General features: G+C 50.8%; 3 protein-coding genes across 6 annotated transcripts; 2 read left to right on the top strand and 1 right to left on the bottom strand.

The window, feature by feature from the left end:
* The first annotated feature begins 2,616 nt into the window (after window positions 1-2,616).
* On the top strand, window positions 2,617-15,254 carry LOC115640886 (C-type lectin domain family 2 member B-like). 2 transcript variants are annotated; one of them, XM_030543969.1, is made up of 6 exons: window positions 2,617-2,684; window positions 7,491-7,699; window positions 9,023-9,133; window positions 10,142-10,353; window positions 11,551-11,654; window positions 13,185-15,254. In XM_030543969.1, the coding sequence occupies exons 2-6, from the start codon at window positions 7,666-7,668 to the stop codon at window positions 13,321-13,323; spliced, it is 600 nt and encodes a 199-aa protein (XP_030399829.1). In that variant the 5' UTR covers window positions 2,617-2,684; window positions 7,491-7,665; the 3' UTR covers window positions 13,324-15,254. The 2 variants fall into 2 exon arrangements, with proteins under 2 accessions (XP_030399829.1, XP_030399828.1); XM_030543968.1 differs by lacking the exon at window positions 2,617-2,684 and adding an exon at window positions 4,274-4,374.
* An 11,044-nt stretch (window positions 15,255-26,298) lies between these two features.
* On the top strand, window positions 26,299-46,002 carry LOC115640889 (C-type lectin domain family 2 member D-like). Of its 3 annotated transcripts, XM_030543973.1 has the most exons (7): window positions 26,299-26,541; window positions 32,731-32,924; window positions 35,927-36,136; window positions 38,018-38,128; window positions 40,326-40,537; window positions 41,989-42,092; window positions 42,907-46,002. In XM_030543973.1, exons 3-7 carry the CDS (start codon window positions 36,103-36,105, stop codon window positions 43,043-43,045), a joined length of 600 nt encoding a protein of 199 aa, XP_030399833.1. In that variant the 5' UTR covers window positions 26,299-26,541; window positions 32,731-32,924; window positions 35,927-36,102; the 3' UTR covers window positions 43,046-46,002. The 3 variants fall into 3 exon arrangements, with proteins under 3 accessions (XP_030399833.1, XP_030399832.1, XP_030399834.1); XM_030543972.1 differs by lacking the exon at window positions 32,731-32,924; XM_030543974.1 differs by lacking the exons at window positions 26,299-26,541; window positions 32,731-32,924 and adding an exon at window positions 26,568-26,701.
* A 95-nt stretch (window positions 46,003-46,097) lies between these two features.
* On the bottom strand, window positions 46,098-50,549 carry LOC115640911 (killer cell lectin-like receptor subfamily F member 1). The gene is made up of 4 exons (XM_030544006.1): window positions 50,445-50,549; window positions 48,910-49,064; window positions 48,145-48,257; window positions 46,098-46,420 (listed from the first exon to the last, which is right to left on the bottom strand). Exons 2-4 carry the CDS (start codon window positions 48,937-48,939, stop codon window positions 46,297-46,299), a joined length of 267 nt encoding a protein of 88 aa, XP_030399866.1. The 5' UTR covers window positions 48,940-49,064; window positions 50,445-50,549; the 3' UTR covers window positions 46,098-46,296.
* Between the last annotated feature and the right edge of the window lie 4,107 nt (window positions 50,550-54,656).

Here is a 54,656-nt window from a genome sequence, read left to right as displayed (position 1 = left end):
CAGACCTTGCACTCCCCGGCGCGTACTCCAGGAGGTGGAGGCCGCTTTGCCGCCCGCTGCTCGGGCCTATCTCGACCGGGTCCTGCGGGAGGGCACGCCCCGCCCACCCCCCACCCAAGCCCTCCGGACCTTTTCATCGGGCCCCTGCCCCGTAGGCCCGACCGCCCCCCCCGTCCCTTCTCCGCAAGCCGGCTGCACGACCTGCAGCCGGTACGTTTCCAAACCGCGCCGAGGAAACAGCTCTACACGCTCGTGCTCCACACCCTTCACCTCCTCACCCTCGTGTCCCGCCCTGATACGAAGTGGCGGGACCTCCTGCCACCTCTGGAGGGTGAGGAGCCCCGGTGGGCCAGCCTCTACTCCACCCTGGTCCCACGGCCCACTGGGGATATTAGTTGGCGGCTCCTCCATGGGGCCGTGAGCACGGGCGTGTACTTGGCGCGGTTTACCCCTGTCCTGGACACCTGCCCCTTCTGCGGCGTGAGGGAGACCCTGGCGCACGTGTACTTAGAGTGCGCCAGGTTGCAGCCCCTACACCGGCTCCTCACAGCCATCCTCTTGCGTTTTTGGTTACACTTTTCCCCTCACCTCCTTCTGTATGCACTCCCTATCCGTGGCCCCACGAAGTCCCGGGACCTCCTGGTCAACCTCCTCCTCGCCCTGGCGAAAAAGGCCATCCACGCGACCAGGGAGGGGAGGTTGGCCGACGGAGACTCCGGTGACTGTGGGGCTTGCTTCCGCTCCATGGTCCGATCACGCATCCGGGCGGAGTTCCTCTGGGCGGCGTCCACTGGCTCCCTTGACGCCTTCGAGGAGCAGTGGGCGCTGTCCAGGGTTCTCTGCTCGGTGTCCCCGTTAGGTTCCCTCCTTCTGACCCTTTGACCTCACTCCTTTCCCTGTTCTTTTATTAGTTGTCCCCCGCACTCAGTGGGTTCTGTGGCCCTGTGGTTACTCCCCTTAGGCTGGGGGAGGATCCTTTAGCAGTGGGCGGGCTTTGCCTGCCCACTTCCCAGACACCCAATAGATGAATAGCACAGGCCAGAGACCTGCCCCACATACTTCCCAGAGCAGATCTGCCCTGCTCACGTTTCCTGGCCACCGGGCACGAGGGAGGGATCCGGAAATCAGCCTCTTCCCCAGCTGTAATAAATAAAAAACAAGCAGCTACATAGGGTCTAGCTTTGCCCACTTGGGGGATCAGCCCTGGGTCCTCCTGATCTCTTCTGCTCCTTGAGGAAAGGAGCAGAGGCTACTGCCTCTGCAGCTTCTCTCCTTACAGTGGAGGAAGGTGATTTCGGGATATTTTAATTTGCAAGCTAGTTTCACATGAGGCAGGGCAGACCTGCAGGTATGGGGGCAAGTGGGAACACAGAACAATGCTTGCAAACCGTATCTGTTCAAAGCATAACATGAGGCAGTAGGAGACTCTGAGCCAAAATGCGGGAGTCAGTTTAGTGGGGCTAATACAGTTGGGACTGAGAGCAGAATTTGGAGCATCGTAGTTAAGGCATAAACTGGGTGGCTAGAAGGCTAGATGGGTGTCAGATGGCAGGAGAATAGAGCTGGGAACAAAAGGATAAAGGAAATAGGTGCATTCAGAAAGAGAAGCTAGGTTGTTACTATGCTGTGTGACTGCACTGCTGTTTGTCTGTCTGTGATGTCCTGGACCCCAAAAATCTTTCCCTCTAGTTTATTCTATGTAAATTCTTATACCACAGCCCATGGGATTATTAGTGCTTGCCTAGAGCCCTGGTTCTCAACCAGGGGTACATGTATGTACCCTGGGGGTACGCAGAGGTCTTCCGGGGACACATCAGCTCATCTAGATCTTTGCCTAGTTTTATAACAGGCTACAGAAAAAGCACCAGCGAAGTCAGCGTGAACGAAAATTTCAGACAGACGATGGCTTGTTTACACTGCTCTATAAACTATGCACAGACAGGTAAGTACAATATTTATATTCCAATTGATTTATAATTATATGATGAGAAAGAAAGCAAATTCATAGTAACAGTGGCTGTGACACTTTGGTACTGAGTATCAGAGGAGTAGCCATGTTACTTTGGTATTGTTATGTCTGATTTCATAAGCAAGTAATTTTTAAGTGAGGTGAAACTTGAGGGGATGCATGCAAGACAGATCAGCCTCCTGAAAGGGGTACAGTTGTCTGGGAAGGCTGAGAGCCGCTGGTCCAGAGCCCAGTAAGTATACATCTACACAGCAATGGAAAACCCGTGGCTGGCCCATGCCAGCTGACTCAGGCTTTCGTGGCTTGGGCTATGCGGCTGTTTCATTTTTGTGTAGACTTCTGGGCTCTGGGACCCTCCCACCAGGAAGGGTCCCAGAGCCTGAACTCCAGTCTTAGCCCAGATGTCTACACAGCAATGAAACAGCCCTGCAAGCCCAAGTCAGGTGGCACGGGCCAGCCACGGGTGTCTAGTTGCTATGTAGACATGCCCTGAGTTTCATGCAGGCACTACGCTGGTTCTGGCACCACATGGCCTGTCTGTCTGAATATTTATCCTGTGCTGATCCTACAACCTTCCTGAGTCATCTCCTGAGTGAGCCCTGTGACTAACCAGGGGCGGGAACAGCCAGTCACAGGAAAACATGAGCCACCCGTATGTGACTGTGCAGAATTTGAGCAGTGGTGTTGTAGCTGTGTCAGTCCGTGCATATACAAGGTGGGTGAGAGATCTTTTACTGCACCAACTTCTGCTAGGGAGAGAAACAAGCTTTCAAGCCTGTCTATTCCAAGCTCTACTGCTGAGGAGTGGGGGGGGGGAGTGGTAAATTGCTTTCCTCTTCCCTGTGCCTCAGTTTCCCCATCTGTGATGGCACAAATGATTTTTGTAAAATGCTAGGAGATCTACTTTATGAAAAGCACCAGATACAAGCTAAGTGGTGGTATTATTATTATTATTATTTATTAAAGACTGTGAGGAGTTCAGATACTCTGATAAGGGAACCTATGGCTAGAGCCCTACTGATCTGGGGGGGGGAGACCAGAAAAATCTGATGTCCATGGGTGCAAGCAAGGGGAAACTGAGGCCCACACAGGGCCATTTTTCATGTGACAGGCTGCTGCCTACATATATTGCAGGTGGCCCCTTTAACGTGCCATGCACTCTTGGCGCACAGCTCAGCCTCCATCAGCAACGAATTGTGCCACTCTCGGGTGATTTCTCTGTGGGCCCCCTGTTGGCATGCTGGGTCCCTCCTCACACAGAGCCCCCTGCTGGAGTTGCATTCCCACCTTCTTCACTGGACCCAGCCTACTCAAAAACAGGTTGCAGTGGGCAGGGAGACACTGATCAGAGTGAAGACCCAAGGCAGTGGGAACTTTGCCTACCCCCACCCCTCCTATAATTGGTTTTCCATGTGCACCATGCCATAAAGGGGAAGGAGGGGGTGTTTTCTTAGACCCCTGCAGAGGCCTCTGTGTGAGGACGGAAGGGCCAGCTGCTAGCATCCCTGCAGAGCTCTGTGATGGATTGTTTTAGGGGTTTCCCCTGGACACCCTGCTCTTCAGGTGTCTGCTGTTACAAGCTTCCTGTGGCCTTCTGGATCAGGCCCTCTGCAAACTCAGGCAGACCTCACTGTGTCAGTTGGGGGCATTTTTGGACACTAATTTTTGCAATCCTGGGGGGGGGGGTGCACAGAGAACCTGCCCTGGGGTGAGGGGAGGAGGAATGGAGTGCACCCAGGGCACCTGCCCTGATGATAAGGGGAAAGAGTGGTATGGGAGAGGGGGACATGAGGGGGACACAGAACTCCTGGCATGGAGGGGCACACAGATGAGGGTAGGAATGGGGGTGAAAAAAGACCCTGGCAATGGGAAGGGGCAACATTGGAGAGGGGATTGTGAGGGTGGCACACAGCGCCTCTGGGCTGGGGGGAGAAGTGAGTCTCCTGGTCTAAGGGTCATGGAGATGTGGGGAGCACACGGAGCCCCTGGCATGAGGGAGGGAGGGAGCAGTTGCAGGTGGGGGGAGGGTCCGTGCAACAGGGCGGGATGGTGGGAAGGGAGGATGCAAAGGCCTTGGTTGTGTGCAAGGAGCTGGACACAAGCTAGGCAGCTGATCCTCCTTAGGAGAAAATAAAAGCGGGGTCTTTTGCAGAAGCTGCAGGGGAAGGGAGGGCTTGGCTAGGCCAGTCGCTTCAAGCCTTGGGCTGGAGGGAGTGAACCGGGTCCTCTGCAGAGGGGGCGGGTCTCGGAGATGTTTACAACGCAGCTGGTTAAAGTGCGTAGCCTCGGCTTTCGCTTTCGCTTTCTCGATCTGCCATCGAAGGGGTGGGTGTGTGTGTGTGTGTTTGTGTTTGTGTTTGTGTTGCTCCGCCAAAGGCTGCCTCCCCACCCCAGCGCCCTGGCGGGTGAGTTTGTTGCTTTGGGGTCCTAACGCAACCCCACATGTTGCTGTCTCAGTGCTTAGCTGCACTCACTTGGGGGGGGTGTATGTGGGGAAGGGCAGGGGGAGAGGGGAAATAATGGGGGGGGGCTGCTTCCCCTCTGCTGCCGTGTGTGTGTGTGGTGGGGGGGGGGATTGCATTTCTCCCGCTGCCTTAGCTCGGGAGCTGAGCCTGCTTGCTTGGGGGGTGGGGGCTGAGGCTGCGGGAGTTGCATTGAACTGTGGGGGGGGGGGCGAAGGGGGGATTGTCTGCAGCCGTGACTGTTGTGTTTTGCACGGAGTTGGGAGACGGGATTGGAGGCCCTTAGCTTGGCATGGGGCAGGCGGGGCTGGCACCAGAGAGGGGCGGGGCTCCAGGTGTTACAGGATGGACCCCACGCGTGTTAGGGTGGAAAACTGCACGTCACTGCCCAGATGATTGTTTCCCTAGGGATTGTGTCCTCGTGGAATAACTTTACTCTGGCACCACGGCTCCGGATTAGCTGCTCCGTGTGTGAATGCTTGGCCTTCATATTCGAGATTCAATTTATAAGGGAAGGCAAACCCTTCCTCCCTGCACCTGGGCTCACTTTACCTTTTCTTCCTTGTCTCTCCCCTGTACTCGCGGTTGGGGATCGGGAGGGGGCACTCTCCCCTTGCAGTCAGTGTCAGCATGATGCCAGGAGGCATTGTGCTGCAGGGAGTGGGACTGGGGGCTCAGTAGGGGGCACTGTCTCCGGGCAGTCAGTCGTGACCCCAGTGCACCAGTGTGACACTAGGGGGCGCTGCAGGACTGGGGGGGGCAAGTGGGGCAATTTGCCCTGGGCCCCATAGGGGCCCCCACAAGAATGTAGTATTCTATAGTATTGCAACTTGTTTTTATGGAAGATGCCCCCAAAATTGCTTTGCCCTAGGTCCCTTAAATCCTCTGGGCAGTGCTGGGGTGCTGTGCTGCAGGAAGTGGGGCTGGGGGCTCAGCAGGGGATACTCTCCCTTGGCAGTCAGTGCTGACCCCGGTGAGGTGCTAGGGTGAAGGTGCTGCTGAAGGTGCCACCTTTAAGCTGCACCCCTGTAACTCATGTAACCCCACTGGGGTTCAGAGAGCCTGGCCCCTTTACAGCCTTGTCCTGAGGCAGCGGAAGAGCTGGTTGCCCTGGGATGGGGAAAGGGGGAGCGACAGGGTGTGCGTGTCTGGTGCTCTAGACAAGAGCTACAAGCAGGCAGGCTCTCACAGTGAAGCAGCCAAGAACGTGCCAGGACAGGAGCCAGGAGGAGCACCGTGCCAGAGAGAAATCACCCAAGAAGGATAAACCGGAGCTGGACCCAGGATCCCTGCTGCCCAAAGCTGTGTGGGACCATGAGCTCTGGAACCTGTGACCTTGCATTAGGAATAAGGAGAGAGGCTGTTAGCTAGTTAAGTGGGGAGTTTGTCCCTCTGTGTGGCTTTGCAGAGAGCTGCAGAAGAGGGCACCGGAGGGGTTTGTTGGGGAAAGTTCACTGCTGCCAAAGGTGACCGGGAGCACCCAAGACTCGCCACTGGACTGGAACTTTGCCCAGATCACCTGAACTCTCTGTAGATGCATTGCTCGGTGCCTGGCCTGTCAGACTGCTGGTACCATTGGGCCTGTGGGACCTCCTGTTGGATATAAACCTGTTTTACTGCTTCTCCCCCCCCCCACCATCTTCCCCTCTGTTTTTCCCCATTCATCCCTCTGTAAATAAATATTTCCCTTTCCTGTATTCACTGGACTGCTCTGGGTGTGTGCTGTGTTCATTCCAGGGGGGTGGAACAGGAGTTTCCCTGCTGTGTTCCTGCAAACGCCTTTTCTTGGCCGGAGCTGCCTGCAGAGCAGACTCCATCTGGGCCACGAGGAGGCCATAGTTACACTAAATTGACTTTAAAAATTGATCTAGTTACACTGAGGCAAATACCTAATGTAGATACCAAAGTCACTGGAAGGGAGAGACCCGGGGGCCATGTCCCCCCTTTTACTGGCTGTAAGAGCAAGCAACGGGGGGAGGGGCAGAAGAGCAGGCATGTTCTTGGGGAGACAAGGTGATGGAGGAGCAAGGCGTCCGGAAGATGTGGGATCTCTGGGGAAGGGGCGAGGCCTCCATGAGAATAGGCAGTGTCAGGGCAGGGGCTCTGGGAGAAGGGGTGGTGTGAGGGCGGGGCCTTTGAGGGCCCGGCAGGGGGTGGGGCGATGGTTTGGGAGCCGGTGGCCCCCTCACTTTTAGCATGCTGCTGCTCCCGGCCCTTCAATGGTTTGTCTTCCTTCAACTGGTTTAAATCTCCATCAGGAATTTACACTAGTATAATTAGAAGATCAATGTTAAAACTGAGTTAGTTACACTGCTACGACTTGTCTAATGTAGACAGGCCATAGATTAGCAGTACAGCACATTCCGCTTGTTCGCAAGCTGCTGGTTGATGCCTGAAAGCTGCCATTATCTCATGCTGCCTGATAAGCGGAAGTCAGGGTTGTGGTGCTGTAGCCAGGAAAGGACTCGCTAGGACATGATTTCTCTGGCTCCAGCCCCGCAAACCTGCCTGCAAGCAGGAGCTTTCCCTGGAGACTGGGGGTCTGGGGGATGCTGACCTTTTTTAAGCTGTGAAGCTGATTGCAAATAGCCAGACCAGTTACCTTTATTGTCAACTGGACAGTATCGGTTCCAGGCAAAACGTAGTGAGGGTTGTTATTAAGCAGCATCTACTGTAAATAACATCTCTGGTTGCATCTGGTTGCCTTTTCTGTGTCTCTTTCCTGAAGAAGAAAGGGGCATTCCAGTCAAATTTCCATATAGGAACTGGCTTCCTGGAAAATCCCCCTTCAGTTGCACTTTGGACAGGGGCAGTTCTCTTCTTTTCCAGTGGTGGGTGAATAAATCCCCGTGTGTAATCTCTGCCTATCCATTTTACATTCTGAATCCCTTTAGAGTCCAGTGGCAGGGAGGAAATCCAGGATTCTGAGGCAATGTGAGATTGTTTGTTACACTGCTAACACCTCTGGATGTGTGGACAGGGCTGGGGAAGGAACCTAGGGTTCAGAGAAACCCAGGCAACCCTTGAAAATCAGGACTGTTTCTGTCTCTTGATTTCAGTTCGTCCAGTAGCTGCCAAAGGCAGAGGATCTGGCGCTGGGATCTCTGAAGTTGATTGCTGGCTCCAAATTGGACCCAATTGCAGCTAGAGAGGAACTGGTCAGAGCCCAGGGCGTGTACCCCAGCGTTCATCTGTCTTGGTGAGAGAAGAGAGGTGACAAAAGGTGTGGGTCCCATGGATTCGGAGCTGTCACGCAATGGAAGACAAGGTAACTGACGCTTGACTGAGTAGGAACAGTCTGGAAGCTACATCTATACTTAGGGTATCTAAGTACTTGGTTTTTTGACCGCAAAGTCTGGTTACTGGTGGTGGGGGAGGCGCTGGGTCATTACCCGCTCCAGCCCCTACTCAGCTGGGGTCACCGCCTCCTGCGTCGGGTGGCTGCAGCTCCGAGCCCCAGCTCTGCAAGCAAGTTCCTCCCGACCCGGGAAGGGGAGAGAGGGGAATAAACAGCAAGCAAGGGTGGGGAGGAGGGAAAGAGGAGCAAATGGGGATAGGGCCTTGGGGAAGGGGAGGGCAGGGGCATGGCCTCGGGAAGAGGTGGGGTGGGGAAGGTTCTGGCACTCCTGCAGGAGTGTCTGTTTCTTAAATATTACAAAATGTTTCAGAGGCATGTAAGTGATCTGCCAAAGGTGATACGAAGTCTGTGGCCCTGACTCTCAGTCCTATTTTGAGCAGTTCTAGATTGGTAAAGAGTGACCAGTGCAGTCCTGAAACTGGGAGCTGGCTCATCTGCTTTCTGAGGATCCTGTGGGTGTGGGAGAAGGGAAGGAAAATGCTTTTTTTTTTTTTTGTTGCTGAAATTTTGGTGGCTTCATCATTTTGGCTGGATGGAACTAATTTGAGAAACAGTCAGATGAGGAGCCTTAGGGAAGCTAAAAGGAAACGGGACAGAAGGAAAGTCTTGGCATCATGTGTCTGCTGCTGGATCATTGTGATCCAGGGCAAGCTGCCTCGGTTTCCCCAGCTGTGAAGTAGGGGCGATAATACCGCCTAGCAGGTGTGCAAGTAAGCTCAGTGATGGCAGAGGGCTGCAAGCATTGGAAGAAAGGGGCTGTGGAAGTGCAAAGTTGGTTACTCCTTGGGATTTCTCCTGAGTTTTCCCGCTGCCTTCCATGAACCTGGGGTTGCCAACTCTAACTGAAGCTATTCTAGGAGGGTTCCCCCCATATGATGTAATGCCATTTTTTTCAAAGAGCCTATTAAAATCTCCCTGCTTGCTTCAGTAGTCACTGGGAGATTGACGCTGATTCCGGGAGACTCCAGGCCAATCCTGAGGGGTTGGCAACCCTACGTGAACCTGGTTCCTTGTGTTAAATGTGGAAGCAGATTGTGCATCAGATTGTGAGGGGCTCCGTACCAGGAGCACTTTCGCAGCACCATTAATACTTTATCATCTGTTCCCCACCTGGGAAGCCAGTTGCCCTGGTGATGGGCTGGCTAATGGAATGCTACCTGGTCTCTGGCAACATAAGTGCTGACGGTGCTGAATCCATCTGGTGCCATGAATGGGTTTGTTTTCCTCTTTCAGGTGGCCTGCCTCACTTCAAACACAGGACAGCTGTTGGGTGGAAAGTCCTGCTGATCATCGGTGTTGTACTCGCAGCCGTTGTTGTTGTGGTTCTCATGATACTTTTGCCTGGTGAGTTGTCGGCCATCGCTGCCCATTCTCATTCCCCAGCCACAGATTCTCTCCTAGGCGACGTGAGGGGGGAGGCATGTGGGGTTAGATGCCTCCCTCAGATTTCTGTCAGGGTGCACGGGTGAGAGGGACATGCAGGGAAGCCAGGTGACTCGCAATTCGCATCCCTTCCTTACGAGCCAGCAACTGCAGTTACCAGTTGCCTCTGTTTGGCTTGAAATTAATTTTAATAATTGGAGATATACTTATCTCATGGAACTGGAAAGGACCTCAAAAGTCATCCAGTCCAGCCCCCGGCCTTCACTAGCAGGACCAAGTACTGATTTTTGCCCCAGATCCTTAAGTGGCCCCCTCAAGGATTGAACTCACAACCCTGGGTTTAGCAGGCCAATGCACAAAGCACTGAGCTATCCCTCCCCTGCTATCCCTAATTACATGTATGTGATGCTTCCTACAACCACCTCTGCTGGTCCCTTTGGTTACCCCCTCTTATACTTTCACGGAGAAGCTAGCTTAAAGCAGCCCGTCTGCCTGAAAGTGTTTCCACAGCTCGTGGGGACCATCCCTCCACAGGAAGGTTTAGGAGACTCCTGGGATCGGATTTTAAAATGCTCCGGACCAGATGTTCAGGACCTAACGTGCTGAGCCCTTTTGAAAATCCAGCGGCTTCTTTTGGTGTGTCAGTGGGAGCTGAGAGCTTGTGCAAATCTGGCCCTGAAAGCTCCTGAAACATCCGGCAGCCACGCAGAAAGGCTGCCGGAAGAGGACGGCTGGCAACTGTACTAGACCAGAGGACAAGTCAGCCCTGAGCAAAAAACCAAAGTACCTTTAAACAGGCAGATCTGGGCTTGTACCTGATAACATGACCCATTTCAATGTCAGTTGATTCATTGGCACAGAAACATGCTACCCACAATACATAAGGTGGCACATTTATCAGCTTCCTCCCTTGAATTTAGAAAAAGCAAAGGGACAAGTCTCTTATCACTGTTACTCTCTTAACTTCAGTGAAATCTCCACCCGAATCCAAGCTGCCTCCTGTCTACACCCCAACCCAGCTAAGTGCAAAACGCCCCGGTGCCTGCTGCCCAGATGGCTGGGTCGGGTTTAGAGGGAAATGCTATTATTTCTCTGATGCCGAGGGGACCTGGGACTCCAGCCAGAGCCTCTGCTCTTCACTCAATGCCTCCCTGGCTGAGATCGACACCGAGAAAGACCTGGTAAGGAAAAACAAAAAGTGAAACTGATCTAGATACCAGGGAGCGTGTTGGTATGATCTTGTCCCAGGGCTCCTTCTAGTGCTCTTGTGAGGGGAAAATCATCTGGAACAAAAGCTCTGGCAGCTGGACTCTCACCTCAGATAGATACAAATATTAAAAATAATCCAGCCGTGTTAATTAGAACGGCCATACTGGGTCAGACCGATGGCGTATCTAGCCTGGTATCCCGTCTCGGATGGTGGCCCTTACCAGAGCTTATGGGGTAGGGTACAGAACAGGGCTTTTGTGGAGTGATCCACCTCTGCTTTCCACTTCCAGCTTCTGGCAGTCAGAGGTTTAGGGTCGCAAGACTGGGGTTGCATCTCTGACCATCTTGGCTAATAGCCATTGATGGGACGTATCTAGTTTTTCATGGTGATCTGCAAAGGGTTTTTAAATAAAATTGGACTTGGGCCCTAATAAATCTTAATCTGTCTCTGAGGACACTAGATGGGGAAGGCTGAGAGTTACTACCGAGAATTCGTTCTCGAGTGTCTGGCTGGTGGGTCTTACCCACTTGTTCAGGGTTTAAATAATCACCATCTATTGGGTCGGGAAGGAATTTTCCTTGTGGGTCAGATTGGCAGAGACCCTGCAGGTCTTCTTGCCTTCCTCTGAAGCATGGGACATTTGCACGTTTAAACTAGAGTAAATGATTCTCTGTAATGTGAAATCTTCAAATTATGATTTGAGGACTTCAGTAAGTCAGCCAGAGGTTATGGGTCTATTACAGGAGTGCTTGGGCGAGGTTTGGTGGCCTGTGATGTGCCAGAGGTCAGACTAGATAATTAAGAGAGTTTCTTTTGGCCTTAAAGTGTGAGTCTTGCAGAAAAGTGATATCCCTCCCAGTAACCCCAGCAGATATCCTCTCCAGTCCTCCCCACCAGATACCTGCCACTGTGCCCAACAGTGTAAGCATGTTAGCTGGATGTCGCTATTTAAACATTTAGCAGCAAAATAGTTAACGTTGAGTTAGACATCACTAGTTAACACGGGTGGAGCCGAAATGTGCAGTTCATAGCTAATGTTTGAGACTCTCTGCAGATTCAGGGACCATCTACACTAGGAAATGGATTTGTTTCAGGCAACAGTTCCCCTTGAAGTGGTGACTGAAAATAGCTTAACCGTAATTAATTAATGTGCTTTTCTTTTTTTAAGGACTTCGTTATGCGATATAAAGGCATCTCTGAGTTCTGGATTGGCCTGAAGCGAGTATCAGCGCAGCTCTGGCAATGGGTGAATGGCGAACAGTTCAACAACCTGTGAGCCCTGTTCTAGCTAGTTACTTTGTTGGGTTCCAAATGGGAAAAGGGCTGAATTCAGGCAGATAAAAAAATTAGTTATTCCCAAAACATGGGTTACTTTTCTCCTTTGTGACATTTCCCCCAGTCTTTGGGGCTCATCCCCCCCTTGCTGACCTAGCAGATCAGTGGGCTGCATGCCCTTCCCCAGGCTCCCACCTTCTTAGATGGAATTGACAGACCCAGGTATTCTTCTGAAAAGTTCACTGGGGATTTAAGCCCAGATTTTTAAAGGTACTTCAGCATTGCAAAGCCGAAATAACTTTCAGAAGTGACTTAGGCTCAGAGGCAGATTAAGGTTTTGTAGGGCCCTGGGCCAGAGCAAGTGGGGGCCCCTCCCCACCCCTTCCACCTGGAGTCCTGCCTGGCCCCGCCATCACTCTTGCTGGGGAAATGGGATCAGGGCACAGGGGCTTGCCTCACTCTGCCCGCCTGATGCTCCTGCTAGGCAGTACGGGGAAGCCCCAGCACCCTGACCCCGCTCCCCAGCCAGAATGGTGGGCAGGGCACAGGGGTGCCCCAATTTGCAGGGGCCCCTAGGCAAGGGCCGCATTGGCCCAGTGGCTAATCTGCCACTGCATAGGCTTCTAAGTCATTTGGGCTTTGCAATGCCGAGCAGAGGAGCGATGCCCAAATAACTTTCAAAATCTGGACCTTAAGCCTTCCTCCTCCTGCCTAATGAAAAAAGTAGAAAGAGAGGCTCCAGGGCCCATGCTGAGTTAATGCCAGTGGCTGCTGGTAAGGAATCTGGCAGGACAATCCCTGATGTCACAGTTATGCTGCAGAAATAACCACGTTTGTGACCCAGCTATGTTAAAAGGTGTCTTGCGTTGCCAGTGTGGACAAAGGACCACTCCTGAACTTTACTGGAGATGAACATTTTAGTCTTTTTTCAGAGTAGCAGCGGTGTGAGTCGGTATCAGCAAAAAGAACAGGAGTCCTTGTGGCTCAGACAAGTTCATTTGAGCATAAGCTTTCATGGGCTAAAACCCACTTCATCAGATGCATGCAGTGGAAGATACAGTAGGAAAATATATATACACAGAACATGAAAAAATGGGTGTTGCCATACCAGCTGTAACGAGGGTAACTAAGAGCTATTAGCAGCAGAAGGAAAAAAACTTTTGTAGTGACAATCAGGATGGCCCATTTCCAACCACTGACAAGAAGATGTGAGTAGCAGAGGGGGGAAAACATTAGCATAGGCAAACAGTTTTTTTACTTTGTGTAGTGACCCATCCATTCCCAGTCTTTATTCAAGCCTAATTTAATGGTGTCTAGTTTGCAAATTAATTCCAGTTCTGCAGTTTCTCATTGGAGTCTGGTTTTTGAAGGGTTTTTTGTCAGATTATTACGATTTGGAGATCTGTAATTGAGTTAAATGAATGATGCAGGAAGGGGGCAATCCTGAGGGGTTTCACTGGATGGGACCAACTGGCAGGGAAATGCCTGGCCCCTGCCCGACTTATCGCCAGGGCATCTCTGTTGCAGGTTTACGGTAAGAGGAGAAGGCGACTGTGCGTACCTGAGCGACGACTTTGCCACTTCATCGTGGTGCTCCACAAAGCGCTACTGGATCTGCAGCAAACCCGACGGGATGCGAAGGCAGGACGCGATGCCGGGGGACTGAAGGGTGAAGGCTGGGAAAATGCCTCAAGGCCCAGCTGCCTGCCACTCCAAACATTGCTCAATAAGATCCTCAGTAGAGCTTGACAGTTTTTTTTTTTTTTTTTTTTGAAATAAGCCTCTCTAATTTTCTCTGTTGTGGCCCCTGTATAGCCCTCGCCTTCCTGGTTGTGTAACTAAGACCTGATCTACACATAAAGCTTAACTCCTGAATGCTATAGTTAGGCTGATGTAACCCCCAGTGTAGACGCAGCTAAGTTGACCTAGGTCCTGTCACTGGGAAGGCGGTGTTCCTACAGGGATGGGGAAACCCCCTTCCCCCACTGTAGGATATCTGCTCGGGGATTATGCCAGCGTAGTCTGCTGCCATGTCCCCATACTGTGACATGGATTAAAACCCCTTCCCAGCTCTGTTTGCTCATGTTGTCTTCCAACCCTGAGCAACAAAGTTGTGAGTTAAGGGTAAGTGGGACCGGGATCGGAACTCACCAGTGGTCCCTTTGTTGACACTCATTCAGTGCTGCCTCCTGCAGAGGGTCGACTTTGTTGCATTGTCTCGCAAATCAATACGTAGTTGCTGCCTCTTTGCTGGAGAGTCTGCTTTGCGGAACCAAGATGACAATTAAGGAGGGCCAGAAATGAGAGGCAGGTTAAAATGGAAATTGTAATGTCTGTATGTTTGAGAGTGTCAGGGCCTTGCTGGGCTTATTGAGATTGTAAAGGGAAGGCCAGGCATGCCAGAAGTTGATAACTAGCTAGGTGAGCCAGCAGAAGAGTTAGGGGCACCTGTGAAGAGGCTGTGGAGATGCCTAGGAGCGGTGTTTACCCTTGTGAGAAGGCATCCGGTTGTGTACTCTGTAGTAGCAATGCGTCACCATTGCATTCCATTGACAGGAAGTTGCCTACAAACTTACAGGCAGAGCAGATGCCTTTTACTTTAATTGAAGCCTCTTTACGAGATCGTGGCAGAGAAGCTGAGGTGTAATAGAACCCTTGCGATTGCGCTTGACTCTCACCGTGATCAAGTTTTTGGTCAGTGAGCAAAAACAAACCACAAAATCCGATTCAGGGTCAGCAGGTGGGTTTCCTGACTTTGTGAAAGAAACTTTGAACTTTCTAGTGTAGACATAGCCGAAGCACTGCCCTGGGAGCACTCCCGCAGCAGTGCTTTGATGTGAGTGCGGCCACGCGTGAGTACTGGCTGAGTTCTCCCAGTGCTCCTGGTAATCCACCTCCATGAGGGGAAAAGCTCCGAGCGTGGCTCCCAGTGCCCTGAGCCTGTCCACACTAGCACTTTAAAACACTCAGACTTGCTGTGCTTAAGGGTGTATGTGGTTTTTTCACACCCCGTAGCCAACAAGTTAGAGCGCTTTAATTTGCCAGTGTAGACATGGCCTTAGATAAGTGCAAAGGTCAACATGGTCAAACCCTAAGACATAGTCTTTAGATGCTAGAAGGGTCATTTGCAACTGTTGCTTACGAGTTTAATTCCCCTCGGACTCCTTTGCAAGCCAAAGTACAAGTACTTTTGTGGAGGACAAGACGCACATTTTCCCGTAGTTTGGGTATTTTCTAGCTGCATCATCTGTTCAGACCACAGGAGGCTGAATCTAAATAATTGAAATGTATGAAATCTCACAACTAATGAAAATTAATTTTGTGTGATACCATGGAGTGTTCACTGGTAACCTATTTAACAATTTGCTGCTCACTCCTTCTGTTTCACAAAGTTTGCTATGACTGTCAGTCCTATAAGCTAACTGTAAAAAAAAAGCACCTTATTTTTCTTCTGTTGTAATTTGCTCAGTCATTGCCCATAAAGTTTAAGGCAAGACAGTACTTGTTTTATTTAATCTATCTTCCATCCTTCTAACTTAGAGACAACTGAACATTTTCTAATGACAAGTTTGTCAAGAAATAGTTAATGTTCAACTATGTCTTTTTTGAAGAAATGTCATTTTCAGTAACTTCATATTTTAAAAAGTGTTTTGAAGTTGTTTAAAATCAAACATTGGGCTTCACCTTAAATTGTTTTTTTCAGAATTTTATAAAATGTTATGAACTGTGGATTTTTTTCATTCTTCTCACCACTTTCTGGCTGCTTTCCAACTTTTGCCAGGTGGAAAACAGAGCATTTCTGAAAGTAATACTTTGTGTTAGTGGAGTGAGGATAGGGCCCAGGGCAGAGGGAGGTCAAGCACCCACCAGTGGGAGCAGAAGTCAACACCTATCCATGGCAGCTGCAATGAAGTCAGCTTCCTGTGGGCCAGCCTTTGCTGTTGTGTTTGAAGCCCATTTTCCATCTGCTTACCTTCAAGCCAGCACTGATTAGCCAGTGTTCTCCTGCTGGTCAACTTTGGGCACAGCCCATCCTTCCTTTGTAAAGAATAGCTGGTGAGGGAAGATAGTGCTGTGGCTTCAAGCCCCTGAAGCAAGGGAGCAAACCCCACTCCAGGCAGGACCACTGGGATCCACAGAGAGCTGTGCTAGTGTTGGCCGATCATCTGGCAGCCATGCACAGAAGCTAGATATGCAGATCCACTAGTCCCAGGGCAGTCTGTCTCTCCTATCCCCACCAGATTCCTGGTAGCCCAGATCCTCCGGAGGGGGTGTGTGTAACAAACACACAAGCGATCTGGGACCATCTCCATCCCCCCCTGTGATCCCACTGAAGACAACAGCATGGCAGAAAAGTTAGTGTCAACTGGGGTAATGACTTATACCAGGGGTTATTTGAATCCCTGCAATATGACAAGTTTGATGCTGATTTCCTAGCTTCCGGGGACTGTGCATTAGGGTAGAAGAGGTAGGAAGTGGGTAGTGAAGACCCAATCAGCTTGAATGGAGACAGCTGGAGGGAGACACTTAAAGGAAGACCCTTGCTCACCTGCAAGCAGAGAGAGCAGATCTGAGGCTGAACTTGATTTCCCAGAGAAGAGGTTAAGTTTTTGTTGCTTTGTGCTGGCTTTGGGTGTGGCGTGCCCCAGAAGGGGGAGAAGTTTGGTAAGTGGCCCAGCTGAAGAGCAAGGTAAGTTGGGGGAGAAGCCCAGTTGGGATGCTGAAGGGCTTGCAAGGGGGTGCGCTGATAAGAACGTGCTATAACCCAAACTGCAATGGCAGCAGGGCAGGCTCATGCAGAGCAGCCCTGGGCATGGGAGCGTGAATTAAGTAAGTCACTTTACACCCTGGTGTTAGAACTTGCTTTCCAATAACAGTCAGAGGAGTGACTGCTTTACCCTGGCATAACAGACTGAAAGTGTGTAATACTGACAGCTAGGGGCCAGGAGACATTTGATCCCCCTCTGCTAAAGGTTTCAGGGTAGCACCCATGTTAGTCTTACCCACAGAAAGATCAGGAGAACTTGTGACACTTTAGAGATTAACAGATTTATTTGAGTATATGCTTTTGTGGGCTACAGCCCACTTCTTTGGATGCATAGAAATGAACATATATTGAGGAGATAGATACACACAGAACATGGTAAGACAACTCCCACCTTTTTCAACTCTGAGTGGCCAATTAGGGTGATTTTAGCTATTTGGCATTAGGATACTAGCCCGGCAAGGCTAGTCCAATATTCTGCCCTGAACCAAAAAAAAAAAGGTGGGGGCAGCAGATCAAACCGAAGGGAGAGGTTTGCAGCCGAGACCCCGGAGAGCTGAAGCCAATACTCACTCCACTGCAAGTTGGAGCTTGTGAAGAAGCCAGGAAGGTTCACAATAGGTTAAAAAGATACTCAGCAGAGATCAGTGCCCCCTTGTGCAAAGATAAATGAGACACTCCCTCTGCTGTATAGCTTATAGTCTAAATAGATATTCCCACAGACAAGAGGGACAGGGGAGAGAGGCACAGAGATAAATACAATAATAAAACCACTTTAAAACAATTAATCACATTTACTTATGATTAAGGCTACAACGGCAGCATGGATACTTTATATTAAGAAAAGTCAGACAGGATGCAGGCAAGAAACAACTCATGGCTGCCCAAAGCCTGTTTCCTGGCATTGAATTACTAGAATGTTCAAGAAAAGTTGTGTAGGGCTTATCTTTGGGACACACCCACACTCACAGTCCCTCCCCTAAAGTGCTTATAATGTACACGGAGAAATATCTCATTTTAAAGATGGGGAAAACTAAGGCATGGGACAGTGGAAGGCCACATTTTCAGAAGAGCTTGGCTCCCTGTTCAGTAGCTCCATGATCCTTTGAACTAACACCCAGCCCCACAGTCTGAGCTGACTATACAGCCCTGAGTTAAAATCTACTAGAACTGGAAGGGACTCCAAGGGGTCATTGAGCCCAGCCCCCTGCCTTCACTAGCAGGACCAGTACTGATTTTGCCCCAGATCACTAAGTGGCCCTCTCAAGGACTGAACTCACAATCTGGGGTTTAGTAGGCCAATTTGCAAACTGAGCTATCCCTCCCCCCAGTTACTCAAAGTCAGACAGGGAGTCAGGAGACCTGGCTCTTCCACCAAGTCCCAACCCGGTGCATTAAACACAAGGGCATCCCTGGCCCTACATGGGGAGAAGCCACATCCAGACTCAAGCCACCAGCTAGTGTGATGATCATAGCCACCCAATACCCACAGGAGGCGCCTGCACCTCAGCCATTCAATGCTATTAAAGTGCTGCCTTTCAGCTACATTGGTGCAGCCAGCTCAGTTCCCGGGGCTGTGCCACCTCTCCATTCAATGGGATCCCCTCACCAGCATCTCCATTGGGTTCTTGGGTTCTAGCCTCATGCTGCTGCAAGACCCAGGCCGACATGCAAATGGGTGAGTTTGCTGAATTGGAGATCCCTTCCTCTTCACAACCATAGTGGGTTATTGGTCTGTCTCCCCCACGTGTCCAGCAGATGCAAATAAAGCAGCAGGCAACAAGCAACACCAGTGAGGCCCACACACCATAGTGGCCCCTTGGCTCTGGAAAGCAAAGGGAGGAAAAGAGTCAGTTTAGACACAGCTAGCATGAGAGGGAGGGTGGCCTAGTGGTTAGAGCCCTTGCTTCGGAGACCAGAGTTCAATTCTTCTCTGCACATTGTGGATAATCACCCTGCCCTATCAGAGAGGATGTTGTGAAGCTAAATACAAGGTGCTCAGATATTAACATGATGGGGACCATATAAATACTTTAGAGTGAGCCTTACTGAAAACAACAAGCTGGTCTCTGCCATAAAGATCTGTGTTTGTACAGCACCTGACACCACGGGTTCCTGGCCATTCATACAAGGTAAATAACACATGGTAATTAGAGTCACTGACTACAGCAAGGGTAAGCCTGTGTTGCTGCCTCTCATGATATTTGGTGCTTTCCTTAAATCCCCAGCTCCTGGAGTCCCGTGATTAAAGAAGACTCACTGCTTTCATTTAGTTTCTCAGTGAAGGTTTCTAGCCCTTGTGGCTGTGGGGAGAGTCTGAAAACACAGACCCTAGAGGTAGGTGCAAAAGGGGAACAGAGGCTGAGCATTTCAGTGCCCTGCCACCCCAGAGCGTGGCACCCTGGCTCCCTAAACAATTCATGGGGCCCTAAGAAAGGGATTCCCACAAGCCAGTGTGTGAGGCAGGGGGCTGCCTAAGGTAGCGAGTCAGAAATGCTGAGAAGGCTGTGACTAGGTGCCTCCCTCCACTTGCAATTCGCAGCCGTGCATCTTCTCCTGGAGTTAGGCACCTAGGCCAGGTCAGTCCTTTTTGAGAGAGCAAGATGGCAGTGTCTAGTGGTTAGGGCATCCACCCAGGACATGGGAGATCAAGGCTCAAACCCATGGAGAGAAGCAAAGACTTAAACCTACGTTCTCCCACCTCTCAGGAACATGCTGTAACCACTGAGCAGGGTCTCTCAGTCCCTCCTGGAGAAGCTGTTCCACTGGGGATAAATAATTATCTGAAGAGCCCTGAGAAATTCACAAATACAAGACACCGTGGTAAAAAAAAAAAAAAAAAAACCACACACACAACCCCCGCAGTGGCAGCACTAGTCTCACAAGGCTGGGCCTGGCTCTCCACTCCTGTGTCATGACCTGGCACATGGGGTCACATCACCGCTCAGGTATGGGGGTGGCTGGGCCAAACCAGGCTGGGATTGGCCCTATAGGACAGGAGCTGCCACTGAAGGGTGAGTGCAGGGCAGGCTCACTCTCCAAACTTTCCCTTGCTGAACAGCCAGACCCCTTCCATCGTCCAGAATGGCCTGGCCCACCCCAGGGCCTCCCCCCTACTTCCACACCTCCCCCGGGGACCTGACCCCCCACCGCTACCACCATGTGGATAAAACAAAACTTCACACTTCTCTCCAAATAAAATAAAATATTTAAAAATATTCATAGGGCTCTAATTATCTGACAGCCTCCAGCAGCGGGTGATCGCTGGGATTCAGACACAAACACCCCAAGTTTTGGGTAAAAAATGATCAGGCTCCTGTAAAGAGATTCAGGTCATTAACGCTTACCCCCCTCGGGAGAGCCGTTGGAAAGCATCCCTCGGCTACTTCCCTCTCCAGTCAGACTGGCAGCCCCCTCTCTGGCAGTGGAAGTGTCCGATAGAGGCGGTGGGAATGAGACAGAACCTGCTGGCAAACAGTAGGGCATAGATTTCGAGGTAAGGAGGCACCATTAGGTCAGCTGATCCGATCTCCTGTATAACCTGGGCCAGAGAACCTCACCCAGGGATTCCAGCATCCAGCCCATATCTGGTGGCAGAGCTAGAGCATTTTTTTCCTGGAAGTCATCCAGTCTTGATTTAGACTCCAGTGATGGGAGGCTGCAATCCACAGCATCTTGCAGGAAGCAGTAACGCAATATTTAGGCTCTAATCTAGCCCCCCTGCCCATCACCGTAGTATTGTGCATCTCAGTCCTTTTAAAGCATTTATCCTCCCAACATCCCCCCATGGTGGGGAAGCACCGTTATCCCCTGTACCAGGGCGGTTTGCTCTGGGGCTGGAAAACTTAGGGCTAAGCCAGCCCTGATCACGGGAATCATCCCAATCCAGCACCTTACCCACTTGACTCATCTGCTGCCAGGAAAGCATCCCAAGGGACGCCTAGGCAGAAGAACTATGCAGCTTTGAATGACATCCCTGGGAATTATACGCCACTCCTGCACATCGGATGGAGAGGGCAGAGGCTGACTGAAACGGAGTCCCATTGGCCATAAACTTTGAGGCAAGTCACCTGAGAAACTTACCAGGCACCGTCAGATTGATATGAGCCATGCAGGTTCCATGAAGGTCACCAATGACTTGGTATTCTCCTGCCATCCATTCACTGGCATTCGTCACAGTAAAGAGGAGTCGGTCTGACAGAGAGATCCGTCCCCAGTACGTGCTGTTGTAGTAGTTCTGCTTTCCTTTATTAGTTAAAACCAGGATGGGGTGACAAGCAGAGTCGGAGGCGGCGGCCGCAACAGTGGTCTGCATCTTACACAAAAAAGATGCATTCTTGGGCAGGTTGATTTCAACGTGTCCAGAGGAGCTTTCAGGCACAGACAGGTTATAGAGGGGACATTCTCCGAGCCCTAGAAGGAAAAGGTGTATTAGTGACAAGTGGATCCTAAACTGCTCTTGTGGAAGCCAATGATTTCACCTGGAAAGGAAGCAGTGGAAGTCAGCGGGCTTGGTGCAGGTCATGAGCAGCGCCAAAACGGGCTGTGGGCAGGATAGTTCAGGGCTGGGATAGCAGAAGGCTGCAGTTGGTGATGGAGGGGCACCAGAAGAGCCCAGAGTGTGGATGGCAGAGGGCTGCAGATCAGGACTGAGTGGCACTGGCAGAGCTGTGGGGGGCAGCTCTGGGCTGGAACAGCTGCGTGGACTGTGGGTCAGGGTTGAGGGGCATAAGCAAAGCTCAGGGAGGGGACCAGGAAGCCCAGAGCTTTAAAGAAGTGGGGACTGAAGGTCAGGACACAGGGGCATCTGCAGAGCAGGTGGGGGGGCAGAGCCTGGGGCTGGAATAGCAGAGGGAACATGGGTTAGGATTAAGAGGAATGGGCAGAGCTGTGTGTTGGGGTGTGATTGCAGTGGGGTCTGGGGATTGAGGGCACTGGGTGAGGAGGGGAGCCCAGAGCTAGAAGAGCTATAGGGCACCAGCAGAGCGGGGTCTAGTGGACCCAGGACTGCAATATTGTGTATGGAATAGGTGCAATACGCTCAGTGGAAAGGGAGACAAACTGCTCCTGCCACTCCAGCCCTGGGTTCCCCAAAAGACTCATCCCTCAGGCTAGCACCCCTGGGAGCTGCAGAAGGGAAGGGCAGATCTACTGTGAAATGTACCCTGCTATTGATAGAGATCTGAGGCTGCAATCCCAAAACAGCTCCACCCACTGAGGGCCATGTAATCACCTCCCTAAAAGTCACATTGAGTTAGCAGAAGCTCCCGGTGGGACAGTTCAAAGATCCCTAAAGCAGCTCAGCTCTGAAAAAATCTGGCTTTAAGTGTCCAGATTGTACAGGGATGGGAGCGGGGGACGGAGGAGCAAGAAGTGAGAGTAAATGTGGATAGGAGGCACCCTCACACCTTGCCCCTCCCCCTGCAAAACAAACACGCCCTGGTACCCAAAGTTGGCCCATAAAAATCAGTGAATGCCTTGGATCCTCTCACACACACACACGTTTACCCATGACACAGTGTCAAGGTTCCTCCCCGACTCTGAACTTTAGGGCACAAATGTGGGGACCTGCATAAACACTTCTAAGCTTAACTACCAGCTTAGATCTGGGTTCACTGCCACCATTCAGATTCCTCAGTGTCTGGAACACCCTCTTTCCCCCCCTCAAAACCTTCCCCCTCCCTGGGTAGCCTTGAGAGGCTTTTTCACCAGGAACTTGGTGAACACCGATCTAACTCCTTGGATCTTAACACAAGGAGAATTTAACCATTCCCCCTCCTTTCCCCCACCAATTCCTGGTGAGTCCAGATCCAATCCCCTTGGATCTTAAAACAAGGAAAAATCAATCAGGGGTTCTTAAAAAGAAAGCTTTTAATTAAAGAAAGAAAGGTAAAAATCATCTCTGTAAAATCAGGATGGAAAATAACTTTACAGGGTAATCAGATTCATAAAGCCCAGAGGAACCCCCTCTAGCCTCAGGTTCAAAGTTAGAGCAAACAGAGGTAAAATCCTCCCAGCAAAAAGGAACATTTACAAGTTGAGAAAACAAAGATAAAACTAACCCGCCTTGCCTGGCTGCTACTTACAAGTTTGAAACATGAGAGACTGGTTCAGAAAGATTTGGAGAGCCTGGACTGATGTCTGGTCCCTCTTAGTCCCAAGAGCGAACAACCCCCAAAACAAAGAGCCCAAACAAAAGACTTCCCCCCCCCCAAGATATGAAAGTATCCTGTCCCTTATTGGTCCTTTGGGTCAGGTGTCAGCCAGGTTACGTACGTACGTCTGTGTCACACACCTGTTACCATCCGCTAGCCCAGCCTGTCAACTGAGATCACCTGCTCACAAGTACAGACCCAGCTCCTTGTTTTCCAGCCCTCCCTTCTCCCCATAACAATGGGGGGAAAGACACCTTCTTCCACACCTCCAACTCCCTGTCCACCTCCCACCCCCCCCACCTACTCCCTAGCTGCTACCCTGCAATAGGCAGAAGGACCACCCCCTCCACCCATCCAGAGTGCCCCAGAAGGGGGAGAAATTTGGTAAGTGGCCCAGCTGAAGAGCAAGGTAAGGGGGGAGAAGCCCAGTGGGATGCTGAGGGGCTCCACCCATCCAGAGCAGCTTGCTACCCCCAGCAAGAAAATTCCATTTCCACCTCCCCAGTCTGAAATAATGATCCCTCCCACCCCCCTGCGCTATGAACCCAGCGCTTTGCCCCATCCCCTTCCCCATTCAGATCTCCCCAGGGGGCTGTCACTTTTTTGCGCTCCAGCACACGGCACTCCAAGATGGTCAGGAGCTTGCCACCCCTCCCACCCCCACCGGTGCATGCGGAGTGATGGGGGGGAGATATTTGGGGTCACATCCCTCACTCCTGATTGCTCAGTCACATGGTGCAGAGGAATAACTAAGAGGCCTGGGAGGGGGCTGCTGCTTTCCCGGAGGGGGCTACCGGACAGTGTGTGGGGGAGGGGGTCATGACTCGAGCTTGTGGCCCCCCCCGCCTCCATTACCCATCCCCCTGCTCACCTGCCACCTGTCCGCACCCTGCAGCCAGCCAGAGGGACCCAAGAAAGATCCCCGTCTTCAGTCCCCACATGGTCCCGGTAGCAGCTGCTAAGCGCGTCTGTCCCCTTCCGAAAATGGCTAAACTTTTGGAGCCTCGTCTTTGCCGGGAACTTGTGCAGCCAGGTCATGACCTTACCTAATGCAACCCCATTGGCTGGCTCTGGGAGCCAAAAAAAAAAAAAAAAGGAGAGAGCCAATTGCAATAGGAACAACTGAGTCCGGCGGCACTTTAAAGGCGAACAGATTTATTTGGGCATAAGCGGACTCTTTGTTGTTTTTGTGGATACTGACTAACACGGCTAACCCTCTGATAACTGCAATAGGCTGCACAGTAAAACAAACCCGAACGGATCCCCCCACACGCAGGCTGGAAGAGCAGCAGGCTTTGGAAACCAGGAGGTTACTCAGAGGGACCCTGGACTAGCTTGAAATAGAGACCGATCATTAGAGCACTGAGCTGATACAAAAATTTGGATCTGCAGCCCTGTGATAATTAACTGGTATCCGACCCTGATCCGCACTCCACGTAGGTATCCGCAGCAGCGCCCTAGAGAGGTGGTAGCGATCTGCACGGTTACAAAAATGGGATCCACATCTGGTCTGCAAGGTAGTAAACACCACAACCACATCCGCGGATGCGGACATCTGCAGCTATAAAGAGGATTATCCCCGGATTTGCGGATTATCCGCGGCTTCTCTAAAACTCCCCTCTCCAACAGGGGCCAAGGAGCAGCTGAAACTGACACACGTGCTCAAAGGAAACAGCAAAAGGAAACAGAGAAATCATGTTGGCGCGAGGGGATAGAGAGCCCTAGCACTCGCAGGGCTGTTTGCTTCTCCTCCCTGAACACAGACCAGCCATCCTAAGGCGGGGAGGGGGGCAAGGCCCTCTCACGGCACTGCTACAAAGGAAGTTCACAGCTTACTTGCTTGAAGACCCCCCCTTTCTGTGCAGCATCCCCTGCAAATGCCCCCCCCGGGCACGAGCGGCCAGGAATGCTCTAAATACCCCATAGTCCAAGCTAGGCAGCTGCATGGCCAAAAGCCCGCGATTTAGCCTGGAGGAAGCCTGGTGATTGGCTTTCATTAGCATACTGTCTCCTGATTGGACAAGGGGTAGGGCTGGTCTATCGAGTATCAGAGAACATAGCGTAGCAAACTAACAGTGATCAGCATAATACGCGGGAAACCACAGGACTGGGAGGGGCCCCAGCTGGTGACTTCTGTATTTAGACAGCTGCTGTGTATTCCCTCCCAAACCAATGGTGTAAAACAGCAGTCGCTCTATTGGAGTCAATGAGTCAGAGCCCCAGGTGAAAACACTACTCTGACCATTAGCCCACACTCCCTGCTCCAAGCCAAGAATGGACCCACCAGCCAGTAATTGCTCCCCTCCATGCTGCTGTCTAGGAAACAGTTTGTGTAACACCCGCTGCCAATGGGAGTGTGTCATTCAAGGCAGGACTCCCTAATAACTAGACCATTTGTGGTCATCTAGTCTGCCTGTCTGAATGAGGCAGGTGGGAGAACCGCCCCCAGATCTGCCCTGGTCACATTTCGAGGCCACTGGGCATGAGAGAGGGGCCTGGAATTCCACTCTCCCCAGCTGTAATAAATAAAAAACAAGCCACCCTGTGGTGCTCAGCTGCACCCACTTGAGGGAAGGGCACAACCCTGGTTTTGCTTGATCTCCTCTGCTTTCTTGAGGAGAGGAGTGTGGGCCCCGCATCTGTTTTCTCTCCTTACAATAGAGGTGCTTTTGGGTTATTGCTGTGTGTCCCTCTGTACTGCCCTGGGGCCCCAGTATCCCTCCCTCTAATCTGGTCTGTAAATTCTTATACCACAGCCCATGGGATTATCGGTATTTGCCTAGAGCAGTGGTTTTCAACCAGGGGTACATGTATCTACCCCTTGGGGTACACAGAGCTCTTCAAGGGGGTATGTCAACTCATCTAGGTATTTGCCTAGTTTTACCACAGGCTACATAACAAGCACTAGCAAAGTACACACTAAAAATTCATACAGACAATGACTTGTTTATACTGTTCTGTGTTTTGCACATTGAAATGCAAGTACAATATTTCTATTCCGGTCGATTGATTTTATAATTCCCTGGTAAAAATGAGAAAGGCGGCAATTTTTCAGTAATACGGTGCTGTGACACTTTTGTATTTTTATGTCTGATTTTGTAAGCAAGTTATTTTAAAGAAGTGAAACTTGGGGGTACAGAAGACAAGTCAGACTCCTGAAAGGGGTACAGTAGTCTGGGAAGATTGAGAGCCACTGGCCTAGAGGCCGGTGAGGGTATGTCTACACAGCAAAAAAAAACCCCATGGCTGGCTCCTGCCGGCTGCCTTTGGCTCTCATGGTTTGGGCTGTGGGGCTGTTTCACTGCTGTGTAGACTTCTGGGCTCTGGCTCTGGGACCCTCCCACCTCTAGGGTCCTGGAGTCTGGACTCCAGTCTCAGCCCATATGTCTACACAGCAATGAAACAGCCCTGCAAGCCTGAGTCAGGTGACGCGAGCCAGGGATGGGTGTCTAGTTACTGTGTAGACATATCCAGAGTTTATTGCAGGCACAATGCTGCCTCTGGCACCAAAGGGCCTTTCTCAGTATTTATCCTGTGCTCATCCTACCCCTGGCCCACTGAGTCAGTCACCCAGGGAACAGCCAGTCACAGGGAAACATGAGTCACCCATACGTGACTGTGCAGAATTTGAGCAGGGTGGAGAATGGGAGACCCTGGTCTGGGGGACATGGGGGATCTGAGGGCACACAGAGCCCCTGGCATGAGGGAGGTGGCAGTTGCAAGGAGGCGTGTCTGTGCAATAGAGAGGGGGAATGGGGGATGCACGGAGGTTTGTTGTGTGGCCCTTGGTCGGTCTGGAGGGGAGGGAGTTAATTGGAGTCTTGCTTTGTTGTTTATATCGCAGCAGGATACAGCGATTGGCTTTTTTTAGTTTTTCTTTCTGCGGTTCCTGGCTCAGCTGACCTGCAGATGGTGGTTTGTTTGCATCGCTGCTCCTGCAAAGGCTCCTTTCCCACCGCAGCCGGTGAGTTTGCTGCGGGTGGAGACGCCCCGTTTTGCTGGACTGCGGTGCGGGAGGTGGTTGCGTCTCTTCCGCGGAGTTCAGGAGCTGAGGCTGCTTGCTGCGGGGACAAGGGCGGCTGCAGGGCGGGGGTGTCTGCAGCCCTGACTGTTGTGTTTTGCAGGTAGGAATTTGGGGCACTCAACATGCTCAGGAACATCTGCGGAAGCCACTGCCCTTCAGCCTGCGCTTGGCAGCGGGAAGATTCTGCGGGCTGCTGTTGACAGGGGCTAAAGAGGGGAAAATCGGAGGAGGGGGGTGGCCGGGGTCTGAGCAGGGGGCGGAAATTGACTTGGGGGGGGTCAAGCAGCTGGAGGCAGAGATAGGAAGGGGCTGAAGAGCAAAATTAGGGATGTGGGGGGGAGCTGGAGTTAAGTCCAGGGTGAGGCACTGGCCGAGGGTAAAACTCTGGAACAATGAGGGCAAAGGGGGTAACAATTTCCCCAGTGGGACTGAGACACCAGTGTCTGCAAAAAATAGGGTGGGAGGAGCAGAGGGATTTTTTTATTTCCCCCCGCCCCCCGACAGCACCTCTCAGCATCCACTTCCCAGGGCTGGGTTCTTCAAGGCACAGGCATCCCAATGCCTGGTCAATGCAGCTCCTCTTTGATGGAAGCTGCTGCAGCGGGAGACTTAATACAGTGAAACAGGGCCTGCCCTGCACCTTCCCCCCCAGGGGGCTGTACACCCCCTGCCCCAAATTTCCCCAACATGAACTTGCCTACTCTGCCTAGGGATCCAGCAGACTGAGCTGTGCTGCCCAAGTGATCAATTTTGGCTGGTGTTGGGAGTTTCTGTACTAAACATTTTTATTGTATTATAATTAATTGTAAGCAGTGTCAGGATAAGCTCTACACTGACATCATAGGCACGCCTACCCTATCCCAGAATGCTGAGCGGTGGGACTGCTTGGTGACAAATGACTCACCCTCAGTTGGGTGCTACTTGCTAGACAAGGGACATGGGTTCCAAAACCCAGAGAATTGAGAGAGGTTGGGAACAGGTATCTGTGCCTGGTGGTGCAGTTGCTTTGTGGAGCCAGAAGCACCAGTTCCACCCCCTCCTCTCTCCACTGTGGAATGTCAGAGTTGATTTTTTTTATTCTCTCAAGAATCTAAATACAGGTTACTGAGCTGAACTCACTTTGGGCTAATGGTGCACTAGCACTGGGGCTCCCCTACTAAGAGCTGGAATCACTAAGAGCTGAGAATCACTAAAAAGCTAAAATCACTGAGCTGAGAGCACTGAGTACAGTGCTAACTAGTGGGGAGCCCAAAGCTATACTGTGGAACAGAGCTGCTGGTGGAGTGGAGCAGTTTGTGGGGATGGCTGGAGCGGATCACGGGACAGCTGGTGGCAGCGGAGCGGCTGGCAGAGCGGAGTAGCTGTGAGACGGGTGGAGTGGCCCGCAGAGCTGAGCAGTTTGCAGGGACAACTGGAGCAGCCTACAGTACAGCTGGTGGAGCAGAGCAGCTGGTGGAGCGGAGCAGTTTGTAAGGACGGCTGGAGGAGCAGAGTGGAGCGGCCGGTAAAGCGGAGCAGTTCGTGGAGAAGGTGGGAGCAGAACCCACGGAGAGGCAGGGCAGTTGGCCCTGGACCACGTAAGGTGCCCCCTTCTACCCAGGCTGGGGGGAGGGACCTCTGCAGATAAACTCTCGAACTTTGGGGGCTGCACTGACCCAGGACAGAGACTTTTGGGATTGTGGGACTTTTGGGACTGTGGGTGATTTGGGGGTTGCTGGACTCAAGAGCCCAGGAAAGAGGACACATCCCAATTTCCTGGGGTGGGTCTTTGCTCACAGTTGGGTCTATGAACTCTAGTTGAGGTGTTTTTCCCAATTTAGTGTTTGTTGTTTATCTCATGTATTAAACCTTTTCTGCTACACCGAGACTCTGTGCTTGCGAGAGGGGAAGCATTGCCTCTTTGAGGCGCCTAGGGGTGTGTGTAAGATTTTCCCAGGTCACTGGGTGGGAGCTCGAGCTGGTTTGGCATTGGGTTATTGAAACAGAACCCCTGGATACTGAACCCGGCCCTTGTTGCTGCCAACTTAAAGGGGCAGAAGGGTTACATAATTTTTACATAAGAACAACCATATTGGGTCAGACCAATGGTCCATCTAGCCCAGTACTGTCTTCTGACAGGTGCTTCAAAGGGAATTAACAGAACAGGGCAATTATTGAGTGATCCATCCCCTGTTGTCTACTTCCAGCTTCGGGCAAGCAGAGGTTCTCAGAGCATGGTGTTGCATCCCTGCCCATCTTGGCTAATAGCCATCAATGGACATACCCTCCATGAACTGAATTTTTTTTCCAATCTTGTTCTAGTTTTGGCCTTCACAACAGCCCCTGGCAAAAAGTTCCACAGGCTGATGGTGTGTTGTGTGAAGAAGTACTTCCATTTGTTGTTTTAAACGAGCTGCCTATTAATGTCATTGGTTCTTGTGTTATGTGAGGGAGCTGTTCGCTTTCTCCACACCCATCGAGATTTTATAGACCTCTATCATATTTCTCCCCCCTCCCTTAGTAGTCTTTTATCCAAGCTGGAAAGTCCCCCAAACTTTTTAATCTCTCCTCATATGGAAGCTGTTCCATACGCCTAATCATTTCAGTTCCCCTTCTCTGAACCTTTTCCAACTCCAGTATATCTTTTTTGAGATAGGGCGACCAGGACTGCACACAGAATTCAGGATGTGAGCATACCGTGGATTTATATAGTAAAAGTGGAGGAGCTTGGTTTGCCAGACTGATCAGCAAAGCCAATGCTGACAAACGATATGAAAAGGCTGCAAAACACCAATCCTCTGAACTGCATCAACATGCAGAAAGCCTTATAAGCCAGTCACCGTCAAAGCCAATTTTAGAAGTACTTAATGAGGCTGATAAGAATGCTGGACACACAACACAGTTTGTGTGACCAAACATGGCTGTCACATCATACTTCCTCTTTCAGCAAGAGATACCAGACACTACAAACTGGAGGTCGGTGTTAAGTGCACTGCCATTTGTTAATCCAGAAGCTGGACACTGGTTCTGACCAAGACCAGCAAATGCTCGTTGTCTTTCTGCAAGAAACTCAGCTGACTGGTTAGAAGCATGTGGTGAAACAGACTTTACAGTTGAAAAAGTGAAGGCCTCTCACCACATTCGGAGAATGTGCGTACGCTGCTGATGAATGCACTGATGCAAAGGAGTCAAGTAGTAAATCACTGCCTGTGTCATCTTGATATCAGTGGTAGGTCAGTAGATGAATTTCTAGATCTTCAGATTATAGAAGACACATCGGCTGCACCTCTGAAACCCATGTCTCAGAGTTAAATGTTTGTAAATTGAACCCCAAAGAGATGGCTGCTTGTGTGGTTGATGGAGCTGCAAACTTCTCTGGAAGACGTAATGGAGCACAAGCTCTGCTCAGAGAAAAGTGTAACTCTGATCTCTCCAATACATACTGCAGAGGCCATCTACTCCAACTAGTAAAAGCTGCAGAATCTTCAAAAGGCATTTAAAAAGCTATACATTTAATGTCTTCATTATACTCTTTTTCAGCAAGAGTCTGAAAGGACTAAACATCTTGGAAAACATAGATGATACATTGGGACAGAAGTTCAAAGTAGTCCAATCTGGGAAAATCCACTGTCTTTCTCATGAGGGATCCTTGGCTGTTGTCTTCAAATGACTGCAACCATTTTTATTGGCTTTGGAAAGTATCTACCGAGATGGGACAGATCTAAGTAGTGGGGCTCGTGAATTACTTTCTCTGCTAAGTTCAGAGAAGACTATTGCCATTCTCTCTCTTTGAAGTCTACTGTTGAAACCACTTGGGTCATTACACAATGCCATCCAGGTATCTGCTGCAACAGCAGTAGATCTCTGTCCCACACTGGAAGCTACACTTGAATCAATCAGAGAGAGGTCCACTGAAAACGTACTGAAAGAAGCAAAGACGTCAGTTCAGAAGTTGGCTAATTAGGGCACTTATATTAACTCCTTAAATGAAGAAGACAAGAAGTGTGTGTTAAGACAGCTGAAAAAGTGAAGTACGCTGACTTGATTCTTACAGCTCTACAAGAACACCTTTTGGGTTCCATCAGCCTCTACATACCTTTTACAGATGCCTGTCTTACAAAACACCGACAATTGAGTGGAGTGAGGCTCTACCAGCAATGGGGCTGCCATCTGATCAGGACAGAATAGAGAATTTGAACACAGAGTGGAATTTCCTACAATGAACAAACGTAGATTTGATTTCAACTTCTTCTTTATCATCACTATTGGGTCGATCCAATTTTTATGCTATGTTTCCTGCAATGAAAGAAGCAGGAATTCATCTCTTTCTGCCATCAGTCACAACAGCTACAGCTGAACGTCCTTTTTCCTCATTGATTAGAATTTTGTGTTTTGAAAGAAGTCGCCTTCTGCCTGATCATGAGCATATCATGAGGGACTGGAAGTACCGGACACGTGAGAAGCCACCAAAAATGAATGCCCTGCATTTGAGAAGTTCATTAACAGAGTTGTGCAAAATTACAACAAAAACCAAGAAGGATGTAGACATAGTGCTTCACAGTAGGCTTGTATAGCCAACTTTAATTTGTGTACTGATTGAAAAACATGAGTTAAATCTAATAAAATGGTTGTGAAACATTTTTCAGGGTTTACTATGGTGCCATACAGCCCACCTTTGCCCTAACAGTCTCATCCCTCATCGGTTCTCCCCTTGTATTTTTGAACACACACACACCCCCAATCTCAATTTCCGTGGAAAACACTGCAGTGAAATATTTGTTCTGTGTGATACTGGTTTATATCCCATTCTGTCAGCTGCAGGATTCAGCATCAATTATCCTCCCAATGTAAATAGCAGGGTAGGTTTGTTTATTCTGCTAGGCTGCTTCACTGGTTCGTTTGTTCACGGGAGAAGCCTGAACCTCTAAAGAGCTATTCACCTCCCCAAAAAAACCAAGTCAGCTTTTCAATAGAACTCTTTGCTGCCTCACTAAGGTTTGTCTGAGTTCGAGATCCTCAGTAGGAACAGTTCTAATCATCCTGCATCATGTTTTACAGAGATCATGAGCATTTTACCAGCCGCAGGCTCAGTTATGTCTCCAAAGCTTGAGCAGTGGTGGGGAGGAGGAGAAGGTGGTGCATCTTCAAGCAGTGGTGGTAGGAGTGGTGTTTGTGCAGGTGGAAGCCAGGGGAAGCCCTTGGGCCACCAGGAGAACTGGGGAGTGAGTGTTTGGGGGAGGGAAAGGACTTTTTGGCCCTCTTCTCACCTCTACCACCACTAAGGCCTCTGTGTAATGGCAGCCATATTTTGACCCTGTAATATAATAGATAGAAACTGCTCCTGCCAAGAAAAAAATCAGGTGAACATAGATGGCCCTCAGTCAGGGTAATAGGAAATCCAAAATACCTCTCTCTCCTTTCTACCCAGATAATGGAATATAGCTGCATGGAGACAAACCCATCAGGCTCATCTAGGGTGACCAGATGTCCCAATTTTATAGGGACAGTCCAGATATTTGGGGCTTTTTCTTACATAGGTGCCTATTACCCCCTCATCCCAACTTTTTCACACTTGCACTCTGGTCAGCCTAGGCTCATCTTTACCCTACAGATTTCAAGATCTCTTGCTGAACAAGCCTTTTCATCTCTAATGAGATATTACCCCAGGGGCTTGCAGGAATCTACAAAACCTTTGTCAATCAAGACAACAGGACAAGTGTGCATTGCTGCCTGGGTCTGCCTCCTGACCTGATGAACTGTAATGGTCAGAGATTGCACCAGCACAAAAGTATACTGAAGGTGAACCCTAAGGAAATTAAGAGTTTAAATTATCCTCCACATGTCCTGTGTCCCACTAATATGAATCCAGGCAAAGTCGTTTGGAAGCTGGACACTTTATGCTTCCATCCCACACCACTGTCAAGTTTTAGCAAATTAGGACAAGTCAGCACATAACAACCCCTATGTATCAGTAACTGCTAGTGGTAACAATTCACTACCTCTCCCTGCTACAGGTAGCACATTCCTACAGAGAGCAGCTGGGGGGCGGGGGAGGGGAGTGGGCCAGTGTTCCAGGCATTATATGATCCTACTACACTTGTTATGGTGGGTAAACTGCTTGTCACTGCCCGCATGATTGTTTCCCTCTAGGGATTGTCTCCACGTGGAATAACTACTCTGGAACGACTGCTTTGGATTAGCTACTCCATGTGTGAACACTTGGCCGTCACGTTCAAGAATCTACTTTCAAGGGAAGGCAAGCCCTTCCTCCCTGCACCCTGCTCCCAAGGAAGCCACTCCTGGGCTCACTTTACTGCTTTCTTCCTTGCCTCTCCTCTGTACAAGTAGCTGTGGAGAGGGTGCTCTCCCCTTGTAGTCAGGGTCAGCATGGCACTAGGGGGTGCTGTGCTGCAGGGAGCGGGGTAGGGGGTTCAGCAGGGGGTGCTCTGCCTTGGCAGTCAGTGTTGGCCCCAATGCCCTAGTGAAGCGCTAGGGGGCGCTGTGCTGCAGGGAGCGGGGTAGGGGGTTTAGCAGGGGGTGCTCTGCCTTGGCAGTCAGTGTTGGCCCCAATACCCTAGTGCAGCGCTAGGGGGCGCTGTGCTGCAGGAAGCGGGGTAGGGGGTTCAGCAGAGGGTGCTCTGCCTTGGCAGTCAGTGTTGGCCTCAATGCCCTAATGCACCGCTAGGGGGTGCTGTGCTGCAGGGAGTGGGGTAGGGGGTTCAGCAAGGAATGCTCTGCCTTGGCAGTCAGTGTTGGCCCCAATGCCCTAGTGAAGCGCTAGGGGGCGCTGTGCTGCAGGGAGCGGGGTAGGGGGTTCAGCAGGGGGTGCTCTGCCTTGGCAGTCAGTATTGGCTCCAATACCCTAGTGCAGTGCTAGGGGGCGCTGTGCTGCAGGGAGCGGGGTAGGGGGTTCAGCAGGGGGTGCTCTGCCTTGGCAGTCAGTGTTGGCCCCAATACCCTAGTGCAGTGCTAGGGGGTGCTGTGCTGCAGGGAACGGGGTAGGGGGTTCAGCAGGGGGTGCTGTGCCTTGGCAGTCAGTGTTGGCCCCAATGCCCTAGTGCGGCACTAGGGGGCGCTGTGCTGCAGGGAGCGGGGTAGGGGGTTCAGCAGGGGGTGCTCTGCCTTGGCAGTCAGTGTTGGCCCCAATGCCCTAGTGAAGCGCTAGGGGGCGCTGTGCTGCAGGGAGCGGGGTAGGGGGTTCAGCAGGGGGTGCTGTGCCTTGGCAGTCAGTGTTGGCCCCAATTCCCTAGTGCAGCGCTAGGGGGCGCTGTGCTGCAGGGAGCGGGGTAGGGGGTTCAGCAGGGGGTGCTGTGCCTTGGCAGTCAGTGTTGGCCCCAATGCCCTAGTGCAGCGCTAGGGGGCGCTGTGCTGCAGGGAGCGGGGTAGGGGGTTCAGCAGGGGGTGCTGTGCCTTGGCAGTCAGTGTTGGCCCCAATGCCCTAGTGCAGCGCTAGGGGGCGCTGTGCTGCAGGGAGCGGGGTAGGGGGTTCAGCAGGGGGTGCTCTGCCTTGGCAGTCAGTGTTGGCCCCAATGCCCTAGTGCGGCACTAGGGGGCGCTGTGCTGCAGGGAGCGGGGTAGGGGGTTCAGCAGGGGGTGCTCTGCCTTGGCAGTCAGTGTTGGCCCCAATGCCCTAGTGCAGCGCTAGGGGGCGCTGTGCTGCAGGGAGCGGGGTAGGGGGTTCAGCAGGGGGTGCTCTGCCTTGGCAGTCAGTGTTGGCCCCAATGCCCTAGTGCAGCGCTAGGGGGCGCTGTGCTGCAGGGAGCGGGGTAGGGGGTTCAGCAGGGGGTGCTCTGCCTTGGCAGTCAGTTGGCCCCAATGCCCTAGTGCAGCACTAGGGGGCGCTGTGCTGCAGGGAGCGGGGTAGGGGGCTCAGCAGGGGGTGTTTACACCTGGGGGTGTGGAACAGGTGCCCATGGGGTGGAAGGGACTTTCCCTGCTGCGTTCTGGTGCGTGCCTTTTCTTGGCCGGAACTGCCAGCAGAGCAGACTCCATCTTGGCCACAAAGATACCACAGCTACGTTAAATTGACTTTCAAAATTTATCTAGTTATGCTGAGACAAATACCTAATGTAGGTGACTGGGGGGCGGGCAGGGGGCCTCCCCCCCACACTTTTAAAAGTGGGAGGGCTATACTGACCCACTTACCAGCTGTAAGGGCGAGTGGCAGGGGGAGGGGCAGAGAGGAGCAAGTGGGGAGTGGGGTTTCGGGGAAGGGGCGGTGTGAGAATGGGGCCTTGGGGGAAGGGATGGGGCCGTATGAGATGGGGTGGTGCAAGGGTGGGGCTGTGGGGGAAAAGATTTAGTCTTGGGGTAATTGGCAGTGTGAGGGCAGGGGCTCAGGGAGAAGGGGTGGTGTGGGGGCGGAGCCTTGCACAGGGGGCAGGGCCAATGTTCAGGTGCCTGGGGCGGGGGTGGGGGGGGGCATTTAAGGTGCTTCTGCTGCTCCTGGTAGAGGCCCTAAAATGGTTTGTCTCCCTTGAGTGGGTTTTGTTTGAATTCCAGATTAAACCAGTTGAAGAGCATCTACATTAGGGATTTCCACTAGTATAATTAGAAGATCAGTGTTAAAACGGATTTAGTTACGCTGCTACAACTTCTCTAATATAGACAAGCCCCTAGATTAGCAATACAGCATATTCCGCTTCTTAGGAAGCCCCCGGTTGACGACTGAGAGTTGCCATTATCTGACGCCGGCTGAGAAGCGGAAGGCAGGGTTGTGGTGCTGTAGCCAGGAATCAGTAGGACGTGATTCCCTGCCTCCAGCCCCACAAACGGTGGTGCTGGGGTCTGTGGGGTGCAGGGTTTTTTGTTTGTTTGTTTTTGTTTTTTTAAAGCTCTCAGTAATGCAAGTCTCTTGCCAATAGCCAGAGCAGTTATCTTGATAGTCAACTGGGCGGTATCAGTTCCAGGCAAAATGTTTCTATTAACTATAAGTTGTGGTGAGAGTTGTTATTATTAAGCAGCATCTACAGTAAATGGAATCTCTGGCTGCTTGTGGTTTCCTTTTCTGTGTCACCTGGCTGAAGAGGAGAGGGGTATTCCAGCTACCCTGGTTCCTTGCATGGGAACCAGCTTCCTTGAAATCCCCCTTTAGTTGCATGTGGTCAGGAGCAGTTCTCTTCTTGTGGTGGGTGAACCGTGTATAATTACTGTCTATCCATTTTAGTTTCTGAATCCCTTTGAGGTCCGGTGGCGGGGGGGAGATCCAGGATTCTGAGGCAATGTGCGGTTGTTCATTACACTGCTAATGCCTCTGGATATGCGGACAGGGCTGGGGAAGGAATTGGGTGCAGAGAAAACCAGCCAACCCTTGAAAATTGGGACTATTTCTGTCTCTTGATTTCAGTTCGGTCCAGTAGCTGCCAAAGGCAGAGGATCTGGCGCTGGGATCTCTGAAGTTGATTGCTGGCTCCAAATTGGACCCAATTGCAGCTAGAGAGGAACTGGTCAGAGCCCAGGGCCTGTACCCCAGCGTTCATCTGTCTTGGTGAGAGAAGAGAGGTGACAAAAGGTGTGGGTCCCATGGATTCGGAGCTGTCACCCAATGGAAGACAAGGTAACTGACGCTTGACTGAGCAGGAACAGCGTGAAGGCTACGTCTGTATGTAGGGTGTCCAGATGCCTGGTTTTTGACCGGAAAGTCCAGTTGAAAAGGGGACCTAACAGTGTCCAGTCCGATCTATTGACCGGACACACAAAGTCTGGTTATTGCTGGTGGAGGAAGTGCCGGGTCATTACCTGCATGAGCCCCTACTCAGCCGGGGTCACCTCCTACCTACTAGAGAGGGGAAGAGAAGTGAGCAATGGTGGGGGGGGGGAGAAGAGCAAATTGGGATGGGGCCTCAGGGCAGGGGCGGGGCTTTGGGGGAAGAGGCGGGGCTTTGAGGGAAGAGGTGGGGCAGGGTGGGCCCCTGGGGGAAAAGGAGAGTCAGGGGAGGTTCCAGCACTCCTGCTGGAGTGTCTGTTTTTCAAGTATTACAAAGTTGGCAATCCTACCGATACTGCCAGTTGGCATCAGGAGTCCCAGGTCCCAGGCTTCTACATGCAGGTCCCGCAGTTCGTACGCACAGCTGCTGTTTTCCAAGCGCAGACATGAGATGATGGTTGTGTAGCGGGAGCGCTCGCCTTTTGAGGGCTGGTGTAACCCAGGTCTGCTGGGTGTGGTGCTCTGTTGCCCTCTGATGGCACCTAGACCACCTAGAGATTAATGAGTCTGCTTCAGCCTTAGCTAAGAGGCAGGTGCCTTTTAGCTCAGGCACAGAGGCTCGTGGTCAGTGGTCCCAGGTTCAATCCCACCGGCTGACTGATTGTGTTACACTTGGCTAGTGTTCCTATGACTGACTGGATTTGTTCTTTCTGTCTCTGCTTTATGCTACGGACAAGTGAGTCAAGTTTGCCATCGCTGCACCTGTTTCACCCAGAATCCCACCCTGGGCATTGCTGAGACCAGCTGTGTGCTGGGGGGAGAGGGAGGACTGGATAGCTTGTTTATGCAAACACAAGTTTGTGTAGACCTGCAGCAAATGCACACCTGCTCCTGTGGCTTCATCCGCTGGGCCGTCTGAAATGCTTCTGTCTGGAATATTTTGACATTGGTTGAGCATTCTGTTCCGTGATTGAAGGGATTTCAAAGAAACCATTAACTGCTGCCCAAAACAGTTTTCACTGAACGGACACAGTCATTTATTCCAACAGCACAACGGCATCCTCCATCCAGGGGTCTGCACACCCCTTACAAACAGCCAGAAATTATCCTGACATTGAGGGTCCTATGGGTGTGGGAGAAGGGGAGGAAAATAATCTTTATTTTGCTGCACTTTTGGTGCCTTAGTTCCATCCAGCCAAAATAACAAACTTTAGAAATAGTCAGATAAGGAGCCTTAGGGAAGCTAAAAGGAAACGGGGCAGAAGGACAGTCTTGTGGCTAACGCCCTGGACCCACAATCATGAGCTCATGGTTATGTATTCATGCCTCTGCCTCTGACTCCCTGTGATCCAGGGCAAGCTGCCTCTCTCTCTGCCTCAGTTTCCCTAGCTGAGAAATGGTGACAACAATACTGCCTAGAGGGTGTGCAAATAACTTCCGTGGTGGCAGAGGGCCGCAGGCATTGGAGGGGAAGGGGCTGTGGAAGTGCAAAGTCAGTGACACCTAGGGATTAGCCAGAGCTTTCCTGCTGCCGTACGTAAACCTGGTTCCTTGTATTAAATGTTGAAGTACAGACCTTTGTGTGTCAGACTGCGAGGGGCTCCATACCAGGAGCACGTCCTCGTCTCTCCAGCAGCATCAATACTTTACCATCTCTTCTCCACCTGGGAAGCCAGTTGTCATGGCAATGGGCCGGCTAATGGCAAGACAATGCTGGTGGTGCTGGATCCATCTGGTGCCACCGCCGCAGGCAACCTAAGGGACCTGAATGGGGTTTTTGTTCTCTTTCAGGTGATCTGCCTAACAGCAAACTCCAGAGAGCTGTCGGGTGGAAAGCGCCGCTGACCGTCAGCGTGGTAGTCCTAGTCATGATTGTTGCTGTTGCTCTGATACTTTTGCACGGTGAGTTGTCGGCCTTTGCTGCCTCGCGTTGAGGGGGAGGCATGTGGGGGGGGGTCACATCTCCCCCCCCAAATTTCCGCCAGGGTGGGAGTTGGGCTGAGCACAGCTGAGGGGGACATGCTGGGAAAGGCACCAGCAGCAAGCACTCCTGCCTGAGTCCCACTAGGTGGCGCCCCAGAGCAGGGAAACGGGACTGGCCTGGCAGCCCAGTTCTCTGCTGCGGGGGGGCTTAGTGGGGACTCGCATCCCTCCCTCCCTCGCCAGCCAGCAGCTGCTGTTACAGCACATCTGGCCTGGCCTGCCTGGAGCTAAGGGAGACCGTTGGGGGTAATGGGGGGGGGGGAATAGTGGGGTCTGGGGTGTGCACAGGGGAGCCCAGGGAGGCAGCGGGGCAGGATCATCTGTGGGGGTCTGGGGGAGGCAGCACGGGGCTGGGGCAATGGGTAAAGGTCTGGGGAAGGCAGTAGGGGCGATGGGAAGGGGTGTGGGTGAGGCATTGGGGCCAGGAGCATTGGGTGGGAGGCTGGGGGAGGCAGTGGGGGCTGGGGCAATTGGGGGAGACAGTGGGGGCCAGGGGTGATGAGAGGGGTGGAGAACTGGCAGAGGCAGTGGGGGCCAGGGCACCAAAATACAAGTTCGCCCAGTATGCCGTTTTCCCTAAGGCCAACCCTGGCAGGGCTGGCCTAAAGGGTGGGCAACATGGGTGACTGCCCGGGGTGCCTTGGTCAAGAAGGAGTTGCTGGAGGGTGCCTGGGGCAGTCACCAGAAAGGTGACCCTAACTGTGGTGGCAAGGGGGGTGGGCTGCCATTGTGCCTCCCCCGCCACATCAGCAGTTACCAATCAGGCCAGAAATTACAGATGTGGGTTGCTTCCATCCACTGCCTGTGCTGGTCCCTTTTGTTGCCCACTCTAATATTATGACAGCACTGGCCTTTTAACAGAGATGCTGGCTTAAAACAGCTTTCAGGGCCCCCCCCACACTCTGAATTCTGGAGTACAGTTGTGGGGACCCGCATGAAAGACCCCCTACGCTTATTTCTACCAGCTTGGGTTAAAAACTTCCCCAAGGCACAAATCCTTCCTTGTCCTTGGTCGGTATATTGCTGCCACCACCAAGTGATTTACACAAAAATTCAGGGAAGGGTCACTTGGAATCCCTATCCCCCCAAAAAATATCCCCCCAAGCCCCTTCACCTCCTTTTCTGAGGAGGCTGGAGAATAAATGACCAACCAATTGCCTTAGCAATGTGAGCACAGACCATTTGCAAGATCAAGGTGGAAAGTAACTTTTACAGGGTAATAAAAAGATTTAAAATGCAGAGGATTCCCCCTGGGCTCAGCTTCACAATTACAAAACCAGGAATGAAACTACCTCTGTACCATAGGGAAATTCACAAGCCAAAGCAAGAGATAACCTAACACATTTCCTTGCCCTACTCAGTTTCTGTAGTTTTAGATGGATTATATTTTTCAGGAGATTTTGTACCTGCTTGGCTTCTCCCTCCATCTGGAGAGGGAACAACACACAGAACAACAAAATAAATCCCCTCTCCCCTCCCCATTGGTCTTTCTGGTCAGGTGCCAACTAGGTTATTTGAACTGCTTAACCCTTTACAGGTAAAGCAATCCAGTACAGCTGCAAAGGAGGGATTTTATGGTTCTGAATGAGCTGGCATACATAAAGGTTGCTACCTTCCCCCTATATTCATGACACAGCCCTTCTGGCGGAAAGCGTTTTTCCAGCTCGTGGGGACAGTCCCTCCATGGGAAGGCTGAGGAGACTCATGGGATTGGATTTTAAAATGCTCAGGCCAGCTGTTCAGCACCCAGCGTGCGGAGCCCGTTTTGAAAATCCAGTGGCTTATTTTGCTGTCTAGAAGTTGAGAGCTTTGGAAATCTGGCCCTGAAAGCTTCTGAAACGTTCAGTAGTTGGGCAGAAGGGCTGTACAAAGAGGAAGGCTGGAAACAGTGTGTTAGACCACAGGACAAATCAACCTCAAGCAAACAACAAAAATGCCTTTAAACAGACAGATCTGGGGTTGCACCTGGTACGTGACCTGTCTGTGTCAGTTGATTCATTGGCGCAGAAAGGTGCTACCCACGATACACGTTGATCAGCTTTCTATAGATTTCTCTCTTGAATTTAGAGAAAGCAAAGGGACACGTCTCTTATCGCTGCTATTCTCTTAACTTCAGTGAAATCTCCACCCGAATCCAACCTGCCTCATGTCTCCACCCCAGTCCGTCTAAATGTAAGATTCCCTGCTCCCTGCTGCCTGGATGGCTGGGTCGGGTACAGAGGGAAATGCTACTATTTCTCTGAGGCCGAGGGGACCTGGGACTCCAGTCAGAGCTTCTGTTCTTCACTCAATGCCTCCCTGGCTGAGATCGACACCGAGAAAGACCTGGTAGGGAAAAACAAAAAATAAAACTGGTATAGGCACCAAGCAGCATGTTGGCATGATCTTGTCCAAGGGCCTCGGGGCAGAGGATGCGGCAGGGCCATGGTCTGGGCGCACCCAGCCTTCCCAAATGCAGGAGTTATGCGCTGCCCATGTCCTCCTGGTCCCATAAGTTAATGAAGGGAAGATCTGTGCACAGATCTCACCCAGCAGTTCAGAGGGTGGGAAGGAACTTTGGAAACAGAACGGGTGCAGAAAGAGGGTGGGGGAGGAAAGAGACGTTAGCATTTCATTTTTAAGCAGTTGTTTCCAAAGTCCGTGGTATGGTGGCTCAGCCTTACCAGAGGAGACTCAAGGAGCTTGGCCTGTTTAACCTAACCAAATGAAGGCTGCAGGAAGATAGGATTTCTCTCTCTAAATACATCAGAGGAATAAACACCAGGGAGGAAGAGGAGTTAAGCTAAGCGTCAATATAGACACAAGATCAAATGCATATAAACTGGCCATCAACAAGTTTAGGCTTGAAATTGAATGAAGGTTTCTAACCATCAGAGTGACGTTCTGGAACAGGCTTCCAAGGGGAGCAGTGCTGGCAAAAAGCCCAAGTGGCTTCAAGAGGGATCTTGATCAGTTGATGGAGGGGATGGGATGATGGGACTGCCAACAATGGCGTGTAGCCGATCTGTGACTGCCAGTAGCAAATATCTCCAACGTTTGGAGCAGACGCTGGATGGGGAGGGCTCTGAGTTACTACAGAGAATTCTTTCCCAGTGTCTGGCTGGTGGGTCTTGCCCACACGCTCAAGGTCTAACTGGTCGCCAGAATTTTCCCCCAGGTCAGATTGGCAGAGACCCTGAGGGGGAGTTCACCTTGCTGTGCAGCACAGGGCATGGGTCACTTGCAGCTTTAAACTAGAGTAAATTGTGGATTCTCTGTAACTTAAGACTTTAAATCATGATTTGAGGACTTCAATGACTCAGCCAGAGGTTAGGGGTCTGTTACAGGAGTGGGTGAGTGCGGTTCCGTGATGTGCTGAAGGTCTAGAAGATCATGATGGTCCCATCTGGTCTTAAAATCTATGAGTCTTGCAGACAAGTGACATCTGCCCCACTCCCCCAACAGATATTTTCACCAGTCCCCCACCAGATGCCTGCCACTGTGCCCAACAGCAGTGAGTCAGCGTGTTAACTGCATGTTGCTATTAAAACAATTAGCAGCAAAATCGTTAACGTTGAGTTAGACACCATTAGGTTTCAGAGTGAACACAAGTGGAGCTGAACTGTGCAGTTCATAGCTAATGTGTGAGGCTTTCTGCAGATTCAGGGACCACCTATGGTAGGAAAGCAATTTGTTTTAGGCAGCAGGTCCCCTTGAAGCAGTGACTGAAAATAGTTTAACTGCTTCAACAGCATTACAGACTATAATGAATAATGTTTTTTGTTTGTTTGTTTTTAAAGAAGTTCATTATGCGATATAAAGGCGTCTCTGAGTTTTGGATTGGCCTGAAGCGAGAATCGGCACAGCTCTGGGGATGGGTGAATGGCGAACAGTTCAACAACCTGTGAGTCCTTTTTCTAGCTAGTCACTTTGTTGGGATCCAAATGGGAAAAGGGCTGAATTTGGGCAGATCAAAAAAATGTGTTATTCCCCAAATAACGCTGATTATTTTTCTCCTTTGTGACATTTCCCCCCTAGTCTTTGGGGTTCGTCTCCATTGCTGACCTAGCAGATCAGTGGGCTGCTGCTTCCCCTCCAACTCTCTAACTGGCAGCTTAGGTAGAAATGAGAGACCCATGGTAATTCCTGAAAAGTTCAGTGGGGATTTAAGCCCAGATTTTAAAGGTACTTAAGCGTTACTCAGCATTTCAAAGCCTAAATAACTTAAGAACATAAGGCTGTGTTTCAAAAGTGCCTTAGGCACCTAAGTAACTTAGGCCGTGCATGGCTGAGCAGAGAAGCAGTGCCTAAATACCTTTCACAATCTGGACCTTAGCCCTTCCTCCTCCTCCCTAGAGGAAAAAAGGGTAGGACTCCAGTGCCTATGCGGAGTCAATGCCAATGGCTGCTGGTGAAGAATCCTGCAGGACAATCAGTGAGGTGGCAGCTATGCTGCAGAAATAACCATGCTTGTAACCCAGCTATATTAAAAGAGTTAGGTGTCTTGCATTGCCAGTATGGACAGAAGACCATTCTTTAACCCTACTGGAGTTCAACCTTTGTCTTTTCCTTCCCACCCCTCTTGCCAGGAAGAGTTTGAGTGGAATTATTGGTGCAGGAAGGGGGCGATCCTGGGGGGTTTCACTGGATGGGCCCATCCGAGGGGGCACGTGCCTGGCCCCTGCCCGACTCTTATCACCAGGGCGTGTCTGTCACAGGTTTACGGTAAGAGGAGAAGGTGACTGTGCGTACCTGAGCGACGGCTTTGCCACGTCGTCATGGTGCTCCACGAAGCGCTACTGGGTCTGCAGCAAACCCGATGGGATGCAAAGGGAAGACACGATGCCGGGGGACTGAAGGGCGAAGGCTGGGAAAACACCTCAAGGCCCAGCTGCCTGACACTCCAAACAAACATCGCTCAATAAGATCCTCAATAGAGCTTGACAGATTATTTTTGTTGTTGTAAATAAGCCTCTTTTCTAACCTGCTCTTTATTGTGGCCCCTGTATAACCTCTTTGTCCTGGTTGTGTAACTAAGACCCAGTCTACACTTAAAACTCACTCCTGAATGCTGTAGCTAGGCCGATGTCACCCCTAGTGCAGACGCAGCTAAGTTGACCTAGCTACTGTCACTGGGATGGCAGTGTTCCTACAGTGATGGGAAACCCCCTTCCCCCACTGTAGGTTGTGTCTGCTCTGGGGTTATGCCAGCGTAGTCTGCTGCCATGTCTGCATACTGTAGACATGGATTAAAACCCCTTCCCAGCTCCCCCTGCTGTTGTCTGTCAGGGTGCGTCTACACTGCAATGGGGGTACGTGATTAAAGCAATGAAGGTGCAGTCGTCCAGGTCTTTACCCAGGGTTCCAGCCTGTGTTGCTGTGGCATCATTGCTCCAGTACTAGCTCCATTAAAATTAGCATGGTTATGTCTACATGAATGGCCACCAAACCCTGTGATTGCAATGTGGACATACCCTTAGCTCTGCTGTGCTGGCCGAGCAGGAAGGCAGCACTGCTTTGAAGATAGATTGAGACAATCTTAAATAGCAACAGGCTAAGACAATCCACAGCAAGCAGGGATGTGAGGCAGCTGCACACAGCATCCTCCCGAAGGAAGGAAGCTGCGGCAAGAGACAAGCAGCCAGGCTGTGAGTTTTCTTCGACTGTTGCAGAACCAGGCTCTGTTTGCTCATGCTGTCTCCCAACCCTGGGCAACAAAGTTGTGAGTTAAGGCTAATGGGACAGGGATCTGAACTCACCAATAGGCCCCTTGTTGAGGCTTCTTGTGATGCCTCCTGCATAGGGTCGACTGTGTTGCGTTGTCTCCCAAAATGTGGTAGCTGCATCTTTGACGGAAAGTCTCCGTTGTGGAGCAAAGAAGATAATTAAGGAGGGCCAGAAATGAGGCGCAGGTTCCAATGGAAATCAAAATGTCTATATGTTTGAGAGTGTTATGGTCTTGCTGGGCTTATTGAGACTGTAAAGTGAAGGCCAGGCATGCGTGCATGCCAGAAGAAGTTGATGACTAGCTAGGTGTACTAGCAGAAAAGTCACAGAGGCGCTGGCATCCTGTGAAGAAGCTGTGGAGCTGCCCAGGAGAGGGGTTTACTTTGTGAGAAGGCATCGGGTTAGGTACTCTGTACTAGCAATAAAGAATTGTGGGTCGCTGTCACCGTTGCATCCCACCATATAAGAATTTGCTTACAGACTCATAGGCAGAGCGGATGCCTTTTAATCTCATTGAGTTATCTTTCAAGGCGAGTTCGAGGCAGAGAAGCCGAGGCATGTAGAACCCTTTCGATTGCACTTGACTTTCCCCGTGATCAAGTTTTTAATCAGTGAGCAAAACAAACCGCAAAATCTGATTCAGAGTAAGCGGGTTGTTTTTCTTGACTTTGCTAAAGAAACTTGTATATGGACAAGGATCAATGTGTGCATAAAACTCGAAGACTTAAGAGTCTTTAGATGCTAGAAGGGTCATTTGCAAATGTTGCTTAAGAGTTTAATTCCCCTTGGACTCACTTGCCAGTTAAGTTACAAGTACTTTTGTAGAGGACAAGATGCATATTTTCCCCTAGTTTGAGGTGGCTGGGTATTTTCTAGCTGCATCATCTATTCATTCCATGGCGGTGGAATCTAAATAATTGAAATATATAAAGTCTCACAACTAACGAAAAATTAATCGAGTAATACCATGGAGTGTTCACTGTTCACCTATTTAATGATTTGCTGTTTACTTCTTTTGTTTTATAAAGTTTGCTATGACTTTGTCAGTCCTATAAGCTAACAGTCAAAAAAAGAGAACAAAACACTTCGTATTTTTTTTTTTCTGCTGTAATTTGCTCATAGTCATAGAGTTTAAGGCTAGAAGGAACATCTTGTTTAATTCAGTCTGTCTTCTCTTCCCTCATTCTAACTTAGAGACAACTGAAAATTTTCTGATGAAAAGTTTGTCAGAAAACAGGATTTGTTGAACATTAACTTTTCTTTTTGCAGAAACTTCATTTCCAATGACTTTATATTTTAGTTTTCTGAAGGTTTTTTTTTTTCCAATACAAGCTCAGGGGGAAAGCCCCAGTGGTTTTTAGAATTTTTGAAATTGTGCTGTTTTTTTTGTTTCATCTCTCCACTTTCTGGCTGCCTTCCAATTTTAGCCACATGGAAAACTAAGAGCGTTTCAGAAAGTAATATGTTATGTTCAATGAACATTTCAAAGTGAAAGTGTTCCTTAAAAAACTACCCTCCTATCCAGACGCATACAAACCCTTTCTCACTCACTGTCTCCCATGCAGAAGAAATTAGGAATGAGTAAAAACATGTAAGTGGAGAAAGAAGTTTTGCCCTTAAATTGTTCGATTGGGATGTTAAAAATGTTTCTTGGGATTTTTTTTTCCCTGTAGAAACTTTTGCAGCACAAAATGCTGCTTTTCCAGCTAGTTCTAGTCTGTATTGTTGTTGTTGCCTTTTATGTATCGGTTTATTTTTATTTTTCCCCCTGGCCTAGCACCATCTGATGGGCCGGAGTAGACATTGCAATGTCTAGGTTTGCTGCAGAGCACTCTAATCTTCTGCTGCGTAGCTAGAGTGGAGACCTGCGCTGGGAGAAAGGTGAGTCAGAAGCATATTGTATTTGACATGAGCTGGGTGACTCCTCCACACTATCCCAGTGGGAAACACCTACTGCAAAGATTAAAATGGGGGGAGAAGATAATATACTAATCAGCGGTACAAACTCAGTACAGGGATTATTGTATAGATTTAATGTATCTAACGCTGTGATTATTTGTGCTTGTAATTAAAATAATTAATCAACACTCTGAGGCCCGTGTTCGTGAGGATCTGTCCTCTTACAGCCATGGCCTGCAAAGTGCAGCTCTGCGTGTGTTCCCTATGTGCGTTCGCATGCAGACAAGTTCATTCTGTGCGTGCACGTGCCCCTGCGGAGCGCTGTTTCTCTTGTGTATTTCTAAAGCGTCCCAGCACTGACAGAGCGCAGGGTGGCGTTTTCCCAGGCTCAGCGACGGCCCTCCACCTTTGAGAGCTTTACCCAAAGCCCGAACCTTAGTCTTGTGTGTCCCTTAATGAAACAGGGGATCCGCTAATGCCATTTATATCGGGACAGCTTCTCTCTGGCAAATCCATTTAAAGGAACCACTGCAGATTTCACCGCGAATCTGATTCTCCTTCCACACCCCACAGCTGTTTCCAGTGTCGGGGGCCAATAGTGAAACCCTGCAGAAAAACAGAGAGAGTCACCAGTGGAGTCTAGATCTCTTGCCTAGCTCTAGAGCAGCGCTTGCTTGTTGTTTGTGAGCACTCGGGGGTTTTTTTCCTGCAGGGTTCAGATACCTCAGTGAGCATGAAATGAGCTGGTAGGAGAATGGGAGAGGAACAAACCACCTGTGATGGGGGTTAGTCGCGTGGCTGCATGCACGGCAGGAATGTGCATAGACACTGGGGGAAAGGGTGACTGCAAGTGTAACCCAGGCCTGCTGGGACCTGGGTTCAACAATAAGTAAATAAAAAGAGTTTTTGTGGTCTATTCAAAAGCAACTGGAGGTCCAGCTTTGGCCTGCAGTCCGCCCATAGCCTACCCCTGCAGTAGATTCTCATGCACTAAACTTCAGAGGTCCCAGGTTTGATCCCACCCGCCAATGACGGGGCTCACAAGAGCCTCATCAGAATAGACTCTTGGGGGACGGGGATCTCTGCAAAACTGCCAAGAGGGTGGGAGAGGGCGGCCATGGTTACTGAATTACTTACCCACCCACTCTGCTGGGCTCAGGTGAAACACACGACATACCCAGAGTTAATGAGAACAGACTCTGCCCATCTCTCCTCCACAGCTTTGTTCCCTCTAGCTGTCATCAGCTCCTCGAGTCCACCAGATTAATTATAAACAGTGTACTCGGCTTCTGTGTAGTGTCTCCCATCAGCCAAACTGTGCCTTACTAAACAGAGCCTCAAACTTTCTCTTTTTTGGGGGGTAAGTTGCAAGAGTTTTTGACTCTTTAAACCGCAGCGTGAGGGAGAATTACAATCACTGAAGTGCCTAGGAGCCAGGATCAGATTATACGAGGCGCTATATGTTAGTTACTAAGGGTATGACAGGAGCACCTATGAGCATAGGTGCCAACTTCTCCTGGCACCGGTGGGTGGTCACTCCCTCCCCCCTGCCCTGGCCTCACCCCAACTCCACCACTGCCACACCCCCTCCCATCCTGCCCTGCCCCCAATCCAACCCTTCTCCAAAGTCCCTGCCCTAACTCTGCCCTCTCACTGCCCCATTGGACTCCTTCCCCAAATCCCCGCCCCGGCCCTGCCTCCTCCCCCCCTCCTCCCCTGAGCGTGCTGTGTTCCCGCTTCTCCCTCCCACCACTTGTTACACCACAAAACAGCTGTTTTGCGGTGGCAAGTGCTGGGAGGAGAAGAGGGGGCAGCGCTCAGGGGCAGAGGTGGAGGTAAGCAGGGGTTGGGGGGAAAGCCTGGCTACCACTGGGTGCAGAGCACCCACCAATTTTTCTCTGTGGGTGCTCCAGAACTGGAGCACGCCTGGAGTTGGCACCTATACCTAATGAGCTCCAGTCTGGGAACAGGCCCTCAGTGCGCTAGGAGCTGTACAAACAGAATAAAAAGAGAGCCCTTCCCCAAAGAGCTTCCAACCTAAGTATAAGAACAGATGGCGACAGACTGGGGAATACAAGGGAACAGTGGGATGAGGGTCAGTGGATGACATGGCAGGGTGCATGGAGTGAGACCGCCATTCCAGCTGGAGAGGCTGCAATCACTGTCTTTGTGGCTCACCTTGAAAATACGGACCTTAACGTGTGCCCCCTGGGGTGAAAGTGACCTTCGCGAGCCAGCCCAGCAGAGCTTTGCATTTGGCCCCACGAACAGCTACAATGATCAAGTTACAAGGTGATTCCAGACTTAAATTCAAAACAGGAAATACTCACCCTGTTTGATTCAACAGGGAACCATCCACCCACGTCCAGTTTCCCTTGGAGGTTGTCAGGTGCAGTCCAATCCAAATGGAGTATTTCCCCTCCGTGATGGTTTTTATGAATGCCTGTAAAGTGTAGGCCAAGTACACTGATAAATGTAACTGCCCATAATTCACAAGGGGCCAGAACCTCGAAAGAATTTAGGCTTCTTCAGTTGATTTGAAATAAATGGATATAAGGAGTCAAAATTACCTTCAAGGATCCAGCCTTAAATTTTGATGTTCTGGGCACAAAAGAAAGCGAAGTATCTGACATGTAGGACCCTAGATACTGGAGCTCTGGAGCTATATATATATATATATATATATATGTATTTTGTAATGAGCTGCCAGCATGGTTCCAGAGTAACCGATTACCATAATGTGAGTGACTCAAGTGAGGTGATCGCTTACCCGGTCCACGGTTAGGACGCTCACTGTGACTCAGGATGGCTGGGTTCCATTGCTTGCTCCCCCAGACTCTCAGAGTGATCTTGGGGCAAGTCCCTCTGTGCCTCAGTTTCCCCAGATGTACAATGGGGAAACTGAGGCACTAAGGGACTTGCCCATCTGTCTGTCAGGGCTGATACTGCCCCATCTCATAGGGTGTTGAGATTAGAGTGGGAGGTTCAGATACTACAGCAATGGGAGGGGTGGGGGTTAGAAGAGCACTGCGTTTTGATAGGTCAAACTCGACAACTCTCCAGCTGAAGTTCCCACACCCTGCTATTGACTTTACCATCTCACGCTGGTCCTGGCTCATGAGCATTTGAGAGCTCTTCGCCGAGCAGTCCTCACGACTCTCGTTCCACTTTTTGCTCTCTTTGGAAAGCCAGTAGCACTTGTCCCCATGCAGCAGCCAGTTCGGGGCACAGAGTCTGCACCCGGGGGGGCCTGGAAGGGGAAATGTCAAGAGATGAATTTACTAAATCTAAAGACTCAACAAAACTGTGCAAATGGTTTTGGAGCCTCCCGGCTAAATATGGTAAGCAGGGACTTTTCTCGCTTGTAGAATTTCATCTGCTTAGAGAAAAGCCAGAATTGGAAGAGCTGGGGGCTGTGGGTCCAGATAGAGGGGCACCAGTGGAGCTGTGGGATGGGGGGATCCCAGGGCTGGGCTCGCAGGGGCTGTGAGTCAGGAGTGAGGGGCGCTGGCTGAGCTGTGGGGTGAGGAGAGCCCAGGGCTGGGACAGCAGGAGACTGTGGGTCCGGACTGAGGGGCACCAGCAGATCTTGGTGGGGGTGAAAGGGTGACAGGGACCCAGATGCAAATTAAGGTCTCCTGGAGCCCTGGGCCAGAGCAAGGGGGAGGCCCTGCTGCCAGAAATGTGGCCCTGCCCCATCCCTTCCTCCATGCCCCTGCACCCATTCCATGCCTGGCCCTGCCTCGTTCCCCCTGTTCCCCAGGGCCCCACCCCGCATTCTGTCCTGCCCCTGCCCCTGCCTGCTCCTTTTTGCCTCTTCTCCTCCTCTGTGGGGCTGCGACCAGAGAAGCTCTGTACCCGAAATCCTCCAGCCCCAGGACTGCGGCGGGGGGGGGGGGAGATTTTTCTGTGGCCCCCAAATTGGCTGGAGCCTCTTGGCATGGGTCCCCTGGGTCTGTGTGGTAATCCACCACTGCAGGGCCCCCACCCTGACACCTCCCAGCTGTGTGAACTCCCCCCACCAGAAGCCTTTGCTCAGTAAACCCTGCTCAGAGCAATGGGTCAAATGCCCCCAAACGTCCTTCTCCTGGAGTTAGGGGAGGGGAAACAGTCTCTCAGCCTTCTCTCCCCCATCCTCAGCTGCCTGGGCATCTCAGCTGCTACAGGAATTGTGGGGAAAGGGAACCACACCCACCCTGACCTACCCTGCTTCTCTAACCAGTTCCCTTTCCCGCTCCACTCCAGCAGAGAGAAGGGGAAGCCGGCAGCCCGTGTGGGAGGATCTGCTGGCCTTTGAGATGACCGTGAGCATGTAGCCATGTCTCCTGTGCAAGGCAGGCTGGAGACCTTCCCCAGCCCGGTAACAGCTGCTTGAGCTGAAGCACGGGGTGGGGCTGTTCATTTTTCAGACGAGGTTCAGATGGGCAGGTCTGCAGCGAAGGAGCCCGGAATGGCCCAGATCAGCCGTACCGGCATTAAGGGGAGCTCTCCCACAGAAACCTAGATGTTGTGGGACCACGTGAGGCTGCCCTCGGCTTGACCCAAGCCCCGGATCTGCGAGCAGCACCCATGATTTGGGCTGCAGGGAGCTCTTCCGCCGACAGGGCGGGCGGAGGGGAGTTGCGTTTACCTGCTGAGCTGTTCTGAGGGGAGTCACACAGACGCCGTCTTAGGTGAGACGCCAAGCTGGAGTTGCAGTCTGTACCGTTTCCATTCCTCCTGGTGACCCAGTCACTCTCGGGGGCCGCGGAGCCTCCGCCGGTCTCTGCTTTACTGCAGGGGCCCTGAAAAACTTCATAGCAGCATCGGTGTGAATGACTTAGGGTTGGAATGGTGAGAACACGGGGTTGTAACGGACCAGGGATCTCAAACGCAAATCACCACGAGGGCCATATGAGGACGAGTACGTTAGCCCGAGGGCCGCATCACTGAAACCTTTTCATACAACGATACAAATGTATAGTCAAAAATGAAGACTAGTAAAGTATGCTATTAAAAATCAGTGTGTTAACTTGTTAAACACTGTAATGTGAAGAGGGGTTTTCATAAAATATAAACACCTGTAACTATTCCTTATGTGGTCAGTAACACTGATAATGATCTACATTAACAGTCTATCAACACAGCTGCAATGGCAGGAACTTTTTAAAGTAACTATTCATGCAAAATACGTTGCCACTTTTAACAAACATTCTTCCTAGCTACTCACAGCAAAGGATCAGACATGCTGAACTTCATACCTCAGATGGCTCGGCTAGTCCATGAGGCCCTTGTCCCACCTCTTCCCCGCCCCCATTCCAACCCCTTCCCCAAAGTCCCTGCCCCAACTCCGCCCCCTCCCTGCCCCTATTCCGACCCCTTCTTCAAATCCCCGCCCCAGCCCAGCCTCTTCTCCGCCGCCTTCCCTGAGCTTGCCGTGTCACCGCTCCTCCCCCCTCCCTCCTGGAAAGTCCTAAGCACCACCAAACAGCTGTTTGATGGCAGGAAGCGCTGGGAGGTAGGAAAAGCAGCGGGGATGTGACTCGTTCGGGGGGGGGGAGGGAGCTTGGCTACCAGTGGAGTTGGTGCCTATGGTGGGCCGCAGGAAATAACTCCGTGGGCCGCAAATTTGAGACCCCTGAAATAGACTATTTGCAATGGTCTATTGACCGGTAGGAATGAGGGGGTAGATAGATGGCTGGGTACGGGAATGGACAGATAGATAAGGTGGTACGGGAGGGAGTGGATGGGTAGATAGATATGGTAGTGTGTTGGTGTGGATAGATAGATGGCTGTGTAGGAGGATGGATAGATCAGGAGATGTGGGAGGGGTGGATGGATAGATAGGTGGCTGTGTCGGGGGATGGATAGATAAGGTAAAGCAGTGTGTGGGTGATAGGGTGGTGATAGATAATGGCAGAGGGACAGCTAGACAAGGTGGTGTGGGGGGATAGATTGTTAGATAAGGCAGCATCTAGGGTGTTGGATAGCTAGAGAAGGCAGTGTGGGGGAATAGATAGTCAGATAAGGTGACATGCGGGGGCACAGATAGATAAGTCTGTGTGGGGATTAATTCATTACAAACATTCAGCTCCATTCCACGTTAGCAAAGGGAAAGTTATCTGGAATGGGTCACTTGAGTGGCATACGTCAATGTTATCTTGTTCATGTAACATGTCCTGCTTGGGTGAAGTACCGAGTCATCCTTTAGCGACTGGAACAGAATCCTAAGTTGAGTTCTTGCCCCATGGTTAGCGTGTTAGCCTGGGACCTTGGAGACTTCCCTGCTCTGCCACAGGCTTCCTATGTGACCTTGGTCAGGTCATTTTGTCTCATTGGGCCTCAGTCTCCCCATCTGTAGAAGGGGATAATAGCTCTGCCTCACAGAGGATTAATTTGTTCAATCTTGCGTGGTGCTCAGGTACTCGGGTAATGTTGGCCTGAGGTAGAGCGGCACTGTGGAGAAACACGAGAATGTTGGATACCTCACCGTATCCCCAAACAAGTGGATGGGTGGTCTTGAGCTACTCACCCCAGATGCTCAGGGCCGTCATAGCTCCCAGCAGGATGATGTTTGCAGCCCCGCTGACCCTCAGAGCCATCTGATGCCAGTGGGGGAAGTGATGGCATTCTGTAAGAGTGATGGCATGCTGACTAAGCACTCTCTGCTATGGGTTAAGTGAGCTAATAATAATTATAAAAGGGGCTGGGGCTTAGTTAGTTCCTGCTGGTTCAGTCTGTCTTAACAAACCCTCCCAACTGGGGCAGGTCTCCCCTTATTGCGATAACAGAGACCAGTTTGTTAGACAGAAATATGCCATTCTTAGGAGCCCCCCTGGGACTGTCTTGCCAGAATGTTGCATTGTAATTTCTGGAACGATAGAACTGATGAAGACTATGAATTTTCAACAAAAACAAAACAATTTCCCCTCCCCCCCAAAAAATCACCAAAAACTGAAATATTTCAATTTGGAAATGTTTTATTTCGTTGTGGGAGCTGTAGTTCAGGTTCCTAATCTTCTCATTCTCCCCTATATACCAGGCTCCTGGTTGGACTACAGCTCCCATGATGCCTTGTGGTCTTCTCTGTTGCGGGGGGAGATGTGCATCACAGCCCCTGGCCTTGGTGCATCATGGGAGATGTAGTCCAGCTGGGGAGCCCGGCCCATAGAAGAGACTGGGGACAAAAGAAACTACACTGCAACTCCCATGTGGCACCAGGGCAAGGAGTTTTATTTTCAGGCATTCTGGTTTTTTAACCAAAGAACCGACACACATTTTCTGCAGAAAGCAAATGTTGTTTGCAAACAACAAATTATCTAGCTGAAAACTTCCCATTGAAAACTGATTCAACAGACAAATTTCAACCAGTCCTCCCTGTGAATTAGTAGCACACAGGCTTACGCTTCTTACACCTTCATTGTCTACTATGACTCTGGATGGTCTCACCATCCAGCTAAATAATGGATTCATTTGTACTCTTGCTATGATTCACGTCTCAATATCTGCCACCCACATTTTTTCCTGCCTTACCAGGCCAGCGTATATTCTTATCACATATACAAGAATGTGTTAAATCTTGTGACGCAGGTACCAGCTTGCAGCCCTGACTGGTAGCGGTCCAGTCGCCTGTGGAAGAAAGGGAGAAATGCACAGGCACTAGCTGGCCTCATTGCGGTCTTCATCCTCATTGTGCTATCTCAGCCTGTGACCTACATGAAGCTCAGCACAATGAGGTGTGAAGTGAGATCTCTGTGGGGAAAGGTTACAGAGATGAACGGCGAGATGAACGGCCAGCTGTCACTGAGCTGAATTTGTTGCTGGTTTATTGTGTCAGTTTAGTTTGGTGTCAGCCTTGATGGGAACCCTGGGTGAATACTGTTACCAAAAAAAAGCAACCGTTACTCTCGGATGTATTAACTGGAGCGTTGCAAGCAAGACGCGAGAAGCGATGGTTCTGCTCTACTCAGCACTGATAAGACCTCAGCTGCAGAATCGTGTCCAGTTTTGGGCGTCACGCTTCGGGAAAGATGTGGACAACTTGGAGAAAGTGCAATGGACAGTAACAAAAATGAGTAGAGAAAACACGACCTACGAGGGAAACCTAAACAAACCCAATTTTTTTTTTCAGTCTTGAGAAGAGAAGACTAAGTGGGGCCATGACAGATTTCACCTACATAAAAGAGTTTTGTGAAGAGGAGGGTGATAAATTGTCCTCTTTAACCATTGAGGATAGGCCAAGAAGCAATGGGCTTAAACCGTAGCAAGGGAGGTTTAGATTAGACATTAGGGGAAACGTCCTAGCTGTCAGAGTGGTTAAGCACCAAGAACAGAGGGAGGTGAGGTTGTACAATCTCCATCATTGGAGATTTTTGAGGACAGGTTTGACAAACACCTGTCAGGGATGGTCTAGAAAATACGTAGTTTTGCCTCAGTGCAAGGGACTGGACTATACGACGTATCGTGGCCCCTTCTGGTCCTACATTTCTATGAAATTCTAAAGTCAGTGGGAGTTCTGCTATTGACTTCAGTGGGGCCAGGATGACACCGTCAGCCGTGGGCCAAGGTTAAGGCCATGCAAAGTGAACGCTACTCCACTTGGGGTTGGTGGGAATAAGAGCTTTAAAGGGCCATGCTACCCCTAAAGTGAGGGACAGTGGCTGAACAGAAGCGGATGATTCAATGTTGCATCTGGTAGAGCCCTGGTGTGAAATTAATTTGCCCCCTAGCAGCCTTCAGCTGGGGAGAAGAGACAATAAGGTGGGTTTGATTCTGCCATCCTGGAGGAGGATGGGAATTTCCACCCCCCCCTTACCACAGGGGGTTTAGCTGCTACAGGCAGAGCTGTGTCATAATGCCCTGC

The sequence above is a fragment of the Gopherus evgoodei genome, unplaced genomic scaffold, assembly GCF_007399415.2.
Source record: "Gopherus evgoodei ecotype Sinaloan lineage unplaced genomic scaffold, rGopEvg1_v1.p scaffold_32_arrow_ctg1, whole genome shotgun sequence".
Lineage (NCBI taxonomy): Eukaryota > Metazoa > Chordata > Testudines > Testudinidae > Gopherus > Gopherus evgoodei.
This window is presented reverse-complemented; position numbering and strand designations above follow the sequence as displayed.

Coding starts and splice junctions, on each gene's coding strand:
- LOC115640886 (XM_030543969.1), top strand. CDS start 7,666: ATGGATTCGGAGCTGTCACGCAATGGAAGACAAG. Junction 7,700..9,022: donor GTCACGCAATGGAAGACAAG/GTAACTGACGCT, acceptor TTCCTCTTTCAG/GTGGCCTGCCTCACTTCAAA. Junction 9,134..10,141: donor TCTCATGATACTTTTGCCTG/GTGAGTTGTCGG, acceptor TCTTAACTTCAG/TGAAATCTCCACCCGAATCC.
- LOC115640889 (XM_030543972.1), top strand. CDS start 36,103: ATGGATTCGGAGCTGTCACCCAATGGAAGACAAG. Junction 38,129..40,325: donor TGCTCTGATACTTTTGCACG/GTGAGTTGTCGG, acceptor TCTTAACTTCAG/TGAAATCTCCACCCGAATCC. Junction 42,093..42,906: donor GGCGAACAGTTCAACAACCT/GTGAGTCCTTTT, acceptor TGTCTGTCACAG/GTTTACGGTAAGAGGAGAAG.
- LOC115640911 (XM_030544006.1), bottom strand. CDS start 48,939: ATGCTCATGAGCCAGGACCAGCGTGAGATG. Junction 48,258..48,909: donor GCCAGGACCAGCGTGAGATG/GTAAAGTCAATA, acceptor TACACTTTACAG/GCATTCATAAAAACCATCAC. Junction 46,421..48,144: donor TCCCTGTTGAATCAAACAGG/GTGAGTATTTCC, acceptor GTTTTTCTGCAG/GGTTTCACTATTGGCCCCCG.